The sequence below is a fragment of the Capra hircus genome, chromosome 19 (assembly GCF_001704415.2).
Source record: "Capra hircus breed San Clemente chromosome 19, ASM170441v1, whole genome shotgun sequence".
NCBI classification, from domain to species: Eukaryota; Metazoa; Chordata; class Mammalia; order Artiodactyla; family Bovidae; genus Capra; species Capra hircus.
Window position 1 is genome coordinate 21358157 of NC_030826.1, and position 54446 is coordinate 21412602.

Here is a 54446-nt window from a genome sequence, read left to right on the forward strand (position 1 = left end):
AGACCCACCATAATCAACCTTCTGAAAACTAAAGATAATGAAAAAGTTTTTAAAGCAGAGAGAAGAAATATATTAGTTTTAGTGGAAAAAAATTCAAATAACAGGCAATTTCTCATCAGAAACTGTGTAATCAGGAAGGAATTGGCACATTTTTCAAGTGCTGGGGGAAAAAAGCAATTGTCAACCCGATTCCTAATCTGGCAACGAAATTTTTCAGGAATGAAGGGGAAATCCAGACATCTCAGACGAAGAAAAACTAATAGAATTTGTCTCCAGCTGAACTACTTTTTAACAAATGGCTAAAGGAGGTTCTTGAAACAAAACATGATACAAGGCGGAGGTAGGATGCAGAGGTTGGTCTCGGGAAGAAAAGAGCCTCTGGCTCCGAGGAGAGAAAGAGTGGCTAAAGATACACATTTGAGAGAAGGTGAAGGAAACAGGCAGTTGGGTCTGAGGATGACTTTTTTCTCAGCCTGGGAGATAACTCCCGCTGCAGCTGCTGCTGCTGCTAAGTCGCGTCAGTCGTGTTCGACTCTGTGCGACCCCACAGAGGGCAGCCCACCAGGCTCCTCTGTCCCTGGGATTCTCCAGGCAAGAACACTGGAGTGGGTTGCCACTTCCTTCTCCAATGCATGAAAGTGAAAAGTGAAAGTGAAGTCGCTCAGTCGTGTCCGACTCTTCGCGACCCCATGGACCGTAGCCTACCAGGCCCCTCTGTCTATGCGATTTTCCAGCCAAGAGTACTGGAGTGGGTTGCCATGTCCTTATCCAGGGGAGGTATCGCCTAAAGAGGGGATAAACCCAGCCAGCTCAAGGCGATGATGCAGGTTTGGGACGCGGAGAGCGAATACAGACACCAAAAAGACAGATGTTCAGTGTGTGCCAGGCGCTATATCTGAAGCTGTCCATCTCGCTACTCAAAAGGTCAATATGATATATTGACCACCAGGTGGCGGTGTCTGTGGAAGCTCACGTATCCCATCGGCCCTGGCGCCCAGCGGAAGAAGGCGTGGACGTGACTCTCTGGCTCGCTTCGCCTCTACTCTCCTATCCCCACTGACGTTGGACAACAAAGATGGCGGCAGGAACGAGCAATTACTGGGAAGGTGAGGGGAGAACTCCTTGTATGTCTTGCCAAGGGGCAGAGGGGCTGAGTAAGGACGGGTCTTGGCGGAGGCAGCAGAGAGAAGAGCCTGGCCTCCAGAGCGTCTGAGTTGAGGGGTAGGGCTGGTCTCGTGGGAGTCCTCGGGCCTGGGAGTTGTAGAAACCGTACGGTCTGGGGAGGAGGCTGACCTGATCGGCAGCGGGACCTGGGGCAGGTGTTGGGCAGAGAAGGCTGAGCCGCGGCCGACAGGAAGAGGGTCTGATTCTCCGGAGGAGAGCTGGGCTGAGACGGTAGCGGAACTTGGACGGAGGGGTTTGGGGTGTGAACTCTGAGAGGAAACGAGTGTTGAGTCCAGAAGACTGGAGGAGTCAGCGCCTTAGAGTTGAGGTCGCTGTTGGACAATTGAGTAGGGAAAGAGAAAGGAGAAACTTGTCGGTCCGGTCCATCGAGGGAAGTTGTGTGAGCGGAATGACTCCCTCCTGTGGGGTCCCCTTGGCAGCGTCGGGCTGGGACTTCGAGGATTGGGTGGCGAGTCGCGTTTGAAGGCAGAGGGAATAACTTTACCCTCTGCTCCGGAGATCGGTTTTGTTAAAAAGAGAAAGTTGGGAGAATCAATGCATCTGCTATACCTCTTCTACCAAAAAAAAAAAAAAAACCCACACCCATCTTATGACTTGACAAGTACGTTTATTTAATTCCTGAAAATATGATTCGATAAAGTGGCCTCAGGTAAAACTCATTTCTGGACCATGATGATGAACAGAGATCAGAGAAGGGCCCCCCCACCTTTTTTTTTTCCGATTGTCTCTTTGCTCTTCTGCAAAATAGAAACTACTCTCCGAAACCCCTTTCCTTTTTAGCCTATTTATTTCCTCTTGCTCCCCACTGAAGCCTCTGGAGACCACCACAAATAACAGTATTGTCACGATCAACCTCTTGGTCTAAAATACTTCATTCCAAGTTCATGGGTATTTACCTGTCATACTCTCAGTATGCTCTTGATATTTTATACTTGAGAAGACAATTACTAATTACAGAGAAGTGTGCTAATAGTTTAAAACGTATTAAAACGCTTATTTGAAACGTGTGTGCTAGCTAGAAAAAAATTTTAAATTATGTAGAAGTGATTATTGGTATCTTTAGTCATTGGGCTGTACTGTTTTGAAGCATCGTGCTATAATAATTATAGCAGCTTATTTTTTATTGAGTACACTTGCTCTACAATGCTGTGTTAGTTGCTGTTGTACAGTGAAGTGCATCAGCTGTGTGGATACATATATCCCCTCCCTCTTGAGCTCGCCCCACCACTTCTATCCCACCCATCTAGGTCATCACAGAGCATCGAGCTGAGCTCCCTGTACTAGAGCTCCCTGTTCCCACTAGCTATTTTAGGCATCTCTCTCTCTCTAGTCTTAAGTCTGTGTCGGACTCTTTCGATCCCATGGACTGCAGCCTGCCAGGCTGCTCTGTCCATGGGATTCTCCAGGCAAGAATACTGGAGTGGGTTGCCATTTCCTTCTCCAGGGGATCTTCCCAGCCCAGGAATCGAACCCAGGTCTGCTGCATAGCAGGCAGATTCTTTACCAACTGAACTATGAGGGAAGCCCTGTTTTTTTTTAAGTAGTGTATTTATGTCAAACCTAATCTCCCAGTTATCCCACCCTCACCACCTGCCTCTGTGTGCAGCAGGTGCTGTTCCCTGTGTCTATAGTTCTGTGCCAGGTTCTTTAAATACATGATTAGTAATGCATAGAAAAACTCTGAAGGTAAAGATTTATAAAGCAAAAAGCAGAGATTCATCGGTTAAATCAATTGTGAATAAATCTCAGAGACAGTTCTCAGAGAACTTTAGGCTGAGCTGAGATTCTCAGGTTTAGTCTCTGGGAAAATGTACTTCACTGTATTACCTGTATGGTGCTTCCTACATCTGGTTGCTGGTTAGTGTATTGAAATAATGTTTTATATTCTTATTCCTGAAAGATGAGATGTTTATACTATGCGTTCTATATTCCAATAGTTTTATTTTGACCTCTACTTCATCATGAATGAAAGTACTCATTTCTAGATAAGAGTTACTGGACTGGCTTCTCTCACTCAGCTTAGATGCCAAACTATTGTATGATGCCAGTTTCTCTCCATGTGTGTTTTCTTCTGTTCTTTTCAAACTTATGCTCTTATTTCTGTCATACTTAGAGTTGACCTTGTCGGTAGCACATTGTTCATTTGCTGTTAAACTCAGCCTCTTCAAATATCTTTCAGTAAGCTTGTCGAAAGATAGTTTTTTAAATCTTTGTCAGTGATTTTTTTCTCTTTATCACTCACTCTGTTGTTAAGAATTTCATAAATTTCATAAGCCTAGTAAAGCTTTGACACTTAAAGAGATAGGATGATCCCTGTCAAAAAGAGTGATGGTTTCTTTTTTATAAAATTAGCTGGTAAACGGATACAGTGCTGGTCATAAACCATATTCAGTTCCTTTGGTGATTTGTTCTCTTCTGTTTTCCCCTGAGTTACAAAATTTTAGTTACTGCTATAGAAATAATTTCAGGGACGTTAGAACAACATTTGTTGTCTAGCTGTCTTTAGGATAAAGCCGAAAATTTGCATTTCCCGCTGTTTCTCCCCTTTTGGCCTCATCTGAAGTTTAAATACGTGATGGTATGTTTCCATGGGTAAGTGTTTGGTTCGCATCTTTTAGTACTCTAGATATATGATCATCTTCATAGTTTGTTTTCTTCAGAAAAGTTTTGTGTTTTTTATATCTACTGAGGGGCTTTCTGTGTCTAATTATTTGCTTTTGTAATTTTGTTAAAGATCTCAGGAAGCAGGCACGACAGCTGGAAAATGAACTTGACCTGAAACTAGTTTCCTTCAGTAAACTATGTACAGGTTACAGCCACAGCAGTGCCCGAGATGGAAGACGCGACAGGCATAGGTACCGCCAGATTCTCTCTCTTTTGCCTTAGAGTTATTTATATAATATTTTTAAAGCATGAAAAAAAATAAAGTAAAATATGTAACTCTGTAACTTGGTCTGTTGGTGACTTTTTGGTGGTTTTTAAAGTGATTTATAAAAATTCTTAATTCTAGAGACTGACATTTATTTGGAATCCTTAGGCAAATATTGTGTTGGTATCAGGAGGGAAATGTTAAGGCTTAAGAATGAGTTCATCAGAAATAAATTTCTGTTTCATCCCGTATGAGGAAATGTTGCTTTGCCCACATTGTGTTTCCTATATTTTCTGATTGCTAACTGGATCTGAGGGACTACTCCAATGCAAAGTATACCTACTGCTATTCTGGTGTTTTAGAATTAATCTAATGCAGTGTATATGTCCTCACTGTTAATCATCCAAGCTATTTTAAATTTTGGTTCTTTTTTTTTTTTTGTATTGGGGTATATCTGATTAACAGTGTTGTGATGATTTCAGATGAACAGTGAAGAGACTCTGTATCCATTCTCCCCCAAACTCCCCTCCCATCATCCAGGCTGCCACATAACACTGAGTAGAGTTCTCTGTGCTGTTCAGTAGGTCCCTGTTGGTTATCCATTTTAAATATAGCAGTGTGTACATGTAATTTTTGAGAAACTGGTATACTACTCTTTGAACAGATGTAAATGTAGTCTTATCTTTGAACCTCACTTTAGGCCATCCACTTATTTTTTAAAATATTAGGAAATACTTAAGACAGGAAGATAGGAAGAATAATAGAATGGATCTCTGTGTGCCTATCTCCCACTTTAAGAAACAATCATTATCAATTCATTTGAAGCCCCTGATGGCATCCCATTCTCCGTATGTTTTTACTACATATATTTGTGTTCCTGAACGATTCATAATGGTTACTTTTTAACTTGCTTTTTTGTCTAACATTATTTTTTAAAAATAACTTTATTTATCTTTGGCTCTGCTGGGTGTTCCTTGCTGCATGGGCTTTCTCTAGTTGTGGCAAGTTGGGGCTACTCTTTGCTGCAGTGCTGGGGCTTCTCTTGTTGTGGCGCACAGGCTCTCGGGCACGTGAACTTCAGTAGTTGTGGCTCCCGAGCTCTAGAACAGAGACTCAGTAGTTGTGGTCCATGGGCTTAGTCGATGTTACTATTGTAGTTGTTTGGGGGCACCGCAAACTACACCCTTGTAAGATGGCAGAGTTAATCAGTGTTGTGTGTGTTCTGACTCCTCCACGGACAGGTCGTTCCCCCTTTTCTTTCCCTCTCCTCAGGCCTTCCGATGCCTTGGGACACAACAATATTGAAATAAGACCAATTAATAACTCTACAGTGACCTCTAAGTGTTCAAGTGAAAGTGTCTGTCAGTTTAAATCAAAAGCTGGAAATAATTTTAAGCTTGGAGAGGAATTCATACTGAAAATCGAGATAGGTCAAAAGCTAGGCTAAACAACCGAGTTCTGAACACAAAGGAAAGGTTCTTGAAAGAAGTTTAATACTGCTGCTCCCGTGAACAGACGGATGATAAGAGAGTGAACAGCCTCACTGCTCATACAGAGAAAGATTTAGTGGTCTGAACAGATCAAACCAGCCGCAGCATTCCCTTAAGCCAGAGCCTAATGCAGAGCAAAGCACTAACTCCCTCCAGTTCTGTGAAGCTGAGAGGGGAAGCTGCAGAAGCTAGTCGAGGTTGGTTTGTGAGGTTTAAGGAAAGAAGACATCCCCATAAGAGCAAGGAGAAGCCATAAGTGCTGATATACTAGTAGAAGCTGTAGCAAGTTATCTAGCAGATCCAGCTAAGGTAATTAATGAAGGTGGGGACATTAACTAGCAGGTTTTCAATATAGATAATACAGCTTTCTATTGAAAGGTGTCATCTAGGATTTTCATAGTTAGAAGTTGATGTCTGAAAGCTTCAAAGGACAGATTAACTCTCTTGTTAGGGACTAATGCAGCTGATGACTAAATTTAAGCCAGTGCTCACTGACCGTTTCAAAAATCCTAGGGCCCTTAAGGATTATGCTAATCTGCTCTGCCAGTGCTCCATAAATTGAACAACAAAGCCTGGATGATAGCACGTGTGTTTACAACAGAATATTTTAAGCCCACTGATGAAACCTATCTTTCCGAAAAAAGATTCCTTTTAAAATATGACCGCACACTGACAATGCACCTTGTTCACCCAGGAGCTCTCATGGAGATGTACAGTGAGATTGATGTTATTTTTGTGCCTGGGTTAGTGTCCGTTCTGTAGCCCATGGATCAAGCAGTAATTTCAACTTTCAAGTCTTATCACTGAAGAAATAATAAATAATGGAAGCCGCTATCTATGGCTTCCACAGATAGTGCTTCTTCTGATAGGTCTGGAGAGAGTCAGTTGAAACCCTTCTAGAAAGGATTCACCATTCTAGATGCCATTAAGAGCATTAAGATCACAGGAAGAGGTCAAAATAATGTTACCAGGTATTTGGAAGAAGTTGATTCCAACCTTCATAACTTTGAGGATAACTTTGAGGGGGTTCAAGACTTCTGTGGAGGAAGTAACTGCGCATGTGCTGGAAATAGCAAGAGAATTAGAAGTTAGAGTTGGAAGTGGAGTCTGAAGCTGTGACTGAACTGCCACAGATGGCAAGTTATTTCTTCTATATATTTACAGATAGATAGATATAGATACAGATACATGTATACAAACGGATATATATGAGCTTCCCAGGTGGTAAAGAACCCGCCTGCCAGTGCAGGAGACATAAGAGATGTGAGTTCAATGCCTGGGTCAGGAAGATACCCTGGAGGAGGGCATGGCAACCCGCTCCAGTGTTCTTGCCTGGAGAATCCCATGGACAGAGGACAGATAGGCTATAGTCCATGGGATTGCAAAGAGTCGGACCTGAATGAAGCCACTTAGCAAGCACACATGCATGGATATATATGTGTGTGTGTGTGTCTAAGTTTCTTATAGATAAATGGTTTCTTGAGATAGAATCTACTTCTACTCCTGGTGAAGATGCTATGAAGATCGTTGAAATGACAACAAAGGATTTAGAATATTACATAAACTTAGTTGATAGAGCAGCAGCAGGATTTGAGAGGATTGACTCCAATCTTGAAAGAAGTTCTGCTGTGGGTAAAATGCTGTCAAATAGCATCGCATTCTGTAGAGAAATCGTTCGTGAAAAGAACAGTCAATTCAACAACTTCAGTGTTGTCTTATTTTTTAAATTGCCATAGCCACCCCCGCCTTTACCAGCTACCACCCTAGTCAGTCAGTAGCTATCACTGTCAAGGCAAGACCCTCCATCAGCAAAAAGATTACTCATTGAAGACTCAGGTAATCGTTAGCATTTTAAAGCCGTAAAGTATTTTAAATTCCAGTATGTACATTGGTTTTTTTTTAGAATAATACTATTGTATACTTAACAGATTACAGTAAAGTGTAAACAACTTTTATGTGCACTGAGAAACAAAAAATGTGATTCACTTTATTGAAATGCTTGCTTTATTGTGGTGGTCTGGAACTAAACCCACAGTATCTCTGAAAAAGATACAAGTATACTTGTACTTTTATGACTCCTTTAAAGGGGAAACTATTTGAAAACATTCCATCAGAAATTCTACAACAAATTGAGAATGAGTTTGTGGAGTTACTTCACTCTCACTGTCCCTTTTAACAAGAAACCTAGGGCCATGAGGATCCAGTGTGCCTCTTAAAGTGTTTGTTGCCCAGGTTGAAAGCACGTCATAATGAGTAAACTCAGTGATGACCAGAATTTTTCTTCCAGGAGTTTTTTTTTTTTACTTTCTGTGTTTTGAGAACTATGTGGTCTGTGAATCACCACATACTTATGAAATGAATTAAATTTAACTGAGTCTCAGTATTGTGGAGAGGATGTTTTCCCTCATTTCCCTGGACCCTTATCTCCCTGAGAGTGGTGAATGTAGAGATTGCCTCCTCATTCATTCAGCAAGTATTTTAATGAGCATCTGCCACGTGCCAAGCACTGTTCTAGGTGGTAGGCTTATATCTATAAACAAGATAGAGGCAGTTTTCTTCCTGATGGAGCATACATCATTGGTCCATTGTTCTTTTTCATATATCTGGTAGGGGAGGATCTGTATTAGTAGTGTTTAAAGTATTTCCCCTGGGCACTTTCTAAGAGATAACCATGGAACCTTGAGTTGACTCTGACATGTAATAAAGAATGAGATATTTTAAGGTGACTGAATTAAAATTTTAAAGAAAAATTTGGACCTAAGCATCCTAACTTGAAAATCCTCCTTATTAGCTACTTTTTGGCTATTTCACTGTTTGTTACTGTTGCTGTAAATGTGTATGTAGACAAGAGAAAGAGCCAGGGTAAATTTTGCCATTTAAAATAGAAGTGTTAGTGTTAGTTGCTCAGTCGTGTCTGACTCTCTGCGACCTCATGGACTGTAGCCCACCAGGCTCCTCTGTCTCTGGAATTCTCCAGACAAGAATACTGGAATGGGTTGCCATTCCCTTCTCCAGGGGATCTTCCCAACCCAGAGATTGAGCTGGGGTCTCCTGCATTGCAGGCGGATTCTTTTCTGTCCAAGCTATCAGGGAAGCAAACTGATGAAGCAACTGCCACAGGGCAAGACGAAGTCTTAATAAGAGTGGAGAACATAGTCATTGTCTGGTATTTATCTGTGTTCGGTGTAACTAAGATCAGTATTGAGCTACAGCTGCTCATATGATAATATATACCACTTGGGGACTTAATGAAGATTAACGGTTTTTCAGAAGAGACAGAAACTTTCAAGACATTTGGTTTTAGAATTTGAATCTGTCAAACATAAGTTTCACTTGTAAAAATTAGGTTTGACTTTCCAGACTTTAGAAGACAGTTCAATACATGTTTGCAAAGCAAAACAAAAGAAATTATATAATCTAAGAGGAAATGTAAAATATTGGTATTAAAACTTCCCTGCCAGACCTGGCTATCTTTATTAGACTTGAAGCCAATACCTGATTATTTAAGATTATTCATCCAGTTTGTGGATTATTTAAATCTCAATTTTATTTCTTTTTGGAAAGAGTTATGGAAGGAAGACAGAACTTAAGGTGAAAAATTTAAAGATTATTTCTCACAGATCTAACATAATCTCTAATACATTTATGGCTCCTCTTACATGCTGTACTATGTAGTTCTGCAGGTTTATTTCACATAATTTGTTCCTTCAGATCCAGCATTTAATTAGGCACTGTCATAGCTTAAGTTATTTTCGTTTGGGAAACAGGAAGCAAGCATTTAGAATTTCTTTGCATTATTAAGATTGGGACAGTCGTACATTCAATTTTATTTTATACTGAACTTAATATTCAGGATGTGTGGTCTTTATAGGAAAACTTCAATAAAAATTATATTTTTTTTTGAATCAAAAAGAATGTCTCAGGGGTTCTGACCTTTTTAAAAATAATTACCCTATCATTTTAAGTATATTTTAAAGGATTAGGTTTAAGTAATAGATTCTCTTTATTTGAACTTCTCTTTAGCTCTGACACAACACCCCTTTTAAATGGATCAAGCCAAGACAGAATGTTTGAAACTATGGCGATTGAGATTGAACAGCTTTTGGCAAGAGTGAGTACCTTCTGTTAAAGGATTATTTTCCTAGTAACTGTACTTGTTAGGTATGGTACTAGATTATATTAATGCAGACATCTTTATTGAAATTACCCTTTCATTCAAAATGTGTGCCTCCCCAGGCCACTTGAGTTTTGATAACCGCCATTCCAAGGTCCTATTTTATTAGCCCTTTTGGATTATTTTGGGGAAATACCGAATCCTTACATGCTGTCTCTGGTTTTGTTTTTTTTTTTTGCTGTTAGCCAGAAGGGCATATAGGCATTTAATTTGCTTTTATCTCTTTATCGTGCTTTCTGAAATGTTTGTATGGGTTTTCTTTCTTTTCTTCTGTTTTAGCTTACAGGAGTAAATGATAAAATGGCAGAATATACCAGCAGCGCAGGTGTCCCCTCCTTGAATGCAGCGCTGATGCATACATTACAGCGACATAGAGACATACTGCAGGTAATACACTGGGCTTGAGATTTTTATGTCAGTATAGGAGGTTTTTGAGTTTTCTTTACTCCATGAAGAAAACTATTCTATACTAGTGATAAGATTATATAGCTAATCAAGAAAACTAAACAAAAAATTAGAAACAAATTCAGTACGTTAATGACTTGCAAAATTAATATATAAAGCAAGCAGTTTTCCTACGCACACACACACAATAACCTGTTAGAAAGTACAGTGGAAGAAACTAAAAAGTTTTATGTATAATTTAATAAGAATGTATAGGAAGGACTTACGTATATAAAGTTCTGCTGAGGAGCATGAAAGATTTCTCTCTCAATCAGCCTGTCCGTTGAATGTTCCCTGATAGTTGGTCAGGAAGATCCACTGGAGAAAGGATAGGCTACACAATCCAGTATTCATGGGCTTCCCTTGTGGCTCAGCTGGTAAAGAATCTGCCTACAATGCAGGAGACCTGTGTTTGATCTCTGGGTTTGGAAGAGCCCTTGGAAAAGGGAAAGGCTACCCACTCCAGTATTCTGGCTTAGATAATTCCTTGGACTGTATAGTGCATGGGGTCGCAAAGAGTCGGACACAACTCAGAGACTTTAACTTTCATTGAATGTTATCCCAATGGAAATAACAGGGTTTTTCTTGTTGGCTTCATTTTTTTTAAAAAAATGGCAAAATGCCACCAAAGTTTATTTGAAATTATAGTCATACAAAAATAACCCAGAAGAAAACATGTGAAGATGAAGGTAAGTAGTAAAGGATGCCTAGTTCTACCACATATTAAAACCTGTTAAGAATCTAGAATAATGAAGACCATTTGATTCTGGAAAAAAAATTAGATCAGTAGAATACAACAGAGTTCATATATAGACCCAAATATGCATGAAAATTTAGTTTCTGAGAAAGGTGCTATTTTGAATCAATGGGGAAGAAAGAGATTATAAAATAAATGAGTTATTAAAACTGGGTAATTTCTGGCAGGGTCAGGGAGGGGGGAAGCACTCAATTTCTATCTCATTCCTCCTATCCAGAGTAAGTTCCAAATGGGTCAAAGATTTATATGTAGAAAAAGAAACTATAAAATTTCTTGGTGGTTGAAATTATACATTTTGGGATAGTAAAGGACTTTCCTGCTGCTGCTGCTAAGTCACTTCATTTGTGTCTGACTCTGTGCAACCCCACAGACAGCAGCCCACCAGGCTCCCCCATCCCTGGGATTCTCCAGGCAAGAACACTGGAGTGGGTTGCCATTTTCTTCTCCAATGCATGAAAGTGAAAACTGAAAGTGAAGTCACTCAGTCATGTCTGACTCTTAGTGACCCCATGGACTGCATTCCACCAAGCTCCTCCATCCATGGGATTTTTCCAAGCAAGAGTACTGAAGTGGGGTGCCATTGCCTTCTCTGAAGGACTTTCCTAAGCAAGGCCTATTACCAGAAACTGTAACAAGTGATACAGAGGTACATTGATAGAAATAAGAAAAAGGGAACCAAATGGAAAAGTGAGGAAAGGATTCAAACTTGTTTATAGGAAATGAGTGGCCAAATTCATAAAAAGCTGGTCAGCCACATTCTCAAATGAAAAAATGCAAATCAAAATGAGATAAGATTTTTCACCTGTCAGATTAGCAAATACTGAACCCATTTATGGCAAGAGTGCAGAAAAATAGGCACTCTTCAATTTTCTGGGAATGTAAGTTGTAGCCTTTCTAGAAAGCATTTTAGCACTATCCAAATTTTTGTGTAAGATTGTTTGACCCAGTTATTCTACCAGGCATTTACCCTTTAAATATACCTAGAGAGTACAGTAAAATATATACACAGCTTGTTTATTGAAGCTCTTTTTAACAGTCAGAAAAAGGAAAAAAAGGAAACTAAATTGTTTATTGTAGGGAATTTATTAAATTACGGTAGTGGTGGCGCTAGTGGTAAAGAATCCGCCTGCCAAGACTGGAGACGCAAGAGACCCTAGTTTGATCCCTGGGTTGGGAAGATCCCCTGGAGGAGGGTATGGCAACCCACTACAGTATTCTTTCCTGGAGAATCCCATGAACAGAGGAGCCTTGCGGGCTACAGTCCATAGGGTAGCAAAGAGTCAGACACAACTGAAGCAACTTAGCACTTAGCATGCAGTCATAATTTTAAAAATTATATATTAAATTTTAAAAAATATAGGTTCAATTTGCTAATAGGGAAAGGTTACTTGATATTTTATGAACTTAAAAGATTACAGCAGACTATGGTATGATTTTTTTTTTTAGCATAAATGAAGGAAATAATAAACTTGTATATGCAAAAACATATTTCCTAAAAGAAACTGAAAGAAAATAATGACAATATTAAGAACTGTGGAACAGAATGGTTTTTATTTGTATTTCGTTTGGTGCTCTTTTAGTTCATGGTGCCCCACGTGCATGTATTATTTTTGCTTCTAAAGGATCAATAGGGGCTCTCTGGGAGGTGGGGTTATGTTCTTTTTTTTAATCTTTTTAATATATTTATCTGAATTTTTTAAAGCAATGAATATTCCTTAATAACTTAAAAATATGGTAGAAAAAAGAAAAGGAAATATTCTAAAATTATTTTATTCTTTATGATTCTCTTCATTTGATTGGTTTAGAAATTAACTTTCTGCAGGAGTTCCAAAAAAGATGAAATTTGAAAATAAGCCCCATTGGGTACACTAATGAGTAGAAAGAGCTTCCGAAGTTTTGTCCTAGGCTATCTGAAGTTATTTTATCTGAGGATTATTTTTTCTTCACAGTTCTGCCCTGTAGGACAGGGTATGAGAGGATACACAGGATGGTGCTCTAATGGCACTGTTACCCTCGTGCCGGGCTTCCCAGGTGGCACTCTAGTGGCAGAGAACCTTCCCGCCAGTGAAGGAGATGTGAGAGACCTGGGTTTGATTCGTGGGCCGGGAAGATCCTCTGGAGGAAGGCATGACGACCCACTCCGGTATTCTTGCCTGGAGAATCCCATGGGCAGAGGAGCCTGGCAGGCTGCAGTCCAGTGGATTGCAAAGAGTTGGACAAGATTGAAGTGATTTCACAAACGCACGTACATACATACAACTGAAGTGACTAGACACACACCCCACTACCACCACCCCCCGGTGCCAAACTGTTTTCATTTGAAAAACGTTGGTCACTCTTTGGGAAACTGATTATAATGGTATTTTTTACCTCTTGGCAATTAGATTTCTTAAATAGCAGTTTTCTTGACAGAGATTTGTAGTATAACAATATATAACTGGCTCAATAAGGTAAAAGTTTATGTTGAGACTGGATATTAATTTATTGCAGGATTATACACATGAATTCCATAAAACCAAAGCAAACTTTGTGGCAGTACGGGAAAGGGAGAATCTCATGGGATCAGTACGAAAGGATATTGAGTAAGTTACCTTTTATATTATTTTGTAAGGTGTTTACTCAGAATTAGATTGAAAGTGTATCCGTGATTAACAACAAATTGAGTAGCAGAACCATGATTTAGATTTCAAGGTTTCTATTTCGCATTTCACAGTTCTTTAAACATTGTTGCTTCAACATGGTCCTAATCTACTTTGCTGGTCTTATCTCCAGCTTACCCTAGTTTTACCATTGACTCTTGCCAACCGTGATGTTCCTGTCTTAATTCAAAGTCCAGTTTAGATGATGTCTTTGTGAGTTTTTCTCTGATTGTCTCCTACCCACCTTGAGCATTACATTAATAACATTACCAATAACCAAAGCTCTCTGCGTTTCCCCTCCTTATGACCCTTTCTGTCCCTCTACCCTCTCCCTTACCATAACAATTACATACTTAAGTAGCTATTAGAGTAGCCTTTATTGCCCCAGAATCCGAAATCTGTTTTTTCCAGGTTTTATACAGACTCATAGCTTTACATCAAATTATTTAAGGACTCCTAGCATTTTTCTGCTGCTCTTAATCCATAATTTTTTGACTGTGTTCTTTTCCTCTGTCCCTTTACCTCACCTTTAATAATATAGCATTTTATACACAGTTTTGAAATTTTTTTTATAGCTGTTCTTGACTAACAAGGTCAAATCCATTGGGCATCTAATTAAAGCTGCAGTCTTTCCACTTTTAGGCCATCTGTTGAGACCTTTCCTTGTCTCACTTGTGATAGACTTACGGTATTTAGGTTTCGTAAGTGTGATACGTATGATTCATGAACTGTGATGTGTACTACCATATTATGAACTGTAAATTTCATGTGTACTCTGACAAACATTATCTTGGAGTTCCCTTATTTTGTTGTAACAGTAAGACAGTTTTACAGCTCAAACCACTTAATATTCATTCTATTCAAAATTTTTGTCCAAAACTCTAAACCTAGGATTGTCCAGTCATCAGTTATGTTTTTATCTCCAGAAATTATCTTGGAAAATTAATTTTTATTGTTTGTCTCTGTTTTATCTGTTTTTCTTATATTTAGTCATATGTACTTTGTATAACATATAGGAGTAAAGAAAATGAAGCATTTTTGCTGTATTTGGAATTTTGTAATATTATTAGTTCTCAGGCACATGTAGGTCTTGTGTCTAGTTTCTTTGTAGTCTGTATACGTATATATTTTAAAGAATGCATTGAGAGCCAGTGTAACAGACAGCCTTTAATGTATAGTCATCTAGCTACCACACAATTTGTGGGAATTGCCAGACTACATTCCAGTGTAATAACTTGTTTTCTTAAAGTTTATCATGAAAGAAACATGTTCATCCATTTGCTAAACTATTTCTTGATTACTAACTGTTAGACAATATGTCAGTTGCAGTAGCAGGTAGAAATGAAAAGATTAACTTGGCCCTTTAGGTGCCAGAGGGGAGTAAGCACATATTCAAATTAGTATAATATATGGCAAAATATAGTTAATGAGATAAAATATAGTAGTAATACACTCTGTGGATCACTATTAAAGAAAGTAATACACTGTGTGGATCATGACAAACTGTGAAAAATTCTTAAAGAGATGGGACTACCAGACCACGTAACCTGCCTCTTGAGAATTCTATATGCAGGTCAAGAAGCAACAGTTAGAACTGGACATGGAACAACAGACTGGTTCCAAATAGGGAAAGGAGTGCGTCAAGGCTGCATATTGTCACCCTGCTTATTTAACTTATATGCAGAGTACATCATGAGAAACGCTGGGCTGGAGGAAGCACAAGCTGGAATCAAGATTGCTGGGAGAAATATCAATAACCTCAGATATGCAGATGATACCACCCTTATGGCAGAAAGCAAAAAGGAACTAAAGAGCCTCTTGATGAAAGTGAAAGAGGAGAGTGAAAAAGTTGGCTTAAAACTCAACATTCAGAAAACTAAGATTATGGCATCTGGTCCCATCACTTCATAGCAAATAGATGGGGAAACAGTGACAGACTTTATTTTTTGGGACTCCAAAATCACTGCAGATGGTGACTGCAGCCATGAAATTAAAAGATTGCTTGCTCCTTGGAAGAAAACCTAGACAGCATATTAAAAAGCAGAGACATTACTTTGCCAACAAAGATCCGTCCAGTCTAAGCTATGGTTTTTCCAGTAGTCATGTATGGATGTGAGAGTTGGACTATAAAGAAAGCTGAGCACCGAAGAATTGATGCTTTTGAACTGTGGTGTTGGAGAAGACTTGAGAGTCCCTTGTATAGCAAGGAGATCCAACCAGTCCATCCTAAAGGAAATCAGTTATGAATATTGTGGAAGGACTGATGTTGAAGCTGAAACTCCAATACTTTGGCCACCTGATGCGAAGAACTGACTCATTGGAAAAGACCCTGATGTTGGGAAAGATTGAAGGCAGGAGGAGAAGGGGATGACAGAGGAGGAGATGGTTGGATGGCATCACCAACTCAATGAACAGGAGTTTGAGTAAACTGTGAGAGTTGATGATGGACAGGGAGGCCTGGTGTGCGGCAGTCCATGGGGTTGCCACGAGTCAGATGTGAACTGAATGACTGAATTGAGTGACTGATAGTAGTAATAACTGATATTTAAGATTTTTTTCTGCAATTACTGCTTTTTCATATATTATCTCTTTTTTTGGCTTCATATAATCTTTTGATATGGATATAAATTATTAGTCCCATTTTATAAAACTAAGTATTAGGAGTCTTGTTTGAGGTTAACTGGTTCATGGACTTCCCAGGTGGCTCAGTGGTAAAGAATCTGCCTGCCAATCAGTAGACATGGTTTCAGTCCCATTCCTGGGTTGGGAAGATCCCCTGGAGAAGGAAATGGCAGTCCACTCTAGTATTCTTGCCTGGGAAATCTCATGGACTGAGGAGCCTGGGTAGGCTCCTTGGGGTCACAAAAGAGTCGGACACGGCTGACCAACTAAACAACATTAGTCTTCCAGGTCCAGTGTGGTATTGGTTATATTGTGCCTCTTTCCCTGGTGTTTTCTTTCCTGCTGTGCTTCGCGCATTGGAACCTACTCTCAGGTAGTGTGGTTCCCTTTAATGGCATGACCCCCTTTTGTCTCACTGCAGTATGTGTGCAGTTACTTGAATTTTTTTGTGTGTGGTTCTTGATACTTTGTAAGTAAAGAACTGAAACATGAAAATGTTGGTAGTAATGATACAAAGCATTTTCTTGTAAATTGTAATGAACTGAAACCAGGATGGAAATCCCGAAGTACTCCTCAGTTGGCAGATCCGTAGCTTCCTTTTAGGGAAACGTTCCATTTCAGTGGCTTCCCTACTTCATGTGCTGTGTTGTAATCAATCAGGAGTATTATTCCCACTTGGGGAAAATAAAGATGAGGAAATAAACGAGACAGAAAAGAAAAGGCTCTAAAAGCCCCTCTTTTCTCATCTTTTACCTTATCCTCCCAAACCTCACTCTGCAAGATGGACGATACAAAGTTTCCTGAAGACACCGTGTTCTTCCACACCCCGTGACACTGCTCATGCAGTCCTTCCTGAAATAATCCTCCACTTTTTATGTCTGTAAATTGTCACTTGTTCTGTAGGGTATCCTTTATGGATTTTCCCTGTTTAAGAAGGTTTTTGTTTATTTGTTATTTCTCACAAGCTCTCTAATCTACCTTCTGCCCTATAGTAATGACTACTCTCTTCTTTTGTATATAAATATTATAGTAATAGTTCCTGTTACACTGAATTAAAATTAAATAATTTATGTACCTGTCTAAACTGTGAACAACTCATGGCTAAGTAGCATGTTTTACTGTTAGAATGTGTGGTACCTGACAGATGTTGAATAAATATTTGCTGAGTTAATGAATAAACAAATGAATGAATGTATATTCTCTTTTCATGTACTTTAGTGAGTTGGACTTTTTGGGAACTGATACAAAATACACATTTTTAGAAATTATCAAATGTATATATAAAATTTAAAAAAGGAAAAGTAAGATTTTTGTCTAAGGATGTTGGATTATTTCAGTGAAAAATAAATTCTTAAGCTAGAAAGCCGTGCATATTTATCTATCATAGATGCCATTTTTAAAAGGAGATAAAAAGGATTATACATTTTAGTTGTATATGGAGAAGCTCAATTTGTCTACTTTGGATATTACTGGAGTAATCATTTAATCCTTTTCTATAGTGTCTGCCAACAAACATTCTAAAATTTTCTTTCTTCTAGGTCATATAAAAGTGGGTCTGGAGTAAACAACAGAAGAACCGAACTGTTTTTGAAAGAACATGACCACCTTCGAAAGTAGGTATTATTGAATAAATGCATGCTATGTGGTACATGCATATTAATTTATTTACATATATAGCAAATATTTTGTGCTGTTTATTATACCAAATGCTTTACCAGTGCTAAGTCATTTAATTCTTCTAATGAAAGAATTACAACTTTTCTGACCATAATTAGGAAAGATAGGATGCTATCAAATATATACACAAAAGTCTGCATTCACGTTACTTATTTGTTAAAAATTTGTAATGTATTAGTAACTGTGAAGTGAAGACGCTCAGTCGTGTCTGACTCTTTGCGACCCCATAGACCCTAACCTACCATAGACTCTAGCCTATAAGCTTCTCCATCCATGGGATTTTCCAGGTAAGAGTACCAGAATGGGTTGCCATTTCCTTCTCCAGGGGATCTTTCCAACCCAGGGATCGAACCAGGGTCTCCCGCATTGCAGGCAGACGCTTTACCCTCTGAGCCACCAGGGAAGCTGTGATATGTCTTTTATTACCTTAATGTTTGTTTTCTTTAGCAAGTCTATTGCCCTAATACTTTGCCTTCTACTGTAGGTTAATAATATATAGATACTGACTTATATTTGAATGGCCTGATACTACTTATCTATGTTAAGAAGCTTTATAAAGGGTAATTAGCCATACATCAAATTCAAAGAAAATATCTTTTCTAAACTCAAAATACCTAAAAACTTGGATGAACTGTATGTGTGTGTATATATATGTATACACACACACACATACACATATATATAAAAATGTATATATATATTTTAAAATAAGCCACCATACTCTATTCCTGCTTCATCTAGTTTTCTTCTCAAATATACTGGTTTCTTTAATTATTTTCTTTGTATTTTGTTATAGAACTTAAGGATCAGAAAATTACTTAAACTCTGAATTTGGCCTCTAAACACTTGAATAGCTAATAACCATGATAGTTAAATGATATGAATTATGCTTTTGTTGCAGAATGTCGTAAATTAGTCATGTCCATACGAGCTTAATGTACTGTTCAATTTACTTTTCTTTGAAGATCACCACTTTAAATATGAGCTGTTGAAATCAGAACATGGAAAGATCAAGACCATTTTAGTAGAGCTCGCTACTTCTAGTGTCAGAAAGTTTTTAGTGTTTTTTTCTTAGTATGTTAAATATTATTGATTGGCACAAGGGGGCAGTCTTTCCTAGAGTAGCTTATAGTTATTTATAGCTTTGGTAGTTCTTTTTGTATCTGATAAAGACCACCAAAAAAAATTTTGCATTATATCTGAAAATATATTAATATATTCTTCGGGTACAAAGTAAGGAATAGGATACTCAAGTAGCACAAAAATAAAGGTGAGCTTACATTAACGTTTTTATATTCATCAACCCCAAAAGAAGTTAAACAGAAATGCAGTTGTTTACGGATGATTTGATGCTGGAAAGAGTTTATCAGTTATGTAAATTAATATTCTCTATTTCAGAACACGTCATAAATTTTATATGAAAATTTTATACCATTTATCAAAAGAACAACAAATGGAAACTATGATTCCTCACATTTTCTCTTAGTCTTTCTGTTTCTGCTGTAAACAAATTTGTTGATATTAAAAAAAAAATTTTTTTACACCAAAATATTTTTAAAAATACTTTGATGGGGGAAAAGAAGCAAAAACTGTCTCCCCGTTAAACTTGACTTCCTGTGTATATTGTGTAATGAAGACAGTGTGGTATTAGTGGAAGAACAGACAGATCAGTGGAACAGAAGAGAAAGTCCAGAAACAGACACACAAATATAGTCAAATAATCTTTGACAGAAGAGTAGAGGCAGTTCTATGGAGAAGAGATAGTCCTTTGAATAAGTGGTGTGGGAACAACCGGACATCAACATGCAAAAAAATGAATATAGATGCTGACCTTATACCTTTTCCCAAAATAGATCATAAATATAAAGTACAAAACTACTAGAAGTTTTACAACACAGGAGAAATTCTAGGTAACATTGGGTTTAGCAATGTGTTTTTAGATGCAGTGCCAAAAACATCATGAACGAAAACGTTAAGACTGAATTCATTAAAATGAAAAACCTCTGCTCTTCCAAAGACACTGTCAAGATGATGAAGTGGACTGGAAAAACATACTTATAAAACATATCTGATAAAGGACTGTTATCCAAAATACACAAAGAACTCTTAAAACTCAACAGTTTCAGTTCAGTTCAGTCGCTCAGTCATGTCCAACTCTTTGCCACCCCGTGGACTATAGCACGCCAGGTCTCCCTGTCTATCACCAACTCCTGGAGTTTACTCAAAGTCCTCTCCATTGAGTCGGTGATACCATCCAACCATCTCATCCTCTGTGGTCCCCTTCTCCTCCTGCTTTCAATCTTTCCCAACATCAGGGTCTTTCCCAGTGAGTCAGTTCTTCACATCAGGTGGCCAAAGTATTGGAGTTTCAGCTTCAGCATCAGTCCTTCTAATGAATATTCATGACCGATTTCCTTTAGGATGGACTGATTGTATCTCCTTGCTGTCCAAGGGACTCTCAAGAGTCTTCTCCAACACCACAGTTCAAAAGCATCAATTCTTCGGTGTTCAGCTTTGTTAATAGTCCAACTCTTACATCCATACGTGACTAGTGGAAAAACCGTAGTTCTGACTACATGGACCTTTGTTGGCAAAGTAATGTCTATGCTTTTTATTATACTGTCTAGGTTGGTCATAACTTTTCTTCCAAGGAGCAAGCATCTTTTAATTTCATGGCTGCAGTCACCATCTGCAGTGATTTTGGAGTCCCAAAAAATAAAGTCTGTCACTGTTTCCATCTATTTGCCATGAAGTGATGGGACTGGATGCCATGATCTTAGTTTTCTGAATGTTGAGTTTCACTCTCCTCTTTCACTTTCATCAGGAGGCTTTTTAGTTCCTCTTTACTTTCTGCCATAAGGGTGATATCATCTGCATATCTGAGGTTATTGATATTTCTCCCAGCAATCTTGATTCCAGCTTGTGCTTCCTCCAGCCCAGCGTTTCTCATGATGTACTCTGCATATAAGTTAAATAAGCAGGGTGACAGTATACAGCCTTGATGTACTCCTTTCCCAATTTGGAACCAGTCTGTTATTCCATGTCCAGTTCTAACTGTTGCTTCTTGACCTGCATACAGGTTTCTCAGGAGGCAGGTTACATGGTCTGATAGTTCCATCTCTTTCAGAATTTTCCACAGTTTGTGGTGATCCACACAATCAAAGGCTTTGGCATAGTCAATAAAGCAGAAATAGATGTTTCTCTGGAACTCTCTTGCTTTTTCAGTGATCCAACGGATGTTGGCAATTTGATCTCTGGTTCCTCTGCCTTTTTTTAAATACAGCTTGAACATCTGGAAGTTCACAGATCACATACTGTTGAGGCCTGGCTTGGAGAATTTTGAGTATTACTTTGCTAGCGTGTGAGATGGGTGCAATTGTGTGGTGGTCTGAGCATTCTTTGGCATTGCCTTTCTTTGGGATTGGAATGAAAACTGACCTTTTCCAGCTCTGTGGCCACTGCTGAGTTTTCCAAATTTACTGGCATATTGAATGCAGCACTTTCACAGCATCGTCTTTTAGGATTTGAAATAGCTCAACTGGAATTCCATCACCTCCACTAGCTCTGTTCATAGTGATGCTTTCTAAGGCCCACCTGACTTCACAATCCAGGATGTCTGGCCCTAGGTGAGTGTGAGTGATCATACCATTGTGATTATCTGGGTCGTGAAGATCTTTTTTGTACAGTTCTTCTGTGTATTCTTGCCACCTCTTCTTAATATCTTCTGCTTCTGTTAGCTCCATACCATGTCTGTCCTTTATCGCGCCCATCTTTGCATGAAATGTTCCCTAGGTATCTCCAATTTCCTTGAAGAGATCTCTAGTCTCCCATTCTATTGTTTTCCTCTATTTCTTTGTAGTGATCACTGAGAAAGGCTTCTTATCTCTCCTTGCTCTTCTTTGGAACTCTGCATTCAAATGGGTATATCTTTCCTCTTCTCCTTTGCTTTCTGCTTCTCTTCTTTTCACAGCTATTTTTAAGACCTCCTCAGGCAGCCATTTTGCTTTTTTGCATTTCTTTGTCTTGGGGATGGTCTTGATTCCTGTCTCCTGTACAATGTCATGAACTTCCGTCCATAGTTCATCAGGCATTCTATCAGATCTAGTCCCTTGAATCTATTTCTCACTTCCACTGTATAGTCATAAGGAATTTGATTTAGGTCATACCTGAATGGTCTAGTGGTTTTCCCTACTTTCTTCAATTTAAGTCTGAATTTGGCAATAAGGAGTTCATGATCTGAGCCGCAGTCAGCTCCCGGTCTTGTTTTTGCTGACTGTATAGAGCATCTCCATCTTTGGTTGCAAAGAATATAATCAGTCTGATTTTGGTGTTGACCATCTGGTGATGTCCATGTGTAGAGTCTTCTCTTGTGTTGTTGGAAGAGGGTGTTTGCTGTGACCAGTGCGTTCTCTTGGCAGAACTCTATTAGCCTTTGCCCTGCTTCATTCTGTACTCCAAGGCCAAATTTGCCTGTTACTCCATGTATTTCTTGACTTCCTACTTTTGCATTCCAGTCCCCTACATCTTTTCGGGGTGTTAGTTCTAGAAGGTCTTGTAGATCTTCATAGAACCATTCAACTTTAGCTTCTTCAGCGTTACTGGTCGGGGCATAGACTTGGATTACCATGATATTGAATGGTTTGCCTTGGAAATGAACAGAGATCATTCTGTCGTTTTGAGATTGCATCTAAGTACTGCATCTTGGACTCTTCTGTTGACTATGATGTCTACTCTATTTCTGATTCTTGCCCACAGTAGTAGATATAATGGTCATCTTAGTTAAATTCACCCATTCCAGTCCATCTTAGTTCATTGATTCCTAGAATGTTGATGTTCTAGGTAATTTCGTGAGATCATAAAACAAAATTTCTGTGCTAAATAAACCATGAAAAATGCAAGTAAAGGTATTCCTGGGACTTCCCTAACTGTCCAGTGGTTGAGAGTCTGCTTTCCAATACAGGGGATGCAGGTTCGATCTCCTGTGGGGAACTAAGATCCCCCACACTGCATAGAGTGACAAAAAAAAGAAAGAAAGGAAGACAAAAACAAAAAAAAGTGTTCCTTGGGCTACCCAGTCAAGAAACAAATGTGCCATAATATCAGTGTTAATGGAAGAGTGGTTGCAAATGATTTGTACGTTCATCTTTGTTTTTTCAGTATTTTGCAAATGTTATCTGTAATATAAAACTCGGTTAGCACTTAGCTTTTTGTGTCCTACTGCAGCTTAATAGTATTGTTCACATGTCTTAGAAGATATTAAGACATAGGGTCCCTCTGGTTAACTATAAGTAGGTGGAAGACTGAAATCACCACAGTGCTTGATGTAAATTATCTCACTGGCTGGTGACAACTTCATCAGATTTTTTTTTACAGTTTACAAAGGGATCAGTTTTTCAGTTTTATTTATTACATACTTGCTTGTTTGTTTTCTTGCTTGCTTACTCATTTACTTCCTTATTCTTTTACTCACCTCCTCTTTTAAAAGATTCTTGTTATTAACCTAAATGGTTTTGCCAAGTTCTTACGTTTTGTTAAACTGCTTTAAAATATGTTCTTGAAATTTGTATCATTTGCAGTTTGTATATTGAGGGAAATGAATTACCTTTTAAGCAGAACTAATATCTAAGTGTTGCTTTAGTGATTCCTTGGTACAGTAATTGATGATGAAATTTAGCTCATTGTTTTCAGCTAGTTTAAATTGGTTTCTTGAAAGAAACAGAAAGTTGTTGCTTAATCACAGACAATAGGTGCCTCTTTGGAATACCTCTGGGCTGTTATGAAGTGTTTGTTTATGAAGGATGATTCCACTTGATTATATATTATGTATCCCCAAAGGAGAGTAATTTTAAATTGTTTTTGCTAGATTGTGCTGTCTTTATGGCAAATGGATACATATATCTGCGAGTTTGTTTTTATTTCTTTCCGCTATAAAGCTGTCCTTTTACCAAGCTGTGCATTCCTCCCTAAAATGGATTTTTGGAGATGTCTTTCTTTCCAGTATTTGATGCATAAGTGGAAATGTTTCACCGATCAACAGTGCATTGGTATCTTTATTCAGATTCTTGAATTCTAAAGTGTGGCAAGCTGAGATTTGATTTTGTTTTTCAAAAAAGGAAGAAATTTTAAGATGTAAATAATTACTGCTTATAGGCATTGAAACTATATTGCCTATCCTGTCTCAACAATTTGGCTGTAATTCTGAAGTTTTGGATAGACAGTGGTGACAACTTGGAGCTATCTAGATTAAAGAAGTAGTTTTATTTTTTTGTGCTCTCATTAAAACTATTCTGACTTTAATCATTAAGTATCTCTGTGGAAGAAATAGATTTAAGCCAACAAATTAAGATGAAAACTATATATGTGGGTTAACTAATTTCAGAGTCCAGAATTTTCTGTAGCTGCTTTCAAAAGTCTGGGTGTTTTTCACATAAATGACTGGAAAAATAATCTATCTGTAAAATATAGAAAAATTAAGTACAGGTTTTAAATGTGCTTTTAATAATTCCAGAATTTGAATTTTCTTTTTATTTGCAGCTCAGACCGTCTAATAGAAGAGACAATAAGGTAGGAAAAATGGGGTTTTTTTGTTTGTTTGTTTGCACATTAATAAACAGATGAAGTTAATCCTATAACTAGAGTTAAAATCAGTTAATCTTCCTTAAAGATGGGAATTTTATTACATGGTAATGTATTTTTACTATGACTTCCCCTTATAAGATACCTGAAGCCTAAAACATTTGTTTCGGGACTGTTGGCATTAGGGTGTTTTACCTAGGTTAATTTTCCTAGTGAGTTCATTCTCAACATTTTCAGCCTCTGTCTTTTTATTCTCACTTTTTAGTGGAAAACAGTCATGAACATGTGATTTGTTAAGTGTCTTATATGTAACATTTATGTAGACTTGGTTTCTGTCATAGCAGTTATATAAAGTCTGCAGTAATTAGTATTATCTGTAATAACAGTGAAGTAACTTCTTGTTTAAGGTAAGGGAAATTTGTTTGTTGGTTTTAACTGCCTAATTCTCTAGGTTTGATAAATTTTTAAATACCTATTTTAAAACAGTAAAAAAGAAATTTAACTAGTAATTGTCTCAACTCTTCAAAATTAAGCATTGTCTAAAGCACTTTTTCAGGAAAGGTGGCATGAAATACGTGGAAACAACCAGCATTTGTACTCTTATCATAGACTTTGGTATTGTGTTCAGGCCTCCCCAGGTGGTGAAGATCCTGCCTGCCAGTGCGGGAGACGTAAGAGATGTGGTTTAGATCCCTGGGTTGGGAAAATCCCCTGGAGGAGGGCATGGCAGCCCACTCCAGTTTTCTTGCTGGAGAATCCCATGGACAGAGAGGAGCCTGGAGGGCTGCAATCCATAGGGTTGCAAAGAGTTGGACCGACTGAAGCAACTTAGCATGCATTGTATTCAAGGGTTGTACATGCTATATGTTGTTTAATCTCCTCAGTAACTAATGAAAGTGAAAATGAAGTCGCTCAGTTCTTTGTGACCCCATGGACTGTAGCCTACCAGGCTCCTCTGTCTATGGGATTTTCCAGGCAAGAGTGCTGGAGTAGATTGCCATTTCCTTCTCTAGGAGATCTTCCCGACCCAGGAATCGAAGCAGGGTCTCCTGCATTGCAGGCAGACGTTTTATCGTCTGAGCCGCCAGGGAAGCCCAGTAATTCATGAGATAGGTACTAATCACTAGATACTATCTTCAAAACAAAAGAGAAGTTAAGGTAAGTAATTTGCCCATAATCACATTACTAACAAATAGTATTGAGGATTCAGATCCTCAAACCTGAGTCTCTAACTCTAGAGCAAGAGCTCTGTCTAAACCACTACTATATTTCCTGCCTTATTAAAAGAGGATGAGCTTTGGAGTATGATTTGCTTTGAAACCTGACTGTGCTACTTAATTAGATCTCTTTTCTTGAACAAGTTTCTTGGAATCTTCATGTTCTTATGTATTTAAATGAATTGATGATAATACCTACCCTAAAAGATTGTTGTGAAGATTAATATAAGTAAAATCCTTGAATCGAGAAGATCCCCTGGCTACCACTAAGTTAATTTAAATGGCAGCTCTATTATTAATATTTTTTAACTGTTTATTTTGATATTTCAGGTTTCAGAAAAGTACCAGTGGTACTGAGTTTCCACATACCTTTTACCTTAGATTCCCCAAATGTTATCATTTTGCCACATTTGCTTTTTCACTTTTTTTTTTTTCTGAACTACTTGTAAATAAGTTCCAGGCATGGTGCCTCTTTACCTCTGAATATTTCAGTTTCAGTGTTCATATCCTGAAATTTTTATGTTGAAATGAGCTCATGGATTCTTACTGTATTCAGTGGATTATAGTATGTTCCTATAATTGAAAATCATAAATTATAATTTTATAATAAGATGAATTTATCATATCTTGGAATTTTGTTTGAATTTCATGCACTGAGTCTTCCAACTCTCCACAGTTTTCAAAAAATTGCTCAATTGTTGACTGAAGTATCTCCCTTGTGGCTCCTTTACTTTCATCAGTGCATAAAGTTGGGTCACATTTTATCAGGGATTCTTAAAGTTTCCCCATAATTCTACCTATAAAGTTTTACCTTTTCCTTTTGGAGCTATATTTTAAAAACAATATACACAACTGAATATAAATTGGCATCAATTTGTTGAAAAGACCCAATATTTATAAGTTTATTCTTAAGCTTTAAATGTATAATTAATATTATCTACTGTTGAAAAAATGGCTTCCCAGGTGTCTCATTGGTAAAGAATCCACCTGCCAAGCAGGAGATGTGGGTTGGATCCTTGAGTCTGGAAGATCCCCTGGAGAAGGAAATGGCAACCCACTCCAGTATTCTTGCCAGGAAAATCCCATGGACAGAGGAGCCTGGTGGGCTACAATCCATGGGGTTGCAAAAGAGTTGGATACAACTGGACGCCTAAACAACAATTGTTTAAAAAAAAAGTCCGAGTTTAGTTCACAGGATAGGTGAGAATATTGAAGTTCCAATAAACATTAATGATTTACCATTTTAAAAGCATTACGTATTATTTGGAGTTTGTCTTGTCCCTGCATATTTGACCCTTGAAATAACAACAGCCTAGATTTCACTCCACTTGACTCCAGATGATGGAATGAGATAGGAAAGGATATCTAGATATACTTTGTGTGCTACTGGAAATCATGCATATTCAACAAGATAATAACATAATGTATGATGATAATATCTGTTCTCCAAGGAATACAAAGTGCTTTGCGGGAATTATTTTTTAATTTTCTCTACTTCTGAGTCAGAGTGCATAGGAGATAGTGATAGTCCCAGTTTAAGAAAACAGAGGGATATATGATTCAAAGATTGTTGCTCACCCCAGGTTTGAATTGTTACCTTTTTCAAGGCTGTAGTACCTATTTTAAAATATCTGGTAAAGTAAATTTACTATAAAACAACTACATTTTCAGTTCAGTTCAGTTCAGTTGTGTCTGACTCTGCGACCCCATGAATTGCAGCATGCCAGGCCTCCCTGTCCATCACCAACTCCTGGAGTTCACTCAAACTCACATCCATCAAGTCGGTGATGCCATCCAGCCATCTCATCCTGTGTCATCCCCTTCTCCTCCTGCCCCCAGTCCCTCCCAGCATCAGGGTCTTTTCCAATGAGTCAACTCTTCGCATGAGGTGGCCAAAGTACTGGAGTTTCAGCTTTAGCATCATTCCTTCCAAAGAACACCCAGGGCTGTTCTCCTTCAGAATGGACTGGTTGGATCTCCTTGTAGTCCAAGGGACTCTCAAGAGTCTTCTCCAACACCACAGTTCAAAAGCAGCAATTCTTCGGCACTCAGCTTTCTTCACAGTCCAACTCTCACATCCATACATGACCACTGGAAAAACCATAGCCTTGACTAGACGGACCTTTGTTGGTAAAGTAATGTCTCTGCTTTTCAATATACTATCTAGGTTGATCATAACTTTCCTTCCAAGGAGTCAGCGTCTTTCAATTTCATGGCTGCAGTCACCATCTGCAGTGATTTTGGAGCCCCAAAATTAAAGTCTGACACTATTTCCCCATCTATTTGCCATGAAGTGATGGGACCAGATGCCATGATCTTTGTTTTCTGAATGTTGAGCTTTAAGCCAACTTTTTCACTCTCCTCTTTCACTTTCATCAAGAGGCTTTTTAGTTCCTCTTCACTTTCTGCCATAAAGGTGGTGTCATCTGTATATCTGAGGTTATTGATATTTCTCCTGACCATCTTGATTCCAGCTTGTGCTTTTTCCAGCCCAGTGTTTCTCATGATGTTCTCTGCATATAAGTTAAATAAGCAGGGTGACAATATAGAGCCTTGACGTACTCCTTTTCCTATTTGGAACCAGTCTGTTGTTCCATGTCCAGCTCTAACTGTTGCTTGTGCTTTAGACCTGGTGCATTCACTGTCCGAGTCCTGGGATGTCTTTTTACCATTATCCTACAATGACCTCCTTAAATGGAATCACTTATTTCCAGGATTTACTGTCTTCTACTTTCTTAGTTTATCCTCTCATTATGTTTGACCATGTTCTTTAGTAGCTTCCTCAGAAAGAATAAGAAGTAAATTTTATGGACTTTACACATCTCAAAAAAGTTTCTATTCTACTCATACTTTTTTTTTTCCAATTTTATTTCTTTTCATTTTGGCTGCACTAGGCCTTTGTTGCTTTGCATGGGCTTTCTCTGGTTGTGGTGGACTAATGCCGCTCTTCATTGCAGCGCGTGGGCTTCTCATTGTGGTAGCTTCTCTTGTTGCAGAGCACAGCCTCTAGGCACACAGGCTCAGTAGTTGCAGCTAGCAAGCCCTAGAGCATGGGCTCAGTGGTTGTGGCGCGTGAGCTTAGTTGCTCCACATGTGGAATCCTCCTGGACTAGGGATCAAACCCATGTCTCCTGCATTGGCAGGCGGATTCCCATCCCCCGGGCCCCAGGGAAGTCCCTATTCTACCCATATTCTTGATTCATTGTTTAGCTAAAAATCAGAATTGTAGGTTGAAAATAATTTTCTCATTTTTTAAGGCATTGTTTCCAGTACTGCTCTTTAAGTCCAGTCCCAATTAAAATTTTCTGTCCTTCGTAAATGATGGGCTTCCCTTGTGGCTCAGCTGGTAAAGAATCCACCTGCAATTCGGGAGACCTGGGCTCAGTCCCTGGGTTGGGAAAATCCCCTGGAGAAGGGAAAGGCTACCCACTCCAGTATTCTGGCCTGGAAAATTCCATGGACGGTGTAAGTTCATGGGGTCACCAAGAGTCAGACATGACTGAGCAACTTTCACTTTCACTTTTCGTAAATGATGTTTTTTTCCCTCTGGAATCTTAGAATCATCCCTTTTCCCCTGTGTTTTTGTTTGTATTTAATCTCACCATGATGAGGTTGACATGCATCATTTTTAGTCTGTTTGATGGGCTCTTACAATCTGAAAACTTATCTTTAGATCTGAGAAATTTTCTTACATTTTTCATTTTCTTCCCTCCTCCTTCTTGATCTTCTTTTAAAAAATGTATGCAACTTATATTTGTCAAATATACCTAAATAAAGCAGGGAAGAAAAAGAATTCACCTAAAATACAACTACTACATTGGTTAATAATTTGGTGTGCTTCCATATTTTTCTCTCTGTAGCTCTTCATATCTGTGTAAAATGATTTAAAAATATTAATATATTCATTTAAAAAGGCAGGTACATGTATAGTCATGCGTTTAGAAAAAGTGGAATGATATTAACCGTAGCAGGTTAGTTTGTGCCATCACCTAACTTATCCATGACTTAAAGCAGTAAGTTGTGACAGGGTCATATGGGTAAGTGTTAACCCATGAAAAGGGAAGGGGGTTTGCTTGTAGAATGCTAGGTATAGACACTGCAGTGGGGTTCCTCTTCTTGACTAAGGATAAGAACTAGGAGGTCGAAATATATGATGGTCTAGGGAGCTGCCCTACTGTAGCCAGTTACTGAACGGTGGGACAACAACATGCATGTTTCCTGGTTGCTTTCATCTTTCAGTTTATATTTTTTTGAAGTGTAGTTCCTGTTGTTCAATTGCTAAGTCTTGTCTGACTCTTCATGACCCCATGGACTGCAGCATGCCAGGCCTCCTTGTCCCTCACTGTCTCCTGGAGTTTGCCCAAATTCATGTCCATTGCATCAGTGATGCCATCCAACCATCTCATCCTCTGTCACCCTCTTCTCCTTTTGCCTTGAAGCTTTCCCGGCATTGGGGTCTTTTCCAGTGAGTTGGCTTCTCACATCAGGTGGCCAAAGTATTGGAGTTTCATTTGTCCTTCCAATTAATATTCAGGGTTGATTTCCTTTAGGATTAACTGGATTGATGTTCTTGCAGTTCACTAGACTTTTAAGAGTCTTCTCCAGCACACTTCGAAAACATCAGTTCTTTGGCACTTAGCCTTCTTTATGGTCCATCTCTCAAATCCATACATGGCTACTGCAAAACCGTAGCTTTTACTGTATGGACCTTTGTCGGCAAAGTGATATCTCTGCTTTTTAATACACTGTCTAGTTGGTTCTCAAATAGAATTTTGGAATATAATCTTTTCATAAATTAAGGGCTGGTTGTATATAAATATTTTGTGATATATTACACATTTGGTTCTATTTTTATAATTGTAATTCCCTACTTCCCTCTCAAAGAGTTTTTCCTGATTAAGGATATTTTGGTAGCTGGCCCCTTTTAAAACCATTTTAAGAAGCTTTTGTAATGTATGATTTGTCAGTTGTGTTGTTTCATTTGTTACTTTGAATTTAAAAAAAAAAACAAAACAGGAAATGGTCCACTGCCTTGTCCAAAACAATATCAGAAGATAGCATTGGGGATAAAGTGATCATTCAGAGAAAGAACAGTGGGAAGACGACTTGGGAATTCTTTTCATGTTCCTTCCCAGGTGCTTTTCAGAGCTGGTGTCGTTCACCTTCACCCTAGTTTTCTGTTCATGTTTATGAGTACGATGGATCCATGCACGATTGTCTTAAATGTCAATTGATGAGCTTCTCTTTGTCTCCCTTGCAGCATTGCTATGGCAACAAAAGAAAATATGACTTCACAGAGAGGAATGTTGAAATCAATTCAGAGTAAAATGAACACTTTGGCTAGTATCCTTTTTGACGGTTTGAAATCTGTTTTTAGGGGGGAATCTCTGTGTGCTTCACCACTCTCTCCCTCCCCTGGGCAGATTGCCGTCAGTAGTGACAGTAGAGGTCATGTGTAATCCTGTATTGTGAATATGCCCTGCACTTGCACTTTGTGAAAGTTCATACTGTTTAGTGCCATTTCTAAAAGATAGCACACCAGAAGTTTCATACTAGTAGATCTCGGAAAAAAATGATAAATATAATTTCCAAGTTATTCACAAAACTATTTTGCATCTTAATAGCTCTTGAATCCATGTTAGAAGTCTACAGTGTACACTGTTTTTACACAGAGGTCATAAATTTTGTGCTTTTTCTTCTTTCTTTTTTCATTTTGGAGAATAAGTCAGTGGCATATGCTTACAAAGGGAAGGAAGTAGCCATACATGTAAGTGCTGATCACTGCTGATTACCATATTTTCATTTTGCACAAGCTGAACTCTAGTATAGATTTGCTGCTTGTTTGTTGTGACCTCTACCTTGTCTAGTTCTTCAGTTTCCCAGTTTAAATTAGTACTACTCATACTCTGAGAAATCCAGCAGGGAAACTGCTAAGACCAAAAACATTCTGTTTCCTTTGAGGAATCAGCCCTTTTAGAGAAAAAAAGTTTCCTTCCCCAATTACTAATAGGGAAAGGACCTATAATTTTAGAAGTTGAGTATCTTCTGATCCTAGATGGTTTGAGGTCACTTCTAGTGTGATCCCTCATTTGCCTAAGGAAAAGAATATCCTGAAATGTGTTGATATTTTACAGTTTTTGGTGAGTTTTGTTCCTGCTTTGTGCTTCCTTGGTGGCTCAAACAGTAAAGTGTCTGCCTACAATGTGGGAGACTGGGTTCGATCCCTGGGTTGGAAAGATTCCTCTGGAGAAGGAAATGGCAACCCATTCCAGTACTCTTGCCTGGAAAATCCCATGGATGGAGGACTGTGGTAGGCTACAGTCCATAGGGTCACAAAGAGTCGGACACAACTGAGCGACTTCACTCGTCACCCTAAGTATAAAACCATACATCTAAAATCATTTGTTTTATATAGGGCTTTGCTGCTGCTGCTGCTAAGTCATTTCAGTCGTGTCCGACTCTGTGCAACCCCATACACAGCAGCCCACCAGGCTCTGCCATCCCTGGGATTCTCCAGGCAAGAATACTGGAGTGGGTTGCCATTTCCTTCTCCAATGCATGAAAGAGAAAAGTGAAAGTGAAGTTGCTCAGTCGTGTCCGACTCTTAGCGACCCCATGGACTGCAGCCCACCAGGCTCCTCCGTCCATGGATTTTCCAGGCAAGAGTACTGGAGTGGGGTGCCATTGCCTTCTCTGACAGGGCTTTTCAGTTAGTAGAGTACTCTGATATACATTATCTCGTTTTATCAGTATGATAAATTAGAATCATTTCCAAAAATATGTTTTAAAAAAATCAAATAAAATGGGTTTGATTAGTTAGGACTCTATAGAAAGACAATAATAGAAACCTAATTTACACTGACCTAATGAGGAAAAGGAGAGAATTAACTTGTTCATATGTCTGTAAAATTCAGGAGTAGAATTTGGCTTAATGGATGGCTTGGATGCAGAGGCTCAGATTTTATTATCAAGAATCTGCCTTTCTGTTCTTTGTTCCCCTCCTCCATCTCTCATTTCTGTTTACTTATGTGATGGCCTTATTCTCAGACACATTTTCTCCTCGTGCTGATAGAGATGGCTACCAGGGTCACCTCCTGCCAGATCAAAAATTATGAAATTTCTAACAGCTCTGGCACATGTCCAAAGAGGACTGTGGTTGCCCTCACTTGAGTCACTGCCTAACCCAGCCACTGGCCAAGGGGAGGGACTATTCTCTTCTGCCAAGCCTGAGTGGATATGTACACCTGATGGCAGAAGGCAGCAGCAGCCCCACCCAGTTACATGAACTGAACTAGATTGTTGGAGGAGCAGGGAAATTCCCCTAAAAGAAAAACTAGGTAGAAATGTGTTCACTACAGACAGTGTTTCCTAATGTCAAAAGTTTTCTTATTTCCTCTAAGGGCAGTGTTGACCCTTCTGGTACCAAGCCAGAAAAGATTAAGCATCTGCTTTCTATGAGATTTGTACCTGACACCGTGTAAGTTTTTGTAGTCAGAAACCGCTGCTGGCAATGCAGGCCGGTATAGGACACGCAGGCATGTGCTTTGATGACAACATACTACCAAGTAAGATACGAAGATATTTTACGGTACCAAGTACAGTACAGTTGTGACTGCTGGGAAACTCCTGAAACTTTCCTCTTTGCTTCCATTGTGTTCCCCACAAAGGGCAGTCAGAGCAGTTTAACCCACCTTCCAACCCTATTCCTGCCCACTCCTGCTAAGTGAATTTAAAATTTTTAAATAATTAACCAGTGTTTGATTATACAGACCCTTAGAGTTTGTTCCCACCAATTGTCTGAATCCAGGGGGGCTTATCACCCTGTGGGGAGATCGTGTACTCCTCAAAACCCTTCTGGAAGAACTTCCCAGTCTCCTGAGGAAAGGGATTTAAGAGAGAGAGAGAGGAAGAGAAGGGAATGCAGGGTGGTGTGGCGGCTGGCTGTGCCTCTGCCTGCCTGCCCTGCAGGGCTCCTTCGTTCCTGGCTGCGCTGGCTCCACCCAGACAGCCCTCCCTTGGCACATGGCAGCAGCCGCCCCTGCTGTCTGCTCCTGTCTCAGTGTGGTCCTTTCTGTTGCTCTCACCCGTGAGCTGCAGTGTGCCGCGGGGCCCAGACTCGCTTGGGACGTTGAGCAGTAAGGCATTGGTGTTTGCTGCAGCTTCCTCAGTGTGCTTTTCTTCCCCTCTGTTTCTTCTCATCATTTGTCTTTCTGGACTCCACTGATCTCTGTTTTTTGTGATTCCTGTGACTTTTCAAAGAGGCTTCTTCCACATATGACCTTAATAAAGATTTCCCAAAGATCGTTTTCCTGCTGTGAACAGCCTCATCCAGCGAATCAACCTTAGGAAGCGGCGTGACTCCCTCATCCTGGGTGGTGTTATTGGCGTCTGTACCATCCTGTTGCTGCTGTATGCATTCCATTGATGGGACATCTCCAGGGACTCTGGACAGCCACCACTTTCACACCCTGATCCAGAAGAAGAAAAATAGGAAGGAGAAGTTGACTGATCTGCTAATTAGCCTGACCAGCAGGATTCATTCAAGACTGACAGTGATGGACTCTGATGTGGTCAGCTTGAGCGGAAGTCACAGGTTTTCTGTGCTATCTTTTCTAACACACATTTCCCTCTGTTTTCAGTTTCTAAAAAAAAAAAAAAGATGTTTTGTCTCCCCAAGAGGTAAGTAAACCCATCAGAAACAGAATTTCCATGCTTCAATGATAGTGTTGAAGGCTGATGACAAGCCAGGTCACGAGGCTGGACTCTTCAAAAAACCAGGCTTCTGTATATCCAAAGACTGCTTTCCTTTCAGCCACCAGATGGAGTTGTGAATAAAAATAGCTTTTTCCTTTTATTTTACACTCATGATGAGAAATTCCAAGTCATTTCTTGATAATCTGTGCTATAAATTTGTACTCTTTGTCCCCAACTTTTTTGGTGTTCAAGGAAAATGGCAATTTTCAAAGAATCTTTGAAATTTTCACAGGCCATCTTCAGCACAGTTGAGGTTATCTGAAACAGAAGACAAGCACTGCAAAAAAAGACTTTATCTTGTTTTTTAATCATGCCCACACTCAGGTTAACTGTATTCCTGAAAAAACCATCAAGAATGATAGGCTTTTTTTTTGGTCAGTCATTGTTTTTTACTTTTTGTTAGTTTCTTCTATTGAGTAATATCTATTACTACAAGAAAAGAAAATTCCAGTTCTACCACGACAAAAAGCCAGTAAGTATCTGTCAGTGCCCCTAACTTTTCCTCCTCATGTCGTGATTAACACTGACAACCAAGTGAGGAAAATGCTTGATTTTCATTGAGGTCTCTTCAACAAGCTACATGTAAAAAGACAGTGAAGGGCCACCATCCAGATGATTCCATTTGTAAATGTTCCACATGTCGGAGCAAAAGTTTAAGGACCCCTGTCTTACGTACCAGGAATTCTGTGTTCTGTGAAAACCTATTCATTCCAAATCTGTTAAGCTTTTCCACACATCCGGAGAATGAGGGGCTTTACTACTGAAGGAGAAAATACCAGAATCTGTCTCTGTCTGCACTATCAGAATCTGTCTTCTGTTACCACCATGGACAGTGACAAAATCTTAAACCACCCACCAGAATTCCAAGTTAAACCATTTCCCAGTTTCTATAAATGTTACGACTTTTCTAACTGAACTACCACAATTAGGTCGAAGACTTCCAACATCTGCTGTCCTTACAAGAAAGAAAGCTACTCTTCACCTCTGAAATGTACTGTGGTATTTATAGTATTGGCTTAAGACCATGCCACAGGAAATAAAAGGATATTAGCATGCAGTTCTTCACTCCACAATGTGTTCATGGTGACATGATGGACTTGATTACAGGCTGATCGGTAGACTAACCTCTGGTTGGGTACAGAAACAGAGGTTTTTCATTCTGGCATTAGAGTTTCATTATGTTCTGGGTATGAAGAGCAATTGATATATTTTTTTTTAACTATGGGGTTTATTTTTCTAAATATGGGTTTATTGATTAGTCAGTTGATTGGGGATGCCCTTAAAAGAAAATTTAAGTTTTCCCACTGTGAACCTTGAGAGATCAGAGAAGTAAGTTCATTTATTAAATTCTCTCCTGGGAGAACAAAACTTCTCTCCCCTGACTCTCTATTTATCTTTGATTTTTCAAAGGGTCTTGATCGATGGTTGTGCCTCAGCTAGAATTTGTGGGACTTTGGTTGCTATATAGTCAGCATTTATAAAATCTGAAGTATCGTAAATAAAGTTATTTATTTAATTATACTACCAGTGTTTTTTACTGGTCTGATTATTTGGTGTGTTCATGAAGGCTGATGGTGGCCTGAGTAAAACTAGGACCCCTGCTAATCTAGCTTGCTGCAGCTGAGCAAACGCTTTTGATAGCTGGTAAGCCTTTCCATTAGGGTTATGCGCAAATGAAGTAATAGAATTATGTTGATTATTTTCTTTATGAAAATAAACATGTTCTTCTAAGGAAGTTGAAAAAGTGTGGTATAGATGTTGGTGTCAGACAGGTCTGACTAACCTCCCCGTGGTGTAACCCATAGTGAGGTGACCCAGGGCCAAACATAGGGCTCATTTCTCCTTTACGGTTCCGTCCTTTGTGGAAGGAAGCCCTGGAGCAAGGACAGACGTGTGCCATTGACCGGTAGAGGCTCACTTTGGATCCCATGGTAGCTGACGTGAACTCTTCAATTTCATGCCATTTAGCCTTTTTTCTTTTTTTTTTTTTTTAGCAGCTTTCTTTTCTCAACTTTTTGCTCGTTATAAACCAGTTACTAGGCTCAGGGGCCAACAGTAATTTGCTTATTGGAGCCAGGTGCAAGGAGTTTTCTATTCCTTGTCCCAAATGTTGCCTGCTACAGGAAGTTACTCTCTCTCAGTCATGTCTTATATAAGCCATGTCTTTTGGGGATCTTACATCCCTCAGAACTTTCCATTTCACTTGAAGTGAGAAACCATGGCAACAAAAAGGGCAGGAGATTCCAAAAGGTATACTTCTCTGAGAGTTTGCTTTATCTATTACTCAAGTTCAAGCCCAGACATTCAAGTACTTTAGTTGATCTGTCCTGGGTATTTCTATATTATTGTTAACTATTAACGATACTGAGGGAGTCCCTGTAACAGGCAGCATTGCTCACCCGTATTTTTCTAATGTTAGAAAAGGGCTTTTCTTCTCCATTCTCCCCTTCTCCTGCTTACCAAGATTTTCTAAAGAATGTCTTTTTACAGCTTGCCCTGTACTCCTATCCGACACGGGAGTATGATCCTGAGAGTGGAGATGGTTAATGAGAGAGAGGAGTCAGCATGAAGGCCCTCTTGGTACCTGGAACCAAATAATACTGACTTTAGTTCTTTCCTGTTGGATGCTGAATAGAAAAATGTACTTATTGAGCCTTTTGATGCAATGACTTTTGGCCTCTCTGGAACTGAGGCACCTTGGACTTGCATTCCCACCATGAATTTTTCTGTTTCATTGTTAATGATCTCAACCTGATGAAAAGGACTTTAAAGAACTGGACTAGCCTTTTTGGTTTTCTAATACCTCATGTTTGATCACTAGCCAGATATGATTTCTTGGAAACTGACTGCATTTTCTAACTTGCAATATGAAGCTATTGAGGGTGAATGGCCATGTCTAGTGTTACACTGAATTTTGTGGCAAATGTAAAGAGGAAATGGATTCTACTGGGAATTGAAATGATTGTGTTCCATTCTTCTTTGAGGGTAGAAGTTGTTTAGCCTGGTCTGCAAAAAGATACAGCTTTCCATCATGATCTTTATAAACTAATATCACTCCTTTATGAACCTGCATACCCCTAAGTTTTATAGGACAAAAGAAAATGAGGAGCCAGTGACTCTAAGGATGTTACTGGATAAGAAGCTGAGACAGCTGAGCCGTGTCCTGAGGCATCTTTCTTATTTTCTTCGTGTCTACTGCAAAGTGTCACTTTCATATCAAAGTGTTTGCATCTATTCCTATCCTATTAGCTCTTAGACAGGAAGAGAAATCAATTCCAATCACACTTTACCATGATGGAAGATATTTCCTCATGAAAAAAATGCCAATACAGATTTTTAAAAATCTATTGCAAATGCACTTTTAAATTTTTTGCTTTTAAAATGGCTTCTTGGAACCAGGTTTATCGTATTTGTACTTCATTTTTGTTCTCATCGAAATGTGCATTTTCTGACTGTATAGAAGAAGCTTTGTTATGTAATTTAATAATAAATTAGAAATCTGAATAGTGTGTCTGGTTCTTTGTATCAAAACAATACCATTGAGGCAGTTTGGGAGAGTGATTATAACATCTTCGGTGTTAATAAGTGTTTCTCACAGCATTCCGAAACCCAAGGTGAAATAATATGGACACTGGAGCTATCAAACTATCATTCAAAAACATCATAGGAACATTCCACTAATAATTTAGCCCAAGAAGTGAAGGAGAGTCTCCTATCAGAGTGAAACTTCAGGAAGTATGATGGAAATGTCCAGTTGGAGAATTTAGCAAGAAAAACAGGTTCTTGCCCTCCCTAAAGAATGACATTTTATCCTATAGATCAGGAGTTGGTTTTCTACCCCCAGGAATTTGAGAATTCCTCATTTCCCATTGCGTCTCCAAACGTTGCCACTCGTGTGTTCTGCATCCTTTTTAAAAATAACAGTAAAATTGAGATACAGTTCACATTCCACAAAATTCACCCCTTCAAAATGTACTGATGGATTTTAGTATGTTACTTGTGCAGTCAGCACTACTGTGTAACTTTGGAACATTGACATCACCCTAAGAAGAAACCCTGTCCCCACTGGTAATGACTCCGTAGCCCCCTGTATCCTTTTTATCTGGCCACACTTTTTCCTTTGTGGGCCACTCCAAATTTTCCCTCCCATCCACTCACATGGGCTCTAAAGCCACTCTGGGTTTTTGACCCTTTTTCTGGCTTGCTAATGTGTCTAGCCCTGTGAATGTACACCTACATAGACATACATGAAATCCAACACCACTTAGAGAGGCCTCCCTCTTAACAGATCGACAAAGGACTGAGGACTAAGTTGCTCAAAGTCAGAGTGGACAGTTAAAAAAGGATTTGAATCTTGAGGGCTCTTTGATTCAAAACCTTGCTGCAGTTCTGTCATAGTTCTGTAATATGTATTTTAACTCATGATCAAGAAGCTATAGAACTACCAATTTTGCCTGATTTTACAGGCAATACATTTAAAATATTTAAAGCCCAGTGGCTTATTTTCAAGGAATGCTAACTACTAGCCAAGTAGTTCATAAAGTGTTCTCATTTGTAAGTTACTATTTCCTTATGAGAACTAATTCACCGAAGTTGTAGGGAATTTTTTTTTTAGTGTCTTTGAATCAGACTTCCTGCCCATTTCTTCTAGTTTAGAACCTCAGAGGTCTTCCTAGAGACTGACAGCTGAGGCTGATCCTGAAAAAGCCCCTCAGGATGGTCCTCAGTCAGTGCCACCCAGACCATGTTGTGTTTTTCCCTTCAGGTGGCATGGCTTTAACAGTCTACCAGCTCCTACTTAACCTGAATGTTCCTTAGGATCCGAGGTTCTACCCCATCATGCCTCCTCTGCTACCAGAGGTGCCTAGAAGTTGTTTTTAAAAAAAAAAAAAGGTCAGGGAATCTCACCAAAAGTGTTAGCTATCAGGACATTTTCTCTAAAGCAAGAGCCATGAGAAAAACAAGTGTATTCCTCCTGAAGACAGATTTGCCGGCTGAGTTGAAACAGAGAAGAATACACTTCAGCCTGACACCTTCTGCTCCACTCAGCTAAGATTTCCCACTTTGGCAGAGCTGATGAGCTTGCAGAGCTCTTTATTACTAACTCTCTGAAGACACTTAAAAGCCAAGAAGATTGGGAGCTGAAAGGCTGTCATAACTTTCTGCTTAGAGGAATCCCAGAGATCCTCAACAGTGTTATCATCCTTGTAAAACTGCCTACTAATTTGTGATCCTGATCTGTGCTGTTTGTTTTCCCTCCTTTGAGATATACAGCTCTTTAGGAAACAGTCACTTTCTCTTAATTAGTACATTTCTTTTAGATTCTCTCAAACATCCAGTGAATCTTCTTACTGGTGAAACTGCTTACAGTTTGAGGGAGAGCAGGCAACTATGGTTGGGAGCTCCTTTTAACTCAGTGCCAAGAAAATACGGTTTAAACGTAATTATTTCCTGCAAAGTGACACGTTCTGTCTTAGTAAATGTGGCACTTTTTTTTAAACAGTTCCCATTAAGGAGAACACACACAGACTTCCCTGTGGTCCAGTAGTTAAGACTTCATGCTCCCAATGCAGGGGGCATAGGTTTGATCCCTGGTTGGTGTAATAAGATCCTGCAGCTGCCAAAAAAAGATAACAGTCTGAGAATACAGCATTTTGGGGTTTTTTGCCCTGGAATCAGTTCTGAGTCCTCTCCCACAAGCTGGGGCCCTGTGATTCATTTCCAAACCGCACACAGCAGCCACCGGCTAGACAGGGTGCCCTGCCTCCCATCTAATCTCTAGCCACCCGCTCTGCACATAGCTGCCTAGTTTATCTTCCTAAACAAGTTCTAATCTCTCATTATTCTGTTCAAGAATATTTGGCAGCTTCCTTCCATCCTTACCAATGTATTATAGCACATTAACATGTAGAGTGTACACCTAGTACTTTGCTTTGTACACGCATGCGTGCATACACACATCACACATACAAAATCCTGTTCTGTTAGTGAGGGAGCCTTCTCCTTTTACACGTAAACAAGCCCAAGAGATCAGAGTCCTCCTGATAGCCATCAGCTGCCCTTTGCCTAACCAGAGTTTCCTTCTCTCTCGAGAATCATCAGAGCCACCGGGTGCAACGATGGAAAAAACAAGGCCTGAAGTCAGAAATCCTATATTCTGCCACTGGATGTGATGCTCTTGGACCAAGGGCAAGTCACTATACCACTGTCAGTTCAGTTTTCTTATCTGCAAAATGGACTCTAGCAACTTGATGCAGTTGTTGAGAGCAAATCAAAGGTAACAGTGGGGCAAAATTGCTCAGAAAGTTTTCAAGAAATAATGTGGGCTGCTCAGACAGTAAAGAGTCTTCCTGCAATGCTGGAGACCTGGGTTCAATCCCTGGGTCAGGAAGATCCCCTGGAGAAAGGAATGGCTACCCATTCCAGTAGTCTTGCCTGGAAAATCCCATGGAAGAGGAGTCTGGCGGGCTATAGTCCATGAGTCACAGAGTCAGACACGACGGACTTTCACCTTCACTTCACATACATAAAGATGTTGATAACAGCATTGACTGTAAAAGAAAGATGGTAAGTAACCTAAATATCCATCATAAGGAGGATGGGTAAATAAATTATGTAAATCTCTATCATGGAATACTATGTAGCTGTTAAAAAAGAAAGGTAACTTGCTATGTACTGATATTGAATGATCCCCAGGATATGTTAAGTGGGGAAATAATATGCCTCTCCCCCAGGGAATATTTGGCAACTTCTGGAGACATCTTTGGTTGTCATAACTGGACTGGGGTGGAGTAGGGTGGATGCTCCTGGTGGTGGGTAGAAGCCAGAGATGCTGTGAAAAAATTCACAGTGCAAAGGACAGCAAAGAGTCATCAGGCCCCAAAATGTCAGTGGTGCCAAGGTTGAGAAACCCTAGCTCAAACTGCATTCGTGTTAAAGTTGACAGTGTCTCCCCAGAGTTGAAGATTACTCAACTGTGTCCCAGAACCACCGATTCCTCCTTACCACCCTTGACTGACTCGAGCTGCTTACTGGGACCTAGGTGGCACCGTGATCTTCCCCTCCCCTCCTGCCTTTCCTTCCTGCCTCATCCCATCGCTTCTTCACCTCTGCAGCACACACATTTGCACCATCCCAAGTGACCTGATGTCCCAAGGGCTTTGTGAATTTCCTCTTTTGGAATGGCCTCTTTTCCAAGCCAGCCTGTGAAATGCTTGCTTCTTGTTTTTAAACTCTATGTATGGGAAGTAACTGCTTGTTGGGTATGGCGATTCCTTTTGGGGTGACAGAATGGGAACGGCATATAGGTGACGGTTGCATGATGATGGGAATGTTTTAAATACCACTGAATTGTGCTCTATTATTTTTTCTCTTTTTTTTAAAGTTTTTATTTTATTTTGGAATATGGCTGATTAACAATGTTGTGATAGTGTCAGGTGGACTGCAAAGGGGCTTAGCCATACTTTTTTTAATATGGACCATTTTTTAAAGTCTTAATAGAATTTGTTACAATGTGGCTTGTGTTGGGGTGTTTTGGCCCTGGAGGCATGTGGGATCTTTGTTCTTCCATCAGGGATCAAACCTGCAACCTTTGTACTGGAAGGTCACATCTTAACTACTGGACCACCAGGGAAGTCCCTGAATTGTACACTTTAAAATGATTATTTTTAGTACATGTATGGCCGTTCCATTTTGCTATACAGTAGAAACTAACACACCTTATAAAGTAACTATACTCCAATAAAAATTAATTTTTAATTTTTAATTAAAATTTTTATTATAAAATAAATGATACATTTTATGCTGTGTTAATTTCACCTCAATTTAAAAAAAAACTTAAATGGTCTTTCCTCTGGGAAGACTTTCTGACCTGCACTCCTCTGTGCCTACTATTTTCCTCTGTGATCTCACAACCCCTATCAATCAACATAGTAGGTGCTCATAAGTACTGAGGAGGAGAAGGAAGGAAAGAAAGATAACTGGAAGAACATGGTTGCCCTGCATCGAAGTGCAGTGGTCGTCATGCTAGAAATGAATGTCGTCAGATACTATGGCCTCTTCATTAACTGCCGCCTCCCTGCTTTACCGAACCCGAGCCCTTCAGGTTCCTTTCCCTGGGTTCAATCAGGGAAATTAGGCACTGTGAGCTGATTGACCCACACTGGTAGAAAACTAGAGCTCTGGACTGTTCATGAGACATTGAGGATTTCACGTATTATATTTAATCATTTACGGTGGTGACGTCTGGGCTCTCTAAGACCCCATCAAGCCGACTTGATAATTTTTATTTAAATGAATACCATTCCAGCTTTTTAATTTCTTCTCTTTTCCCTCCAGAAGGTGACCTATGGCGAGAGATGACAAGCGTGGCTTTCCCAGCCTGTCTGTGGTAAAGGATTTGGTAAATTTTCCTTTCTTGCACACTTGCTGCTTCCAGCCCTGCTTCCCACCTTGGGACATGACTTAGGCTTGTAGGTGTTCTTTTGCAGACCCCAGGTAAGTAAGAGCTTCATCCAGGTTCATATCTTTTTAACAAAGCAGTAGTGAATTAATAAGAAATGCTTTATCTTCCTAGACCTCTTTGTGACTCTATTCTGGTCCTGCTCTTTGGTCCAACCCACTGATGAGTTCATAAAAATTTCACATAAGTTAAAAATCCATCTCCTCTCCAGGGGGCTGGGTTCTATCAGATTAACATTTAACTCCAAGGAAATGTGGACATTTGCCTTAAAGAAGTTCTTTATCCCAGGGAGCGATCTATATTGTTGTCATTATTTGAATGTCATTAATTATGCTGTGAAACTTTATTTCAGCCTGAAACTCTGCATCTTTCTGTTGAAAATGACAAAGTTTTAGGGATCAGTTCAGTGGCTCAGCATCTAAGCTTTTTATTATGCTTTTCCCCTCACAAAATTAATCGGTGTTTATTATAGAAATAAAGATCAAGTAGAAAAATAAAAATACATATTTATCCCCAACATTCTGTGATAATTGGCTGTTAATGCATGGAATATTTTTCATTAAAAAAAATATCTTAAACACATGCATATTTTTAAAATTGGAATCCTATGGTACGTATTATCTTGTGACCAGGTTTTTTCATGCAATACAGCATATAGAGCCTCCAGTGTCATTCAATTTTCAGCCACAGCATCCTTTGCAATGGTTGTGTTGAATTTCATTATGCAGATGCCCAACTCCTGATTGTTTAATTGTACAGATATTGCAATGTTTATATTGAAGGCAAAAGGAGAAGGGGGTGGCAGAGGATGAGGAGCTGGATAGCATCACCTAGTCAATGAACATAAATTTGAGCAAACTCCGAGAGAGTGGAGGGAAGAGGAACCTGGCATGCTCCAGCCCATGGGTTATAAAAAGTCAGATATGGCTTAGCGACTGAACAACAGCAAACACTATTTTGGGAGGGGAGGTGGGCCACACCTTGAGGCATGTGGAATCTTAGTTCCTCGATCAGGAATCGAACCCTTGCCCCCTGCAGTGGAAGCACAGTCTTAACCACTGGACCACCAGGGGCAGTCCCTGGATATAACACTCTTTTTTAAACTATAAAGTGATTTCCAATTTTTATCCCATTATAAATAACTGAGCAACACTTTGTTTTTCTTTTTAAAAATCTTAAAAGCAGGATACCTTCTGCCAACTCCCAAACTACTGTTACGTCTGCAACCCCATGATTTCTTTCTGGATGAGTGTGTGTATTTGCTTGCCTTTTTTAAGTTGAACCCAGCTGAGCTCTCCAGTTTGCTGTGAAGAAATGTCTTGGCTAGTCGATATAAGAAGGGAGCCCAAAGGAGAAGTGCCAGAATGGAGAGACTAGCCCACCTGGAGCCAGCCGAGGTTGGTTTTATAGAAGCAGGGCTGAGTGAGGGGAACTCAGTGACCTCCCTTGCAAGACTCCTTTTAAAAGGAACCACAGCAATGTCCATTCTTTGGAACACTCCATCTCCTATTTGTTGATTCACTACAGCGATTGTTCTCAATCCTTGTGGCGTATTAGAATCACCCGGAAAGGAGACAGTTAACTATATATTGAGTTGGCCAAAAAGTTCATTCAGGTTTTCCATTAACATTCTATTGAAAAACCCAAATGAACTTTTTGACCAACCCTATATATATATGAATCAGAGAAGGCAATGGCAACCCACTCCAGTACTCTTGCCTGGAAAATCCCATGGATGGAGGAGCCTGGTAGGCTGCCGTCTATGGGGGTCGCACAGAGTCGGACACGACTGAAGCGACTTAGCAGCAGCAACATATATATATTGTCACCCTGCTTATTTAACCTATATGCAGAGTACATCATGAGAAATGCTGGGCTGAAAGAAGCACAAGCTGGAATCAAGACTGCCAGGAGAAATATCAATAACCTCAGATATGCAGATGACACCACTCTTATGGCAGAAAGTGAAGAGGAACTAAAAAGCCTCTTGATGAAAGTGAAAGAGGAGAGTGAAAAAGTTGGCTTAAAGCTCAACATTCAGAAAATAAAGATCATGGCATCTGGTCCCACCACTTCATGGGAAATAGATGGGGAAACAGTGGAAACAGTGTCAGACTTTATTTTTTTGGACTCCAAAATCACTGCAGATGGTGACTGCAGCCATGAAATTAAAAGGCCCTTACTCCTTGGAAGGAAAGATATGACCGACCTAGACAGTATATTGAAAAGCAGAGATATTACTTTGCCAACAAAGGTCCGTCTAGTCAAGCTTATGGTTTTTCCAGTGGTCATGTATGGATGTGAGAGTTGGACTGTGAAGAAAGCTGAGCGCCGAAGAATTGATGCTTTTGAACTGTGGTGTTGGAGAAGACTCTTGAGAGTTCCTTGGACTGCAAGGAGATCCAGCCAGTCCATCCTAAAGGAGATCAGTCCTGGGTGTTCATTGGAAGGACTGATGCTGAAGCTGAAACTCCAATACTTTGGCCACCTCATGTGAAGAGTTGACTCATTGGAAAAGACCCTGATGCTGGGAGGGATTGGGGGCAGGAGGAGAAGGGGACGACCCAGGATGAGATGGCTGGATGGCATCACGGACTCGATGGACACGAGTCTGAGTGAACTCCGGGGGTTGGTGATAGACAGGGAGGCCTGGCATGCTGCGATTCATGGGGTCACAAAGAGTCGGACATGACTGAGTGACTGAACTGAACTGATATATGTTCCATTTCTAAGGCTTCACAGGTGGCACTACTGGTGAAGAATCTGCCCGCCACCCACCAATGCAGGAGATGCTAAAGACGTGGGTCAAGAAGATCCGCTGGAGAAGGGAATGGCAACGCACTCCAGGATTCTTGCCTGGGAAATCCCATGGACAGAGGAGCCTGGCAGGCTACAGTCCATGAGATCGCAGAGTTAGATGCAAGCACATTCCATTTCTACCCCCCAAAATTTCAGTACAATTGCACTGGGGTGGAGCCCAGATGTTGGAAATTTTGGTAACCTCTCTAGGTGAGTCCATCTTGCAGTCAGCGCTGAGAACCTCTGCTTTCTGACTTCCAGCGGGACTGGGATCACTGGCCTGGGGGCTGAATGTCTTTAGGTCACAGGCTGCTTTCGGGGAGTCCCCACTTCCCACTGGGCTTTACCAGAGTCCTCAGCAGCTGTTTCAAAAATGCTGACACATGGAGGAAACGGTATCCCAGCTCAACAGCTCACTCTGAGTGATGAGACTGGAAGATCAGCATTTCGCTACAGCTGCATCAGCCTCCCCAGACAGTCAATTAGCCACAGACTTCAGCAGATGCTGCCTGAAAGAGCTCTTTTGGGGCTGACTTTCAATGCCCAGAAGCACATTATGTAGCTAAGCAATACTATATTCACATCAGGCAAAAGCATCTTGCTTTAAGTCGAAGTATTTATTTCCTGAAGAAAGGGGGACTCGCCTTGGACCTGGAACTTGGTGGTACCCAGACGGATGGAGAAGAGGGACTAGGATGGTCCTAGAAAGTCCTAGATGGGACTAGGATGGATGGAGAAGAAGCATGACTAGGATTCTGGGGGTGCAGCCAGCCAAGGAGGAGGGAGCATTAACCTAGAATTAGAAGACAGGGGTTTGAATCTCATCTCTACTTTTGCTTAGCAACATGGCCTTGCAGTCAGTCCAGCTAATGATCAACTCCTTGGAGCTAAAGGGACCTCCCTGATGGTCTAGTAGCTAAGACGCCATGCTCCCCATGCAGGGGGCTTGGGTTTGATCCCTGGTTAGGAAACTAGATCCTGCATGCCACAACTAAGACCCAGCACAGCCAAGTAAATAAACAAATTTTTAAAGTGGAAATAGAGATTGCTGCCATAGTTATGTCATAATTAAAACTGAGAGGTAATGCTCATAAGTATATCAACAGAGGCAGGGGTGCAGAGCTGACCTGAGAGAAGAGATTTTTGTGTTTGCATTAATGGCCAGAAACCTGGCCTCTTATGCCTCCTTAGTTCCCTCTTTTGCTGATATAGGGGAGGAGAGACCATTCACAGGGGTCTGGCAGCCATCTTTAACTCTGATAAAGACAGCTAAGGGCAAGAAGAAATGTGAGCTTCTGGAGAATTCCCTGGGGGTCCAGTGGTTAAGACTCCTAGCTTCCACTGCATGGGGCTTGGGTTCAATCCCTGGTCTGGGAACAAGGACCCCACATGCTGCATAGGGTGGCCAAGTAAATAAAATAGAGCTTCTGAGAGTAGAATGGGGTATCTCATGATTTTTCCCCAGGTAATTAGCATTAAGAATGAGACTGACAAGGGGAAGGGATAGTTAGGGAGTTTGGGATTGACATGTACACACTACTATCTTTTAAATGGATAACCAACAAAAACTTACTGTATAGCACATGGAACTCTGCTCAATATTGTGTGGCAGCCTGGATGGGAGGGGAGTTTGGGGGAGATGGATACATGTATACGTGTGGCTGAGTCCCTTCACTGTTCGCCTGAAACTGTCACAGCGTTAATTGGCTATACCCCAATACAAAATAAAAAGTTAAAGAAAAAATGAGACTGAAGCTTTTGGTGAAAATGCAAATCTGCAGTTTACTATGGATTGAATTCACCTGTGCTCTGTATAGCTGCCCTCTATTAGCCATCCATGGAGGGGTGACTTTTTCATGTCTCCTGGTCTCCAGTTAATGTCCATGTCCTCAGAGGGAAGGTTTTCTTCTACATCAGTGAATCCTTCCTTCAAGCAAGGAGAGGGCTCGGGGGAGGTGGTTTTTGCTCCCTGCGGGACCTGGTATCTCCTGAGAATGAGTCTCTGGTGCTCAGCACCCACCCCCCAAACTCCCCACCTCCACGCACCCCTGATCTGCCCTGGGGAGATGCTTCTGAGCAAGGGATGTATCCTGGGGTAGAGGGTTCTCTGGGGACTCCAGCCTCCTGGGACATGGCTTTCTCAAGGAGGCTCCTAAGCCAGGGGACTTTGCCCTTTGTGTGGTTGGACCCATCGGGGCTACTGTTGGAGCTGGGTCTGAGCTTCAGGAAACTTTTAGGAACAGGTCTCTCAGAGACAGGAGTGACCATCCAGAGATGAGAACCCGAAGACCTCTCGTTGAAATGATTTGGTCCATGAAGCTCCATCCGTACCAGATACACTTCTGGCTGGGTAAGTGCTGATGGCTGCGAGTGACCAGAAAGAAGACCGACGACATCAGGGGAGGTGGCTGGGACAGAGACCGGGTTTGGGGGACAGATAGACCTGGCTGCATTTTATTTTATTATTTTTTTACACGGACCATTTCAAAGTCTTTATTGAATTTGTTTCAATATTGCTCTGTTTCATGTTTAGGTTTTCTTGGCCTCAAGACACGTGGGATCTTAGCTTCCAGACCAGAGATGGAACCTGCACCCCCTACATTGGAGGGTGAAGTCTTAACCACTGGACCACCAAGGAAGTCCCACTTTGCTGGATTTTAAATTAGAAGTTCTCTTGTTGGATCGCGCTTGTAAGCTGTTACTGGTGGGTGACCGCAAATTGCAAGTCATCTCAAAAGTCATTCAGAGAAAGTTTTTGGTTTTGAAAGAACAAAGACCCAGAAAAGTGAACTAGTTTATTTTTAATTGGCAAGTGCAATTTACATATTTCATTTGAAGTGATGAATATATACAGCTGATGACCTATTACCATGTCCTGCCTTAACCACAATTTTTTCACAATGATCTCAAATGTACTTTACAGACAGAGCTTTACCTTTCAGATGGATAAAGGCAAATTCATACATTAAACCAATATGACAGCAAGAGAATCTTTATCTTTCTGCCCTGAACGAGACCAGGATCACCCAATTCAAATGCTTGTAAGAACTCTGCCTCGGTTAGTTAATCAGCTAACCAGACCTCTTTGTTGAATTCAGTTCTTATCAGCAGAGACTACGGCTTTCAATAGAACAGTGTGCAGTTGACAAGGATGTGCTTCAGAGCTTCTTTTAATTAAAAGCCTTTTTAATATGAAACCTGTATTTCTGATTTGATATTAAAAAAAAAAAAGCTTATATTATTGTAGCTTCAGTTCCAAGTAGAACTCCACTGCTGATCAGCTCTGAGGCCTTGAGCTAGTTCAGCTAAGCTCTCAGATTTTTGTACAGACAACCCCAAAGAGTTATGAGATGTAGTCCCCACACAGGGCAGATGTAGGACTCTGACATCACCATCCCTAGACCACTTTCTCTGTGTCGTTCCCCGTCCTCCCTGGGCAGAGGTTTGGGCCCAGAGCCACGCCCACTCTCCGCCCCATGCCACCCCAACTGGCATGAAGAACATACAGAGATCAGTATACAAAATAGCATGACTGGGCCATCACAACTGAGTGAAAACATACACGTCATTCTGGATTCATTCACTTGTCAGACATCCAATGAAACAGGTGGCTCAGTGGTAAAGAATCCACCTGCCAATGCAGGAGACTCGGGTTCAACCCCTGGGTCAGGAAGATCCCTCAGAGGAGAAGATGGCAACCCACTCCAGTATGCTTGCCTGGGCAATCCCATGCACAGAGGGGCCTGGAGGGCTACAGTCCATGGAGTTGTGAAAGAGTAGGACACAACTGAGGGTGCACACACCATATGCCCAGCTCTTTCTTGGGCCTCAGTCATTAACTGTGTGCCAGACTTAAGACAGACTCTTTCTTGGGCTTCTGTACAACTCAACTTGTATACACTCTCTAGATGCGCAACTCTCTAACCAAACCCACAGCAGATACATTAAAAAAAAAAAAGGATAGAATTAAGATTGTGGTGGGAGAGGAACAGACAGTAAACCAGCAAACAAAGAAGTCAGTAAGAGGAGTTCAGTTGCTGGCCAGCGTGATGCCAAAAAGAAGGCTGGTGAAAGAGTGGCTGGAGAACGCGACTTGGAGACATTTTTGTTTTTGTTTGTTACACTTTCTGCATTTTCCAAGTGTGCCACAATGAAGGTGTATTAATTTTGCAGTCAGAATGAAATTAAGGAAGGAAAAACCACTCCACACTCCAGGGAAAGTCACCCAGAAGGGAGAAGTGGCTGGTGAGAGATTCCCCCGCTCTTTCCCCACTTTCTAGCCTGTCGCCACTGTGCTGTGTTTATGTGTGACCAGCTGCACAGGGAGCAGGAGCCGGTCTCCTCAGTGCCTGTTTACCTCCTGCCCGTTCACCCAGCGCCAGAGCGGCTCCCCCGGGCTGTGATCAAAACATGAGTTCATTGCGCTTGGTTCCCCGGGGAGAACAAGCCAGCCCTGCCCGGAACTGCGTGTCCCCATCTTCAGGGAATGTCCTCAGGCTCTAGAATGTCTCTCCTGGCCAACCACCCAGAGGATGCCTGGCCTGGGACTTCCGTCAGCTTTCCAGCAGGTGGGTGGGTTTGGGGAGGACTGTGAGGTCTGGTTTGAAGGGTAAAATCACACAGGCCCCTTTTTTTCCATCTGGGTTTAAGCCCATCACAGTTGACTCTGCAGCATCCAAACTGTCCCATCCGTGGATGCCGTGCTGCAGCCACAGCTCCCCAGAGAGGTCAGCAAAGAGTGGGGAGCTCCGACCTCAGTGGGGCATGGAGGTTCCAGGGGCATCTACCTCCAGCTGGGGTTGGTCGTGGGAGGGCAGGTTCCAGCCAGGAGGCCCGGGATGGGGCTGAGAGGAGACCACACAAAAGCCAGACAGAAGTACCCAGTTCTAGGGCAAGGACCCAGACCAATGACTCCAAAGCAAAGGTCAGACGTGAGCCCTGGGGAGGGGCTGCTGGCCCTGCTGGAGGGATGATGGATGGAGCCTGTCTGGAGACCCACCCGCTCAGTCAGTCAGTCCAAGGAGCGGAAGAGCTCCTGAGGGCTTCCAGCCCCTCTGACAGCATCCACCCCACCCCTATGGCGCCGTTTTGTGGTTCTGACACTGGCTTGTGTGCGGAGGTGGGCTTGAAGGGACCTGTTACTTAAAAGCACTGTAGAGTCCAGCTACAGTGCTAAGAGCACTTAGATGAGCCCTTTTATTATAAAGTGACTTGCTGTATATTAAAAACAGATTCCTTTTTAAAAGCCTGGAAGAAGTATGCTCGGATATTCACATTGATTGCTTCAGCTAATGGAATATGGGGAAGATTTTCTCCTCTGTCATACATTCGTACCTTTTAAATTAAATTATAAATTGTTCAAGTAATACAGATATAAATGCTTACTGGAAGATTCCGAGGATCTGAAGTATGTGGCATAAAAACTGAAGGCTGCCTGGCTCACCACTCCAGGGCCACTGCCCCACCTGATAGTGACTGCTGACATCAGCGTGGTGTCTAGTAGTTGGATAGTTTTGATGTTTAAAACAGAAAAAGGCTTAAAGAATGACTATTGCATGGGCCAGGGAGCACAGAAAGTTCTCATGGAGGAAGGTTGTTGATCACATCTGAGGGGCCTGAGAGTCAGGTAAGCAGACAGAGGCTTCTGGGCCATGATGTATCCCATGGCCCTCCTGCCCACTGCATTCCTGGGAGAGTTCCAAGGAGACCTTCTCCTCTCACCCAGAAACCTCTTCCCCTGACAAGCAGCTGTGTACAAAGGGATCCTTGTTAAAACTTCCCTGAATTCAAAAGTGATTAGGAAATGTGTAGAAGATTCTCCATCCAATGAGAAGGCAGGAATGTGGGCTCATCTACCCTCAGCCACCCACTTCCCTAGCTCCTGACCTCTGCCTCCCAATTTGCCCCAGCAGGCAGATTCATATGGAGAAAGAGTCTTCTGGCTGGTAGCCTGGTGCTTCCAGCAGCTGTGAAGAAAGTAAAAGCGGTTTAGAGGCCCATCCATCATTCCCAGAGGGTCCTCCAACAGATCAGGCCGGCCTCAGGGCTCCATGGGCCCAGTCACTGGGGCTTCCTTGTGAAGTTCCACCTGCCAGCATCTTCCCTCTTCCTGAGCCTGTGGTTGCCATGGTGATGAGTCAACCCTAGGCACGGCTCTTTCTTCTCCCTAGTTCCAGAGAGCAATGGAACCCAATGAGCCCCCAGTAGCCAGAGCTGTTCCTAACGCACCTTAAGAATTTGCTCCCCTGGTGCATAGGCCCTGTTTTTAACTTATAGGCAGAAAAAAAAAAATCAGAGAGAGAAAAATTGGAGACCTAAATGCCCAGCAACAGGAGAAAAGATAGGTAAATACATTAATGATGGTTTATAACTATTATGTGGTAGTTACTCAGTAGTGTCTGACTCTCTGTGACCCCATGGACTGTAGCCTGCCAGGCTCCTCTGTCCATGGAATTCTCCAGGCAAGAACACTGGAGTGGGTTGTCATGCCCTTCTCCAGGTTATACCTATTATACAGCCACTAAAAAAATGATGTTTACAAAGAGTCTTTAATAACATAGAGAAATGCTTGGCTCAGCAAATCTAAAATAGTTTAGCAAGAAAACGCATCTCAAAGCTTGGCGGTGCATTAAATTTAGGAAATACCATGTCCCTACCTTCTCTCACCGTGAAATTAAAAGACGCTTACTCCTTGGAAGAAAAGTTGTGACCAACCTAGATAGTATATTCAAAAGCAGAGACATTACTTTGCTGACTAAGATCCGTCTAGTCAAGGCTATGGTTTTTCCTGTGGTCATGTATGGATGTGAGAGTTGGACTGTGAAGAAGGCTGAGCGCCAAAGAATTGATGCTTTTGAACTGTGGTGTTGGAGAAGACTCTTGAGAGTCCCTTGGACTGCAAGGAGATCCAACCATTCCATTCTGAAGGAGATCAACTCTGGGATTTCTTTGGAAGGAGTGATGCTAAAGCTGAAGCTCCAGTACTTTGGCCACCTCATGCGAAGAGTTGACTCATTGGAAAAGACTCTGATGCTGGGAGGGATTGGGGGCAGGAGGAGAAGGGGACGACCCAGGATGAGATGGCTGGATGGCATCACGGACTCCATGGACGTGAGTCTGCGTGAACTCCAGGAGATGGTGATGGACAGGGAGGCCTGGCGTGCTGCAGTTCATGGGGTCGCAAAGAGTCGGACATGACTGAGCGACTGAACTGAACTGAACCCTCTCTCACAGATTCATGTTGCACATCGATGTAGTAAAAGTTCTGAGGAGTCTGACAATAAAGCAGCTGTAATTAGCTTTATTTAATTCACTGTTTCCTGGATCTGTTTGACAACAGAGCCCTTTGCTGTGAAGACCCCTTTTTGGGCCGAAGCATGGTCATCCTCTGCCTCCCTGCTGGGTGGTCACTGTATGGGCTGCCCACACCTCCCTAGGGACCCCCAGAGCGCCTGGACATGGGGACTGCGTATCCTACCTCCTCTCCCTGCCCCTGATTCCCACCCCATGGCCTGGCACTTGGGAGTTTGCAGCGAGAGCTTTGGCATTGTCCATGTTTGTTTCCAGTTTAGCTGCTGATGATCCGCCGTTTCATTCCTTCTTCTTTAGGTGCTGCTGTTGCTGTTTATGACTATGCTGTGCCCAACCGTTTGCCACCCCGTGGACTGGAGCCCACCAGGCTGCTCTGTCCATGGGATTTCCCAGGCAAGAATACTGGAGTGGATTGCCATTTCCTTCTGCACTTCTTTAAATGGTGTCTATTGTAAGAAATGAGCACTCAGTCAACCCCAGCACTGTCATTAATCTACCTTCAATAAGGGATTAATCACCGATGGGCCATGAGCCAGGTGCATCAGCTGGCCTTCCTGATATTTCGGTGTGATGAGCCCAGCACTTTCCCACCTGGACCTTGGCCTGTGCTGGCCACTGGCCTGGCTCTGCCTCAACACCTTCCCCGCTTCCTCACTGAGCAGCTCCTTCGGGACTCAGCGTAAATGCCATTTCGTTAGGGAGAACTTCCCCGATCCCATCATCTGTGTTAACCCCATCACACACTTTCATGGACATTTCTTGCCTCCTGTCATAGATCCTGATTAGGTATTCATTTGTTCAATCTCTCTAGATACTAGACTATAAAGTCCTTGAGGGCAGAGATCTAGTTGGTTTTGTTCAGTATGGTATACTCAGCGCAGTGTCTGGCACATAGTAGGCCAACACATGTTTGTTTAGTGAATGAATTTTAACTTGATAGTTCTTAGACCTCTCAGCCAATACCCTGGTATGTAGCATGTAGTGTGCGTCCATGCCCAGTCCTGTCTGACTCTTTGTGACCCCATGGACTATATATAGCTTGCCAGGCTCCTCTGTCCGTGGAGTTTCCCAGGAAAGAATAGTTGAGTGGGTTCCTACTCCAGGGGATCTTCCCGACCAAGGGACTGAATCACTGTCTCTCGCCTCCTACACTCGCAGGCAGATTCTTTACCACTAGGGCTGCCTGGGAAGCCCTTGGTATGCCACACCTTAAATTAGCTCATCTAATTTTCCTGGGGCTTCTGTAATAGCTCAGCAGTAAAGAATGCAATGCAGGAGACGCGGGTTTGATACTTGGGTCAGGAAGATCTCCTGGAGAAGGGAATGGCAACCCACTCCAGGGTCCTTGCCTGGGAAATCCCATGGACAGAGGAGCCTGGCAAGCCACAGCCCATGGGGTGGCAAAAGAGTCAGACATGACTTAGCAACTCAACAACAACTTTCCCATCTGTAAAATGGGTAACAAAAAAGG

General features: G+C 40.9%; 1 protein-coding gene across 2 annotated transcripts; it reads left to right on the forward strand.

The window, feature by feature from the left end:
• Positions 999–35925, forward strand: GOSR1 (golgi SNAP receptor complex member 1). Of its 2 annotated transcripts, none has more exons than XM_005693293.3 (9): positions 999–1106; positions 3920–4040; positions 9568–9655; positions 9998–10105; positions 13410–13501; positions 17719–17793; positions 24392–24421; positions 30911–30993; positions 33951–35925. In XM_005693293.3, exons 1-9 carry the CDS (start codon positions 1076–1078, stop codon positions 34073–34075), a joined length of 753 nt encoding a protein of 250 aa, XP_005693350.1. In that variant the 5' UTR covers positions 999–1075; the 3' UTR covers positions 34076–35925. The 2 variants fall into 2 exon arrangements, with proteins under 2 accessions (XP_005693350.1, XP_017919850.1); XM_018064361.1 differs by having other exon boundaries at positions 33940–34076.

Coding starts and splice junctions, on each gene's coding strand:
- GOSR1 (XM_005693293.3), top strand. CDS start 1,076: ATGGCGGCAGGAACGAGCAATTACTGGGAAG. Junction 9,656..9,997: donor TTGAACAGCTTTTGGCAAGA/GTGAGTACCTTC, acceptor CTTCTGTTTTAG/CTTACAGGAGTAAATGATAA. Junction 13,502..17,718: donor TCAGTACGAAAGGATATTGA/GTAAGTTACCTT, acceptor TCTTTCTTCTAG/GTCATATAAAAGTGGGTCTG.